The sequence below is a fragment of the Hemiscyllium ocellatum genome, chromosome 11 (assembly GCF_020745735.1).
Source record: "Hemiscyllium ocellatum isolate sHemOce1 chromosome 11, sHemOce1.pat.X.cur, whole genome shotgun sequence".
In the NCBI taxonomy this organism is placed as follows: Eukaryota; Metazoa; Chordata; class Chondrichthyes; order Orectolobiformes; family Hemiscylliidae; genus Hemiscyllium; species Hemiscyllium ocellatum.
The window spans coordinates 11274941-11347029 of record NC_083411.1 but is presented as its reverse complement, the minus strand read 5'-3'; the positions used below and the strand labels follow the sequence as shown (position 1 = coordinate 11347029).

Genomic DNA, 72089 nt, shown 5'->3' with positions numbered 1-72089 from the left:
TAATTTCCAATATGTAAAGAAAGATAACTTATTTTCCGAATGGAAGATTAGATTCCCTACAGTATGGAAACAGGCCATTTGGCCCAACAAGTGCACACCGACCCTCTGAAAACTAACCTACCCAGACCCATTTCTCTCTGACTAATGCACTTAACACTATTGTCAATTTAGCATGGTCAATCCACCCTAATCTGCACATCTTTGGACTTTGGAGGATTTGAGCTATAGGGAGATGCTGAACAGACTGGGCTGCTTTCATTGGAGCGTCGGAGACTGAGGGGTGACCTTACGGAGGTTTACAAAATTATGTGGGGCATGAATAGGGTAAATAGGCAAAGTATTTTCCCTGGGGTCGGGTAGTGCAGAACTAGAGGGCATGGATTTAGGGTGTGAGGGGAAAGATATAAAAGAGACCTAAGGGGCAACTTTTTCATGCGGAGGGTGCTACGTGAATAGAATGAGCTGCCAGAGGAAGTGGTGGAGGCTGGTACAATTGCAACATTTAAGAGGCATCTGGATGGGTATATGAATAGGAAGCGTTTGGAGGGATATGGGCTGTGTGCTGGCAGGTGGGACTAGATTGGGTTGGGATATCTGGTCGGCATGGACAGGATGGACTGAAGGGTCTGTTTCCGTGCTGTACATCTCTTTGACTCTATGACTCTATGAAGGAAACTGGACTACCCAGAGGAATCCCATGCAGACACACAGAAAATGTGTGAACTCCACACAGACAGAGTGGAATTGAACATTGCTCTCTGGCTCTGTGAGGTTGCAGTGCTAACCACTGAACCACCTTGCAGTTCTGAAATAAACAGCACTATTAAAAACTGAACATTGTTTTGCCTAACTGAACACAACCTATTAACATTCTGTTCCAATAAGACAACTATTAGATGTTACATTAACTTAATTTCATGTCCACAGAGTCTCTGGGTTCTCTGATGTCTTCAGTCTTCCATGTGCTGATCTCCCTAGGTGTTTCACTTTCTGTTTGCTGTGAGTATGAGTTACAAGAAAAGGTTCCTTTTGATATAGTGTGTCTCCTAATTTCTTTGAGAGCATGATTTTAGATGGGCAGTTAGGTCTCCGGCTCTGTAGTAGTTGCTCTGCTGTTCGTGGCAGTTGCTCAATTTTCAAAAGGCCTGTGTTTTTTATACCCCCAACATCATTCCTTCTCATTGATCCAATGTCATTAAAATAATAAATTCAAACTCAATTGAGTTTTAGTATCCTGGGCATAATTTGAAGTCATTGGCTAAATTTGAATCATTGTCAAAACAGTAACCAAAACTCGGGTATCACTTTAACAGCCAATTGTTTCATGAAACTATTTTGGAACAGCCCGTGTCCCAGCCTTTCCATTCGGGCAGCTAAGCCTGCACTTTAAGTTTGCTTCAATATTCAGAAAATACATGCTTTCAACGTGACAATTAAAACTGACCCCACCATCCCAAATAAATGATTGGAAATTGTACTCTTTTTGTCCAGTTCTCTGGCTTCTTATAAATTTGTTCATGGATTTCAGAGAGTCATAGAGATGTACAACATGGAAACAGACACTTTGGTCCAACCCTCCTGGTGCAGTGAGGCAACAGTGCTAACCACTGAGCCACCATGCCACCATGTAAAGGATAGTGCTGTGGGTAAGGGATAAAGGTCAGATTGTGAGCCCAAGCATCATCTCATTAAAACTATGTTCAAAAGAATTCCTGATAGGACCAACATAATTTTCCAATAAAGGTCTCAATTTTGAATGCAAATTGCAGAATGAGTAAAACTTGATAAAACAACTGTGAATGGGAATTCACTTTCAAAGTATCCCTATACATTGCAGATGCATACCAATCATGGAAATGTTAAGTTATGTTGATTCCTCACCTGTTACACTCAGCTTGTCCTGTTTTGCTGTTTTATCAGAAGCACTAGTTGTATCAACCTTTGTGATATCACCATAGATGGAGGTATCTAGCACAATGAAGATAAAATGGCTGAGTTATGGAAAAGTGGCAAACACCAAGCAAATGCAGCAGTAGTGCCCATAATGTATCCTCTGATCCTGAGTGAGGTGAAGGCTAAAGCAGCTTCTGGGGAGTATTTGACCCAGGAGTGCTCCCCACATTGAGGTAACTGACTCTAGTCAAGCAGAAGAAACATCTCCATTCTCAGTGGAGATACAGTCTCACTGAAGTGTTACAGCACAGAAGGAAGTGACTTGGCCCATTGTGCCTGCTCCAGTTCTATTACTTAATGCCAATTTCCTTCCCTTTCACCATATTCCTGCGCAGCTTCACAATCCAAATAATCACCCCTTGAATGCTGCAATTGAACCTGCCTCCACCACACTTCCAGACAGTGCATTTCATACCCTAACTACAAACTATGTGACAAAGATTTTTCTGAAATTGTTTGCGCAGCACTGTAGATCGATGCCGTCTCACTCCTTGTATGCACAGGAACAGCTTCTCTCTATCTTATGTCCTGTCTGCTCTATATGACACTCTGTATATCACCTTTCATTAAAAATTCAAAGATTAACAATTAGTAGAGCTATGAGGGAAGAGCCAGGGAGTGGCATTATTTATTAAATGTTGCCTTTAAAATATAACTTTTAATCAGTACAAGTGAACTCCAGGATGTTTCAAATATTGGATGGAAAATTAAGGTTACCCTGATTGTTGGACAAAGGGGATGCAATTCATGACAAGACCCCTCCAAGTTGTCCCCGTGTGCAGTTGGGGAAGCTTTGGTTACTGACCAGAGGTACAGCAGCCTGTTCCTCTTCAAGGCAATGGGGTTGGGGGTGGTGGGCGATTGTTAGAGGAGATTCCGTGCTGGAGGAAGTTGGGTTGCTAGCTCTGACATCCCTAGTGGTGACTCGCTTTACCTCAAAAATCCTTACTTCCTGTATTATCATTGGGAGGTTACCTCCCTTTGTTGCTGGTGCCTCGATCGTAATGGGGTGGGGTCAATCTATATTGACACATTGTCTGTAATTGGACTTTTAATCATGGAAATTGCCTATCCACCTATGTTCCTGTCCTTTTCCAACTGTGTCATTGTCAAGATGCCCCAATCTGTGTTGTCGTGGGAAGGGACAATGAACCAACATGGCTGCCAGATCCATCTCAGCTCCTGTTGCCTATAAACTTCAGGGCTATGGGATGCACAGACCGTCAGATAAAGCAGACAGATCAACTGCCAACATAATGTCATGTGATCTAAAGAGGCTGGACTGGTGCAATCACTGCTGAAAATGTGTTGCTGGTTAAAGCACAAATTCCTTAGATGCTGCCTAACCTGCTGTGCTTTAACCAGCAACACATTTTCAGCATGTGATCTCCAGCATCTGCAGACCTCATTTTTTACTGGTGCAATCACTGGGCAATCTTGGCACTTACCTGTAGTGGCAAATGTATGGGGGTTAGCGAGGGTGGCATAAACTCAATTAACCAATCCCTCAGCGATGGGATTAGATTTACTGATATGCATGCCATAAATGCAGCCTACAGACTGTAGGCTTTCCCAAAATGTCATATATTCTTTCATCCATTTGTGCAACAGTTTCAGAAACTTGTAGATTTATTCCAAAAACTGTGAATCACTGTATTGTATCAAAGAGCATCATTTAAATCACTGCCATGATTATTGATTGTGTAAATTGTACATAACATCATTGAGCAACTGTTACTGCAACATCCAGTGCTACAAACTTTCAATCTTCCACACTTGCACATGCATTTCTTTTCACACAAATGTTGTGACCAGTGTAGCATAATGAGACTATACAACTAGTTACCCAATGTTCTCCTTTACCATACCAAATAAAGTTGGAATGATAAGTGCAAAAGTATAGGACAGCATGAAACTGGCGAGTGCTTAATACTCTCTGACTGGCTCAGTAAAGAGAACAAAGAAATGAGCTAACATCCTGAGTTCCCTTTGTTTCCTCCTCATCATTTCATGCCTCCCGTCCATATCCCAAATGTTTTTCCTTCTGTATTACAGATTATAGGGGCATTTGAAGTAGCTTTGCTTCTTGCTAACGTTCCCTGCCCCTCTGTATCTGTCAGGGCAGAGGAGGGAACTACAGTGTGACTTTTAGCGTAGAGCAATGCCATGAGGAGTGACACCTTTGGAGGAGAAGGGGACCTTTGGAGGGGAAAGGGACTTTTGACTCTGCTGGGCAATTGACTTCAGCCAGAATTGTTGTTATTGGAGTAAATTCTTTCATCAGTTTCATAGCTATGAGAGTACAGAAACAGTACTTACTCCTTGTAAAACATTATTTCCCGCCATCTTAAAATTACATTTTAATGTTAACTTTCAAATTAATGCATAGAAAATGGCATTAAAAGCAAAAGTACAGGAACAAGGCATTTGATCTGTCTGTTCTATCCTCGCATTTAAGATTCTCAATGCTTGCCTCCTTAAGACGGGTTACATCTGAAACATCGACTTCTCCACCTCCGGCTGCTGGCTTGCTGTGTTCTTGCAGCCCCCTACCTGTCTATCCTACAATTCTTGAACTTACTGATCAGAATATGCTACCCATTGCATATTTTGACTCTTAACATTAATTTGAAAAATGAATGCCTAACGGAATATCAGAAGAAATACTCACCAATTACTGTGCACATTGCTGCTGTCACAGGAAATCAAATGAGCTGGGCTGTGGCTGGAAGTTACACAAATACAAGATGTGTGATCAGAATGGAATGCTCTTGGAAATTATTCAGAATCTTTTCATACTGAAGTTCTCCCCTATTTTTAAAGAAAGATTTACTGTGAAGTGTGAAGAGCAGTAACTTACCAATTCCATCAAATATGATAGTTGTGGCAGGAGGGGTGATGTGTGCTGGGCTGAACACCAATCAATCTAGGATGAACACATTTCTAGTAAATGTTTGCAACTTGAGACCTTTAGATCCGTGTCGAGAAGCTGGATTTTGAGCTTCAGACGTTGCACAACATTAGAGAAGGGGATAGTTAGCTAGACCCTTTGCTTCAGAAAGCCTACACACCTCTGGGTAATTTAAATTCAAATTTGGTCTGTGGTTATGGACCAGTGTGGGGTTAGGGCAGCTGACTGCAAGTGGGGTAGATATGGAATGCAGGGAGTCACATGTGAAGAGTCTTCACCTCACAATTGTCCAGCAGGTACCAGGTTCCTACAAGCTGTATGGATGAGATGGAGATTGCAGGAAGGATGAGCAAACTGACCAGTTCACCATGATGCAGGGTGCCATTCAAAAGTGTAAAGGAATCGGGAATGTAGTAGTGGTAAGGAAAAGTCTAATTGTATAATTTGGCGTCTAAGCCCTTTTGATTAGTGATGAGCATGTGTTCCAAAGGCCTTGTTGCTTGTCAAGTGTCAGGGTTAAGGAAATTTCCTGATGACTGGAGAAGAACTTTGATTGAGGTGGACAAAGGATCCACTGGTTGTTATAGGCATTGATACCAATGACATTGATAAGACTAGAAAGGAGGTTCTGCTGAAAGAATTTCAACACTTAGGAACTAAATTCGAAAGCAGTGCCTCCAAGTTAATAATTTTCAGATTACTGCCTGAGGTTTGGACATCCTGTCATAGGGTAAATAAAGTCAAGGCTTTAAATGTCTGGCTCAAAAGCTTGGCAGGGGTGGAATGGGTTTCAGTTCATGAGGCAATAGCAGTACAGGTGTACAATGGAACTTTTCTGGTTGGATGAGTTTCACTTAAACTGTTTTGGGACTAGTGACCTGTCTGAATTGAATAATTAGAGTATTAGAGAAGGCTTTAAAATAACCAGGTGGAGGATAGGTCTTGGTAGAATATTACAAAGAGAAAGACGTGGCAGAATTCCAAGGCAGCTATTTAGATAATGTTCCCAGAGTGGGATTGCAAGAGACAGAAGATACAAACAAAAGTAACAAATAGGGTCAAAATTAAAAAAAAAAAATAAATGGCAAAAAGACAAACTTAATGACTGTTTTCTCAAATAAATGAATTAATGGCACAAATGAGAGGTTGATTTCTATGATCTTGTAGCTGTTATATAGAAATGGTAACGAGTAAAGCTGAGAATTAAATATTTCGGGGAAGGTGGCATTTGAAAAGGACAAGAGAAAGGAACACGTGTTGGGTGGCTTTGTTAGGACAAGTTGGAATAAGTATGATAACAATAAATTGTCTTTGATTGAAGGTGTAGAATATATATAGGTGGAGGTAAGTACAAACGAGCAGAGGAAGGCACTTGTGGGAGCAACTATTGGCTCCCTAACAGCAGCTATTCTGTAGGACTGAAAATAAATCAGGTGATAATGCAAGACATAATAAAGGGAGTACATTAATCAGAGTGATTTCAATCTTCATATAAATTAGGAAAATCAAATTGGCAGAGGTAACAACGAGGAAAAACTCACAGAGTCTATTCTGAGAACAATAGATTAGATTAGATTCCCTAGAGTGTGGCAACAGGCCTTTCAGCCCAACCAGTCCTCATCGAACCCTCCAAAGAGAAACCCACCCAGACCCATTTTCCCTCTGACTAATGCATCTAACACTATGGGCAATTTAGCATGGCCAATCCACCTGACATGCACACCTTTGGACTGTGGGAGGAAACCAGAACACCAGGAGGAAACCCACGCAGACACGGGGAGAACGTGCAAACTCCACACAGACAGTTGCCCAAGGCAGGAATTGAACCTGGGACGCTGGTCCTGTGAGGCAGCAGTGCTAGCCACAGTGCCACCCATAATATATTGTGGAATAGCTAGCAGTCAACCTATTTGGAATCTCATAATGTGACAAGTTTAATAAATGATCTCAGAGTAAAGAATTCCCTCAGAACCCGTGACTATAAATTGTGTCACATGCTATTTAGTTTGACAGTGAGAAACATTGGTCAGAAACAACTGTGCTAAACTTAAATAAGGGAAATTACAAAAAAATGGGGGCAGAGCTGGCAGAAGCAGACTGAGAAATGACTTTAGAGGAAAAGTAGTTGAGGATCAATGGCAGCCATCTTTTTCCAAAAATGGTAAAAAGGCAAACTAAAGGCTGTTTCCTCAAATGGATATAGTATTCGGAATAAAATGAATTCATGGCACAAATGGCGGTTGATGTGCTCAATGTTAGAAATTTATAACTTGTTAATTTTAATTTAAAATGAGAAAATATTTGTCACTTACTGTAAAATGTAATTTTCTGTTAAAGCCCACTTGTGCAGCTATTGGAATAATCAAATCCTTACAGTGTGGAAACAGGCCATTTGGCCCAACAAGTCCACACCGACTCTTGAAAGAGCATCCAACTCAGACTTAGCCCCATAACCTATCCCTGTGTTCCCCTTGGCTAATTCACCGAGCCTGCACACCATGGACAACTCAGCCTGGCCCATCCACCTCACCAGCACACCCCTGGACTGTGGGAGAAAACCAGAGCACCTGGAAGAAACCCACGCAGACACAGGGAGAATGTGCAAACTCCAAACAGGCTGGAATCGAACCTGGCTCCCTACTGCTGTCAGGCCTTCCAGCCTCTGGCAACTCTCTGTGTGAAGATTGTACATACTCCCCATGTCTGCATGTGTTTTCTCCAGCTGCTCCAGTTACTCCCACAGTCCAAAGATGTGCAGGTCAGGTGGATAGGCCATGCTGAGTTGCCCATGGTGTGCAGGCTCAATGAATTAGCTGTGGGAAATATAGGGATGTGGTGAGGGGCTACGTCTGGGTGGGATTTCAGAGACTCAGTGTCGACCTGTTGGGCCAAATGGCTTGTTTCATACTGGAGGAATTCTCTGACAATATCAAATTAATGCACATTTATTAGAAAAAATGGCATTTTAAAACTTGAAAGTAAAACCAGTAACTATGTGCTAAGTGGATGTGCCAATCTGAGTTCAATATATTCACATTTGTATGTGGGGTTTCTGTTTGCAGTACTTGTGAAGTTCAAGTCTTTTGGATGTTGCTATCTGGATATTGCTTAAGTTTCAAAGATGCAGAGCGGACTGCAGAATATGAATTATGTGTAATGTATGTTTGGAAAGTATATGAGACTGAAAGCTGTTGGTTTGCTCGCTGAACTGGTGGGCTTGTTTTCAGATGTTTCGTCATCATGCTCGGTAATATCATCAGTGAGCCTCCAGTGAAGCATTGGTGTACTGTCCCATTTGCTATATGGGTCTTGGTTTGTTGTGGTGCGTGATATCATTCCCAGTTCTGTTTATGAGAGGTCAGTAAAAGAGGGTCAAATCTATACATTTGTTTTTTTTTATAGATATTTTTATTAGAAATTTAACATTTTAACAAATTTACAAAAATAAACAAAACTCTCAAGTACAAACATTAATATAGAAGTAAATCTTAAATATACAATCATCAAAATTTGACAAAAGAAAAATACTGAAAGAGAAAAAACAAAACTCAATTAACTACTAATCTAACCTACAATTAGCCAGAGTGTATAATTGAGTCACTTACATCTTTCAAATAAGAGAAAATGAGAGAAAACAAATAGAGGTGGGGGTCTAAAAACCCCCCAACGATTAACATAGAAGTTGGATATTAAAATACTTGCTCGGAATGTGTTAACATCATATATAACAAAACCCGTATTCATATGGGATTCCTCTCCCAAGGGGCCCCGAACCAGCCATATCTGTAATCTCAATTAGATAAAAGCCCTTGTTAGGATAGCCAAAATATCTATGTAAAAGGGCTGCCATATTTTATAAAAAAATAATTCGGTCTTTCGGTGCACCATATTTATAAGGAAGTCAAGGGGAGTACATTCCATGATTAATCTATGCCAATTTGAAAATCCAGGGGAACCTTCAACCACCCAGTTTACCAAAATATTTTTCCTTATATGGAAAGAGAGAACAGAAAATAATCTCTTCCTATTTGACATTCCAGGTGTACCACTTTGCCGACTGATCAACCATAGTTATCCAGGTAAATCCGAGACCCCCCGGGACGGGAGACCCTATCTAAAACATCCCGAGCAAAGAGCATATAGAATTTACAAAAATAAAGGTTCTCTAATACACTCATAACAGTATGATAAAAAGGAAACTATTTCTAAATAATAAAAAAAATTATAAAACATATTTGAATAGAGATTATCCCCCTTGTTCCCAGGGGGTATCACTTCTTTTCCAACAGTCCATCATATCCTCCCCCTACCAGTGCCCCACCCTTGACCCAGGCGCTCCTTAATCGGATGAGGAGAATTCAGATATAATACCGAGCTAGAGTTAACAGTGAGCATCCCACCTCCTCCCCCCCTCCCCCCCCCAACCCACACCTAAGTATATTTGGTAGTATCAATACCATGTATAAACATATATAACTATAGAATTACAACTTCAACAAATTATAATTAAATATAATAATATAAAATAGCAAGGGAAAATAACCCCGCTCCTAGAGGCAAAAATAAAATAGAATAAGGTAACCACCTCTCCCCACCAACCTTAACTAAACCCCCCCGTTTATATATATACATATATACACATACATGCATACACATATATATATACATACACACATACATACGTATAATAATAAAATTATAAAAAAACCCTAAGGGGGAGGGAGAAAATCGTTAAATGGAGAGCAAATAAGTAATTCCCTCTTCCCCCCACCCGAGATAATAATAAACAGTAAGATAGGAAAAAGAAAAAAAGTGGGGGGGATATAAATCGGAGTGGGGAAAAGGCAAGCCAACATACATTGTCTCTTACGATTTATTTAAGAGAGTCCAAAAATTCCTTAGCCTTTTCTGGCAATCTAAAATTATACCCGGATCCTTCGTGGTTAAAATATAACGTCGCTGGGTAGCGTAAGGTGTATTGAATATTTGAGTCCCTTAAACACTTCTTCACCTCATCGAACGTCTTCCTCCTTTGGGCCAAAGCCGGGGAGAAGTTCTGAAATAACATGATCTTGGATCCTTTATAGATCATGGCTTTAGGATCTTTTCCAAGATTTCTAGAGGCATCTAGGAGTATCTGCCTCTCCCTATAGCTCTGCAGCCGGAACAGGACCGGGCGTGGGCGCTGGTTCGAGCCAGGCCCGCGTATTGCGACCCGGTAGGCCCATTCTACCCACACCTGGCCCGATCCACCCTCCAGATCCAAAAATTGTGGCAACCACTGCTCCAGGAATGCTGTGAGCTGGCCTTTCTCTTCCCGTTCGGGAAGGCCCAGCAAACGAATATTTTTCGACGACCTCGATTATTGAGGGCGTCGATGTAATTCTCTAAGGTCCGGACTCGTTGTTCGAGAGTCCGGACCTGGTCGGCAGCCGATTGAGCTGCAGTCTCCGAGGTCGCGGCCTTTAACTCCGCCCCTCCGACTCGGCGCTCCAGTTCCTGAATGTCTCGGCCGTGCTTCTGCAGCGCGGCCGAGAGCGATTCCCAGCGATGTCGGGACTCCTCGATGAAGGCATCGATCTTCGCATCCAGCTTGGTAATCATCTCTACAAGGCTTGTTTCCATCGGTAAGTCCCCCGGGGCAGCTGTGGATGCCTCTGCTGCAGCTGGAGAGAGAGAAGGTGGGGGAGGGGTCCCTGCTTTCTGAGAGCTGTGGGCTCTCCTCCCTTTAGTCATTTTTCCTAAGAGATTAGATTATTTAAATTTAATACTAACACTACCAAACAACTAATTATATTAAATAAGAGCTATTTTAGATAATTTGGTGAGTGTGGTGGGGGTGGGAGATCCACTTTGCCCAAGTCTTGGAAGGAGCACTATAGGCTCAGACTTGCTGAGTTGCCGCCATCTTGAATCTCCTATACATTTGTTAATGGACTTCCGGTTTGAATGCCAGGCTTTTTGGAGTTCCCATGCATGTCTCTGTTTGGCCTGTCTTAGGATGGATGTATTGTCCCAGCTGAACTGGTGTCCCTCTTTATCTGTGTGTATGGATAACAATGATAGTTGACCATGTCTTTTGGAGGCTAGTTGGTGTTTGTGTAACCTGGTGGCTGGTTTCTGCCGGTTTGTCAAATGTAATGTTTGGTGCAGTCCTTGCAGGGTATTTTGTATATCACGTTCATTTTGCTGGCTGTGGGTACGGGGTCCTTTAACTTCATGAGGAATTGTCTAAGTATGCTAACTCACAAACCTACTACCACACTGAAACAACTACTGATGAATTTCAAGGACCCCTATACCCACAGCCAGCATAACGAACTCAATAAACAAAATACAATGCAAGGAATGCACCAAACATTACATTGGACAAACCAGCAGGAAACCAGCCACCAGGATACACGAACACCAACTAGCCACGAAATGACATGACCAACTATCACAGGTTTCCATAAACACAGACGAAGAGTTACACCAGTTCGACTGGGACAATACATCCTGGGAAAAGCTAAACAAAGGCAAGGGTAGGAATTCCTAGAGGCCTGACATTCAAACCGGAACTCCATTGACAAACGCATAGATTTGAATCTCTTTAACCAACTTCTCAGAAACAGAACCGGAAATGATATCACCCACCACAACAAACAAGGACCCAAAAGTAGCAAGTGGGACAGAACACCAATGCTTCACTGGAGGCTCACTGATGATATTACCTAGTATGGTAATGAAACATCTGAGAACAAACCCACCAGCTTAGCGAGCAAATTAACAACCTGATCCACCTCCTGAGCTACAAATCTTCTCCCAAATCTCAAACTTTTGAGAGACTTTGTAAGTATAAGCACAGAGTGAAAAACTGAAAAGATTTTGCTGAACTTCTATAGAACAGTTTGATCTTATTCTCACTGGGCTTTCTACTTCAGAGGCTTTAGTGAGGGTTTAGAAGGGTTTCACTGGAATAGCTCCAGGGATGAGGGATTACAAATAAACTGGAGTTGCCTCTGCTTTGAGCCAAGAATCCTGAGGGTTTCTAAAGAAGCTGCAAATGTGTTGCTGGTCAAAGCACAGCAGGTTAGGCAGCATCTCAGGAATAGAGAATTCGACGTTTCGAGCATAAGCCCTTCATCAGGAATAAGAGAGAGAGAGCCAAGCAGGCTGAGATAAAAGGTAGGGAGGAGGGACTAGGGGGAGGGGCGATGGAGGTGGGATAGGTGGAAGGAGGTCAAGGTGAGGGTGATAGGCCGGAGTGGGGTGGGGGCGGAGAGGTCAGGAAGAGGATTGCAGGTTAGGAGGGCGGTGCTGAGTTGAGGGAACCGACTGAGACAAGGTGGGGGGCGGGGAAATGAGGAAGCTGGAGAAATCTGAATTCATACCTTGTGGTTGGAGGGTTCCCAGGCGGAAGATGAGGCGCTCCTCCTCCAGCCGTCGTGTAGTTGTGTTCTGCCGGTGGAGGAGTCCAAGGACCTGCATGTCCTCGGTGGAGTGGGAGGGGGAGTTAAAGTGTTGAGCCACGGGGTGATTGGGTTGGTTGGTTCGGGCGGCCCAGAGGTGTTCTCTGAAGCGTTCCGCAAGTAAGCGGCCTGTCTCACCAATATAGAGGAGGCCACATCGGGTGCAGCGGATGCAATAGATGATGTGTGTGGACCTGTACCTCCACACACATCATCTATTGCATCCGCTGCACCTGATGTGGCCTCCTCTATATTGGTGAGACAGGCCGCTTACTTGCGGAACGCTTCAGAGAACACCTCTGGGCCGCCCGAACCAACCAACCCAATCACCCCGTGGCTCAACACTTTAACTCCCCCTCCCACTCCACCGAGGACATGCAGGTCCTTGGACTCCTCCACCGGCAGAACACAACTACACGACGGCTGGAGGAGGAGCGCCTCATCTTCCGCCTGGGAACCCTCCAACCACAAGGTATGAATTCAGATTTCTCCAGCTTCCTCATTTCCCCTCCCCCCACCTTGTCTCAGTCGGTTCCCTCAACTCAGCACCGCCCTCCTAACCTGCAATCCTCTTCCTGACCTCTCCGCCCCCACCCCACTCCGGCCTATCACCCTCACCTTGACCTCCTTCCACCTATCCCACCTCCATCGCCCCTCCCCCTAGTCCCTCCTCCCTACCTTTTATCTCAGCCTGCTTGGCTCTCTCTCTCTTATTCCTGATGAAGGGCTTATGCTCGAAACGTCGAATTCTCTATTCCTGAGATGCTGCCTAACCTGCTGTGCTTTGACCAGCAACACATTTGCAGCTGTGATCTCCAGCATCTGCAGACCTCATTTTTTACTCGGTTTCTAAAGAAGGCTTACTGGACTCGGTTTTCTCTCCACTGATGCTGCCAGACCTGCTGAGTTTCTCCAGCACTTTCTGTTTGTGTTTGAGAGTAGAATAGATTTCATTGTATATTGAAGCTGAGCCTGCAGTTTAAAAGGATTTTAATTTATGCATTCAAACTGTACAGCGAATTAGGAGTGAATGTTCCTATTTTTGTCAAATGGTGCTTAACTGGCTTTCTATATTAAGTAAATGCCTGTGTATTGACTCAGCTTGGAAACTGCTTAAATTCTTCCCCTTCACAGGACTATCTCCCAGGATTAGCTGCTGTTTTCTGTGAATGTTATGACCAGATAATACAATAGAGTAAGATGTCATCAGCATCAGCAAAATGTGCATTCCAATCATTCCTTTCTTGTTATTGTTGTTAATGTTTCGCATCAGATCTGAGAGATAATGCTATCCAGGATCTGGAACTCTCCTAGTGTCACTTTATTGCTCAACCCACAGCCGAAAAAAAAGTTGGATTATCTCGTCATTTTTACATTCTTGTTTGTTGCATCTATGCTGTCAGCATCACAATAGGAAATATGCTGCAAAATGTATTTCTTTGGTTGTCAAGCACTTTAGGACACGTGGAGGTCAAGAAAGATGCAAAAAAAATGAAATATTTTCTTTCAGATATGTAAGAAAGATTTAGAATAAGAATATAGGAGTAGGAGTAGGCCACTCGGCCCATCGAGCTTCCTCCACCATTCAACATGATCATGGATCATTAACCAAATCAGGACTCTGTTCCTACTTTCTCCCCATATTCTCAGAAATTTGTGGAGGATAGTCTCAGGGAAGGGAATGTCGAATTTCTAAGCCAAAAGTAAGAGGTGGCCTGTGCCTTAAAATGAATTCAGGTAGAGTGCCTGGGTTCTGATGGGATCGATCCCAGAATGTTGAGGGAAGCAAGAGAACTAATTGGTGGAGCATTGAAAGACATCTTTGTATCCTCTTTGGCCACAAGTGAATCCCAGAGGACTGGAGAATAGACCATAGAACATAGGAGCCACAATTAGACCATTCAGTACATCGAGTCTTCTCCACCATTCAATCATGGCTGATAAGTTTCTCAAACCCATTCTCTCACCTTCTCCCCATAACCTTTGATCCCATTGATAATAAAAACCTATCTATCTCTGTTTTAAATATATCAGTGACCTGGCCTCCAGCCTTCTGTGGTAGTGAATTCCACAGATTCACCACCCTCTGGCTGAAGAAGTTTCTCCTCATTTCTGTTCAAAAGCTGTGCCGTTGGGTCCTAGTCTCTCCTACCAATGGAAACATCTTCCCAATGTCCACTCTGTCCAGGCCATTCAGCATTCTGTAAGTTTCAATTAGATCCCTCCTCATCCCACTAAATTTCATCCAATTTTTACCCAGAGTCTTCATCCAGGGACCCGGGTTTGATCCAGTATCGGGTGACAGTGTGTGTGGAGTTTCCACGTTCTTCCTGAGCACGCATTGGTTTCCTCGGGATTTTCTGGTTTTCTCCCTCATTCAAAGGTGTGCAGGTCAGGTGAATTGGCCTTGGTAAATTGCCTGTAGTGTTCAGGGGTGTGTAGGTTAGGTGCATTAAAGAGGGGAAATGTAGAGTAATGGCAGGGAACAGGTCTGGGTGGGTTACACTTTGGAGGGTCGGTATGGACTTGTTGGGCCAAGTGGCCTGTTTCCACACTAGGGATTCTATGATTCAATGATATGTTAAGCCTTTCATCCCTGGGTCATTCTCATGAATCTCCTCTGCACCTGCGTCAGGGCTAGTGCATCCTGTCTGAGAGATGGGATCCTAAATTACTCACAAAACTCTAAATGTGGTCTGACCAGAGCCTTTCAAAGCCTTAGACGTACATCCATGCTTTACATTTTAGTCCTCTTGAAATAAATGCTAACATTGCATTGGCCTTTCTAAACTCAACCTACAAGTTTACCTTAATAGAATCCTGGACCAGGACTCCCAAGTCCCTTTGCACTTCACATTTCTGAATTTTATCCCCATTTAGAAAATAGTCTATGCCCCTATTCTTCCGACCAAACTGCATGACCTCCCACTTTCCCATATTATATTCCATCGTTAATGTTGTTTCATTGTTTAAGAAAGATAGCAGGGATAATCCTGGAAATTACAGGCCTATAAGGCCCATGCTGCTGGTGTGGAAATTATTGGAAAAGATTCTCAGGAACAAGATCTATACACATTTAGAAGCAAGTTGACTTATTGATGATGGACAGCATGGTTTTGTGTGGGGGAGGTCATGCCTCACCAAATTGATTGAGTTTGTTTGAGGAAGTGACAGAGATGATTGATGAGGGAAAAGCAGTTGATGTTGTTCACATGGACTTCACTAAAGCCTTTGACAAGGTTCCTCATGGCAGACTAGGACAGAAGGTGAAGTCAAATGATCTTGGAGTGAGCTGGCAAGATGGCTTCATCACAGGAGACAGAGGGTAGCGGTGGAAAAATGCATTTTGGAATGGAGTGTTGTGACTCCAGGATCAGTGCTGGGATCTCTGCTGTTCATTGTGCACATAAATAATTTGGAGGAAAACATAGCTGGTCGAATTAGGAAGTTGTGGATGATACAAACATTGGTGGAGTTGCTGATAGTGAGCAAGATTGGGCAGAAAAATGGCAGATGGAGTATAATCCAGAGAAATGTGAGGTGATGCATTTTAGAAGGCCAAGTAGAGGTGGAAATTGTATAGTGAATACCAGAACCCTTAGAAGTATTGAAATAAGACATAAGACACAGGAGCAGAAAATAGGCTACCGAGTCTGCTCTACTTTTCAACCATGGCCGTGAAGTTTCTCAACCCCATTTTCCTGCTTTCTCCTGTAACCCTTGATCCTTTTGACAACCAAGAACCTATCTGTTTCTGTTTTAAATGTACTCAATGACCTGGCCTCCACAACTTTCTGTGATAGTGAATTCCTTTGATTCACCACCCTCTGCCTAAGAAAGATTCTCCTCAACTCCATTCTAAAAGGTCTTCACTTTAAGGCTGTGCCCTCTGGTCCTCATCTCTCCTCCCAATTGAAACATCTTTCCAACATCCATTCTGTCCAGGCCATGCAATAGTCTGAAAGTTTCAATTAGATCCCCACCTCATCCTCCTAAACTCCATCATATATCGATGCAGAGTCCTCAAAAGTTCCTCATATGTTAAGCTTTTCATTCCTGGGACCATTCTCACACACCTTCTCTGAACATGGTCCATGGCCAGTACATGCTTCCTGAGATATGGAGCACAAAACTGCACACGATACTCCAATTGTGATCTGACCAGAGCCTTATAGAGCCTCGGAAGCAGATCTCTGCTTTTGTAGTCAGGTCTTCGCAAACTAAATGCCAGCATTGTATTTGCCTTCCTAACTAATGACTCAATCTGCAGGTTTACCTTGAGAGAATCCTGGACTAGAACTGAAAATGTGTTGCTGGAAAAACGCAGCAGGTCAGGCAGCATCCAAGGAGCAGGAGAGTCTACGTTTCGGGCATGAGCCCTTCTTCAGGAATGAGGAAAGTGTGTCCAGCAGGCTAAGATAAAAGGTAGGGAGGAGGGACTTGGGGGAGGGGCGTTGGAAATGCGATAGGTGGAAGGAGGTCAAGGTGAGTCACCTATCGAATTTCCAACGCCCCTCCCCCAAGTCCCTCCTCCCTACCTTTTATCTTAGCCTGCTGGACACACTTTCCTCATTCCTGAAGAAGGGCTCATGACTGAAACATTGACTCTCTTCTCCTTGAATGCTGCCTGACCTGCTGCGCTTTTCCAGCAACACATTTTCAGCTCTGATCTCCAGCATCTGCAGTCCTCACTTTCTCCTGGACTAGAACTCCCAAGTTTCTTTGCACTTCAGATGTCTGAATTTCTTCCCCCATTTGAAAATAGCCCATGCTCCTACTCTTCTTATCAAAGTACACGGCCTCACACTTTCCCGTGTTGTACTCCATCTACCATTTCTTTGCCCACTCTCCTAACCTGTCCAAATCCTTCAGCAGCCTCCCCATCTCCTCAATATTACCTGTCCCTCTACCTATCTTTGTATTGCCTACAAAATTACCTAGAATGCCCTCAGTCATAGAGTCATAGAATCATAGAGATGTCCAGCATGGAAACAGACCCTTCGGTCCAACCCGTCCATGCCGACCAGGTATCCGAACCCAAACTAATCCCACCTGCCAGCATCCAGCCCATATCGCTCCAACCCCTTCCTGTTCATATACTCATCCAGATATTTTTTAAATGTTGCAATTGTACCAGCCTCCACCACATCCTCTGGCAGCTCTTTCCTACATGTACCACCCTCTGTGTGAAAAAGTTGCCCCGTAGGTCTCGTTTATATCTTTCACCTCTCACCCCAAACCTATGCTCTCTAGTTCTGGACTCCCCCAACCCAGGGAAAAGACTTTGTCTGTTTATCCTATCCATGCCCCTCATAATTTTGTAAACCTCTATAAGGTCACCCCTCAGCCTCCGATGCTCCAGGGAAAATAGCCCCAACCTGTTCAGCCTTTCCCTATAGCTCAAATCCTCCAACCCTGGCAACGTCCTTGTCAATCTTTTTTGAATCCTCAAGTTTCACAACATCTTTCCAACAGGAAGGAGACCAGAATTGCATGCAATACTCCAACAGTGGCCAAACCAATGTCCTGTACAGCCACAACATGACCTCCCAACACCTGTACTCAACACTCTGAACAATAAAGGAAAGCATACCAAACGCCTTCTTCACTATCCTATCCACCTGTGACTCCACTTTCAAGGAGCTATGAACCTGCATTCCAAGGTCCCTTTGTTCAGCAACAATCCCTAGGACCTTACCATTAAGTGTATAAGTCCTGCTAAGATTTGCTTTCCCAAAACACAGCACCTTGCATTTATCTGAATTAAACTCTATCTGCTACTTCTCAGCCCATTGGCCCATCTGGTCCAGACCCCTGTAGTAATCTAAGGTAACCCTCTTCGATTTTCACTACACCTCCAATTTTGGTGTCATCTGCAAACTTACTAACTGTACCTCTTATGCTCGCATCCTAATCATTTATGTAAATGACGAAAAATAGAGGGCCCAGCACCGATCCCAGTCCCTTCATCTAGATCATTAGTGGATAGAGTGAAAGATTGTGGTCTCAACACTGATCCTTGCAGAACACCACAGTTTGCCATCCATATGTCAGAGGGATCTCAGTGTGCAGGTCTACAGATCACTGAAGTCAGCAGTGCAGATAGATAAGATAGTAAACAAGGCCTATGGCATGTTTCCCTTCATTGGGAGTATAAGGATAGGCAAGTTATTCTGCGGTTTTATAGAACTTTAGTTAAGCCACACTTGGAATATTGCATACAGTTCTGGTTACAACAGTACCAGAAGAACATGGACGCTTTGGTATGGGGATTTTAGCTATGAGGAAAGATTGGATAGACTGGGTTTGTTTTCACTGGAATGCAGCAAGTTGAGGGGTGAGCTGATAGAAGTTTGTAAGATTGTAAATGGCATGGATAGAATGGAAAGAATGAGGCATTTTCCCAGGGTGGAGGTGTCAATTACTAGGGGAAATAGGTTCAAGGTATGGGAGAAAGGAGCTTCAAAGAGATGTGCAAGGCACATTTTTCACACACAGAGTGGTGAGTGCCTAGAATGCACTGTCAGAGGAGGTGGTGGAAGCAGACACAACAGCAGCATTCCAGAAGCACCTGGATGAATACATGAATAGGAAGGGAATAGAGGGAAATGGGATCCTGTAAATGAAAACAGTTATAGTATGAAAGGACAAAATGTGTCAGCACAGGCTTGGAGGGCTGAAGGGCCTGTTCCTGTGTCGTATTGCTCTTAGTTCTTTGACCTGTACGATTGAGTTATCCATAAACTCGATGCATAATGGAGCATCTCTCGATTTTCTGTCTCACCAATTGGCTTGGCCCAGATTGACATGAAGTCTAGATGTATCTGGGCAAATTCAACCTTGAGCTAACTTAACAAATAGTAGAAAGTGCGAATCTAAGTGGTTTTGACATAATCTCTTGCTTTTAAATAATCCCTACTCCTTTCAGCCCAATTTGCATGGACATCACTAATGAAAATTACAAGTGTACTTTTTATGTTTGATGTCTATATTTATTACCAATGCATTTGAGGTGATTACATCTCTTTGAGATCCAAGTTTAATTGACTTTACTTAATAATATTGTATGAGGATAAAAAGTATTCTGATGTTTTATAGACTGCAATGTTCAGGGAATTATTGCCAGAGATAGACCAGTATCAATGGAAAGAAAAGTGTTGATGAATTAATATCCATTACTCTTCAGCCATTGGGCTCTTGCAGTCACATCATTAGCATAATCATCTCCAGGGGTACCAATATCCATTCTTTCATAAGAGTGAACATTTCTTGTCCCAGCATTGTATGCTGAAATCCCACCTGTAATATAGGGACAAGAAAATGCATTTACTGCAATAACAACATGCATTCAATAGCATCATAGTGAAATGTCTTGTAGTGCTTTGTGGAAGATATTATGAAGCAAAATTAAACTCGCCAGGGTTGGAAGGTTTGATTGATAGGGAGAGGCTGTATAGGCTGGGGCTATTTTCTCTGGAGGGTCAGAGGCTGAGGGTTGACCTTATAGAAGTTTATAAAATCATGAGGGACACAGATAGAGTAAATAGTCAAGGTCTTTTTAAGAGGGTGGGGAGTCCAACAATAGAGGGCATTGGTAAAAATAAGAGGGGAAAGATTTAAAAGGGACCTCAGGGAAAAATAAATTTCACACACAAGGTGATACCATGTATGGAATGAACTGCTGCAGGAAGTGGTGCAGGCTGGTACAATTACAGCACTTGAAGGCATCTGGATGGGTATATGAATAGGAAGGGTTTGGAGAGATATGGGCCAAAAACTGCAAAATGGGATTAAATTAATGTAGGACATCCAGTTGGCATAGATGAGCTGGACTGAAGAGTCTGTACCTCTCGATGACTGTTTATATATATATATATAGAGGAAAGATACTACAATTATCATGGTCAATTTAAATCTGCATCTTGTCTAGATAAATCAGATGAATAAGGGTAACACTGAAGCAAGTTTGTTGAGATCAAGGATCATTTCTTAAACCAATACATTGCACAACTGCTGTATGACTGTATGACTCTATTTTAGATCTAATAATGTTTAATGAGGTAGCTTTAATTAAAGGTTAAGAATAATCTAAAGAATAGCAAACAGTACAAGGCAAAACTACAAATTCACCTTGAAGGTGAGCAACTTAGGTCTCAATACAGTGTTCTCAATTTAAATAAACACAATCAAAAAGTTATGAAGAAAGAGTTATCTAAAGTGGGTTGCTAAATAAGAGGGAAATCAATGGATGAGCAATGGCAGATATTTAAACAGTTATTTCATTATGCTGAACAAAAATTTATCCTGGTCAAAAAGAAGGACTTAATGAGAAGGAAGAACTACTCGTGATTAACAAAGCCAGTCCAGGAGAGCAGCCAATCAAAGACATGCAACATGGCAACGAATTGCGGTAGGCTGAAGGATTGGGCTTCTTCTTTGAGAAAACAGCGGTAGATGACTGAAAAGCAGGGGAGAATTCATTACGAAGGTAAACTGTTAATAAAATAACAGCAAGTAGTAAGAGCTTCTCCAGGTATATACAAAGAAAGAGATTAGCTAAAGTAAGTGTGGGATTTGCAAGATGCAATTTGGGGTTAATAACAGGGAAATGGAAAGTAATTAAGACCAAGATTTCAGATTGGTTTTCCCAATAGCAGATATTACAAATATCCCAAAGTAACACACAAGCAAAACGCCAATATTACAAAAGGTTTTATAACAGTCTTTATCATGTAAGAAGAAGTATTTGATGAATTAATGGTACTAAAGGTGGACAAGTCACGAAGACTTGAAGCCCGCTTCTAAGAGTTTCAAAGGAAGTGCCGGTAGAGATAGTGGAAGGAAGATTTCAGAACTCACTGGTTTTTGGGAGGACTTTAGCAGACTGACAAACTGTTAATGTAACACCTCTGTTCAAGAAGGGAGGGAAATAGAAAGCAGGAAACAATAGGCTACCCAAACAATATCTGTCATTGGGACAATGTTACAATCCATTATTAAGGAAGAAATAGTATGGCATTGAGAAAAGCATAATGCAACCAGAGTCACCATAGTTCTGTTAAAAGAAAATCATATTTGACAACTATCTTTGGGCTCTTTGAGGAGTTGATCAAGGTGAATCGCTCAATGTGATGCATTTGGATTTCCAGAAGGCATTTTTGAAGATGTCACATAAAAGTTTATTGCAAAGGTAGAAGCTCACAAAATTGGGGTAATGGATTAAGCATTGGGTAACACGAAGGAAAAAAGAGAGTTGAGATTAATGGGTCTTTTTCAGGTTGGAAAGATGTAACACTTGGAGTGTCACGAGGATCAGTCCTTAGGCCTCAATTATTTACTGTCTGTATGCTAATGTGGAAGAGGACACAGACTGTCATAAATCCATGTTGACTGATAATACAAGGAGGGCATGATGAAAATGTGAGTTGTCTGCAAGGAGATTTGAATGGGTTGAGTGAATGTCTATAAAGATGGTATTGAATGTGGGGAGGTGTGAGGTCATGCACTGTGAAGGAAGAATAACAAAGCACAGTATCACTAAAGAAAGTTCAGCTCAGAGGGATCTGATTTTCCCTGTGCATGAAATACAAATAGTTGCGTGCAGATTCAACAAGTAGTTAAGAAGGCAAATGGAATTTTGACCTTTGTTTCTTGGTGGTTGGAGTTTAATGGTAAGTTTTACTACAACAATACAGGCTCTTTGTTCTGGCCACACCTGTACTACTGTGTTCAGTTTTGGTCACCCGTTTTTACGCAAAGGAGATAATGCAACAGCGCCTCAATTAGTTGATTCTTGGTATGAATAATTGATATTGCAAGAACAGCCAAGCAGATGAGGCCTCTGTTCATTGGTATTTAGAAGAATAACGAGTAATTTTATAGACAGATTTCAAATTCGGAGGGGCCCTGATAGGCTGGATGTCATGAAGATGTTTCTGCTAGTTAGTGAATCACAAACTAGGTGACATAGTTACAGAACAGCAGAACACGCATTAAAACTGAGAAGCGAAGGAATTCCTTTCCGCCAGAGAGTGTGAATGTCTGAAATTCTCTACCCCAGGGGTATGTTAAAGCTAGACTATTGAAAATATAGGAGGGAGTTGATACATAACAGCATTTGAGACATAAGGCAGATCAAAATGGTGGGGCAGACTTGGGGAGATGAATGGCTTACTTATGACCTTAAGCAGTACATACATCTTTAATGTTGGAATGAATTCTTATTGATAAATTCCTTGCTATCGGACTATATGTAAACGAAAAGTCTCAAACCTTTGAGCTGCTGTTCTTTGGTCCAAGTTGGGAACTTTGCTGCTATTGATTTAATCATGTCTATCAGTATCTCAGTAGCCTGTTGTAGGTGCTCCACGCTGTCCCACTCTCCAACTATTCTGTGCCACCTTTTGTCAACCTGAAATAAACATTACATTTCTTTTCCATGCACAGAGATCTTAGAGCAATGAGAATATATTCAAACATAAATATCAGGATGATTTCAATGTTGTATTCTGGATTTCATTGTATTCTTGCATGAGATGTGGATGTCACTGACATGGTCAATATTTGTTGATTTTAAACAGAGTCTGCACCAGGCCATTTCCAAGGGCAATTGAGAGTCATTGCTCAGATCTGGAGTTTCTTGTAAGTTCGACATACATTTTCCTACCCGAAAGGACACTCGTGAATCAGATGGGTTTTTTTTATTGACATTCAACAACATCAGGAGGTGATGGCCTAATGATATTATCACTGGATTACTCATCCAGAGACTCAATGCTCTAGGGACCAGGATTTAAATCCTACCATAGCAGATGGTGGAATTTGAATTCACTTTATAAAAAAAAATCTGGAATTAAAAGTCTAATGATAACTGTGAATTGGTTGTTGGAAAACCTCATCTGGTTCACTAGTTTCCTTTAAGGAAGGAAACTATCATCCTTACCTGGGAGTTGCTGAGAGATAAATGATAGGCGTGTGGGTGTGGGGAGAAAGTAGCATAGAGTACAATAGTGAGTGGGGGAGGGGATGAAGGTGATAGGTCGAGGTGTGGGGGGGAAGGGGGAGTGAATAGGTGGAAAGGAAGATAGGCAGGTAGAACAAGTCATGGGGACAGTGCTGAGCTGGAAGTTTGGAATGGCCTACATGTGACTACAGACCCACAGCAAGGTGGTTAGTTCTCAACTGTCCTCTGGGCAATAAGTAGCTGTCAATGCCCTCATCCTGTGAATGATTGAAGAGAAAAAAAACAACAGTTTCATGTCCATCATTAACACCTTAATTCCAGATTTGTTATTGAATTGAGATTCCACCATGTGTCATGACAAGGCCCCAGAAAATTATTTGTTTCTGCCTCAGAAGTGCAGTAACAATGCTGAAGGGCAAGGCCTTCCCTAAATGTTGCAGGACAATTGGAACTTTCAAGACTGGATTGATGGAATTCTGTTATGTAAGTGATACAGAGATAATGCTGAGATATAGATCTGTCACAATCTCATTGAATGTGGAAAACTGACTAGATTGAATGGCTTACTCATGTCGTTGATATTTCTGTCATGCAGGCTGTCACTGAAGGACTGACCTTTGCCTGATGGTTTATGATTTTGCTGTGTGTTGATCAGTTTTTTAAACTGGTGTCACTACCTCCCTGGCTCCAAAACAGAGGCGAAGTGGTTACATCTCAGGATCTGAGATGGAATTAAATTAAATTCTAAAATTCTAACTGAAGAATCCACAACATTTGAAAGAGTACTTCGATTGATTAAAAAAATCAATTTATTGCAATAATCTTTAAATCCTTGTAAGAAAATGCATCTGTACTCATAGTCCCACTTTGGAGAATTAACAATCCCTTGGAGCTGTCAATCAAACTCTGAACTGACAAAGATCCCACTGAGATAATGATAGGTTACAAAATGCAGCTTTAATCCTGCAATGATAATCCCCAGGCTTATGTCAACAGGCAGAATGAAATGGCAAGCATTGTTCTTTTTAATGCTATGGAGTTGCCTTTTTCAAAAATTTAAATAGCAAAGATTTAAATGTCCTGACACATTGACAACATTTTTTCAGATCCTCTGTTCCAAATTCTCAGACTTGCGTTGCCACCTACTCTCCCTGCAATCAGCCCTACCCCAGCTCAGGGTCATACTGTCCCAAACCTGCAAAAGACCTCTGCTGTTCTTTATCCCGAGAAGGTTCCACACACTCAACAACGCTTCTTCTCTAGCTCGCCTCCTGACTTCCTTTAACAGCTCCACTCTACTTGACAAATTCAATGCGTTTATTTCCCTTTTATTCCTATCAATGTTACCTTCAACTCTCCCAAAAGAGCAATTTCTCTCTCTCAAGAGTTACATGATGTTTCCCAAAAGAGACATGGGACCATTTCTAAAGGGGTGCTTGGTCTAGTTTGTCTGCAAAAATGAATCCATTAATATTTATCTCTAACATCAACTTAAAATATACTTCCTTCACTATTCGTGTGCCATTGATGACACATATCAATAACTCAATAAGTCTTCTTCAACAATATATCTTTACCATCTAGAAAGACAAGGACAGATACAAGTGATACAAGCACCAGCATGTTCCCCTTCAAAGTCACAGATCTTTCTGACTTAGAATTATATTACCATTCCTTAACAGTTGCAGTGTGAAAATCTTGGCTCTCCCTTGCTAATAGTATTGTGGGTGCAACCACAGTCCGAGGAATGCACCTTTTCATCATTCCTTCTTCAGTGCTGACACCAGGAATGAATGACTAGAAATAAAATGCCATTGAAAACAGTAACTCTAAACCTACTCGCCTGCTGGTAACAATGCAAGAAGGATCTTTTTCAGCATTTTACCAATATGCCTCTGCTCACCTCTCAGGGTGAAACTAAAATGAGCCATGACCTATGAAGTGAATTAAGAGATAATGAGAAAATCAAGAAGGAATCCTGCTTAGTTTTTCTGATATCTTGCAACTTAAAAGCCCTTTTGCACGTTGTATATTTAAATGCATCTGCGTTTCCAATATGAGGGTACAGCTAGCTGGATTGTAATATGCAAGAATCAATATATGAATCTATGCTTATATTTTCAAATGACTTCAACCCAAGAATGATCCTGATCTGTGGGCTGATGCCTTGTATAATTGTAATTAGGGCATGGTATTTAATGATCTACTCATTCCTCTAGAATATCCACTTTGAAAAGAAATAAACTATTTCTTACTCTTTTCACATCAATGAAACACTTTCCTCTGTGTAACTCCATACCTTAGCCTCATGAATGCCCCAGAATCAAGGAACAACTTGCATGTTTTGTCTTTGGTGTGTGGAAGGGCACTGCATGATTGTCATACCCAATCACTGCTTTCACACCAATTTTTCCCCCTCCATGGTTGAGCAGAAACAGAAAATCTACCATCGAACCTAGCTCGCAGCTGGGTTTGAGGAGGAAACAGTAAAGACTGCAGATGCTGGAAGCCAGCTGAAGGATTCCTGATGAAGTATTGACATTCCTGCTCCTCAGATGCTGTCTGACCTGCTGGGTGCACTCATAGCTGGGTTTGTAATGATCAGGGAGTCACTGGTTATTGAAGGAGGAATATGGAGTTGGAGGTCACAATCCGATCAACCATGGTACAGAAAGGCTGAATAGCCTAACTCTGTTCCTAATATCTGTGTATTTATGTAGATCTGCTTGCAGGGTTTCGTAAAGTGACTTGCTGCCTACCTGCATGAGACCAAAACCATTTTCGTTGTCTCCCCATCCATTTACTAAGGCATTGCCACCACGGGATTCCCGGGAGATGATAGCACCAATTATGGCTGGATCGATCTGCTTGGCACAGGCAACTTTATCGATCAAAGTCTTGTACTTGTTCACTCTGTTCAAATCCATGCTCATCATCTTATGAGAGGCAGCAACACCTGAAAAAGAAATTCAAATAAAAATCTAATGCACTGCACTTGGCATTAACATGTGTGTTGTGTGCTGTAACCACCAGACAGAGAAATAGAACCTCTCTGTTAATTAAAACTAAACGTCCAGAAAAATTTGCCTCACCTCGTAATCCGTTAACAGTGTGAAGGAGTGAAAGATACCTCCTAATTTCCAATATGTAAAGAAAGATAACTTATTTTCCGAATGGAAGATTAGATTCCCTACAGTATGGAAACAGGCCATTTGGCCCAACAAGTGCACACCGACCCTCTGAAAACTAACCTACCCAGACCCATTTCTCTCTGACTAATGCACTTAACACTATTGTCAATTTAGCATGGTCAATCCACCCTAATCTGCACATCTTTGGACTTTGGAGGATTTGAGCTATAGGGAGATGCTGAACAGACTGGGCTGCTTTCATTGGAGCGTCGGAGACTGAGGGGTGACCTTACGGAGGTTTACAAAATTATGTGGGGCATGAATAGGGTAAATAGGCAAAGTATTTTCCCTGGGGTCGGGTAGTGCAGAACTAGAGGGCATGGATTTAGGGTGTGAGGGGAAAGATATAAAAGAGACCTAAGGGGCAACTTTTTCATGCGGAGGGTGCTACGTGAATAGAATGAGCTGCCAGAGGAAGTGGTGGAGGCTGGTACAATTGCAACATTTAAGAGGCATCTGGATGGGTATATGAATAGGAAGCGTTTGGAGGGATATGGGCTGTGTGCTGGCAGGTGGGACTAGATTGGGTTGGGATATCTGGTCGGCATGGACAGGATGGACTGAAGGGTCTGTTTCCGTGCTGTACATCTCTTTGACTCTATGACTCTATGAAGGAAACTGGACTACCCAGAGGAATCCCATGCAGACACACAGAAAATGTGTGAACTCCACACAGACAGAGTGGAATTGAACATTGCTCTCTGGCTCTGTGAGGTTGCAGTGCTAACCACTGAACCACCTTGCAGTTCTGAAATAAACAGCACTATTAAAAACTGAACATTGTTTTGCCTAACTGAACACAACCTATTAACATTCTGTTCCAATAAGACAACTATTAGATGTTACATTAACTTAATTTCATGTCCACAGAGTCTCTGGGTTCTCTGATGTCTTCAGTCTTCCATGTGCTGATCTCCCTAGGTGTTTCACTTTCTGTTTGCTGTGAGTATGAGTTACAAGAAAAGGTTCCTTTTGATATAGTGTGTCTCCTAATTTCTTTGAGAGCATGATTTTAGATGGGCAGTTAGGTCTCCGGCTCTGTAGTAGTTGCTCTGCTGTTCGTGGCAGTTGCTCAATTTTCAAAAGGCCTGTGTTTTTTATACAGGTAAGCTGCAAATGTGTTGCTGGTCAAAGCACAGCAGGTTAGGCAGCATCTCAGGAATAGAGAATTCGACGTTTCGAGCATAAGCCCTTCATCAGGAATAAGAGAGAGAGAGCCAAGCCGGCTGAGATAAAAGGTAGGGAGGAGGGACTAGGGGGAGGGGCGATGGAGGTGGGATAGGTGGAAGGAGGTCAAGGTGAGGGTGATAGGCCGGAGTGGAGTGGGGGCGGAGAGGTCAGGAAGAGGATTGCAGGTTAGGAGGGCGGTGCTGAGTTGAGGGAACCGACTGAGACAAGGTGGGGGGAGGGGAAATGAGGAAGCTGGAGAAATCTGAATTCATACCTTGTGGTTGGAGGGTTCCCAGGCGGAAGATGAGGCGCTCCTCCTCCAGCCGTCGTGTAGTTGTGTTCTGCCGGTGGAGGAGTCCAAGGACCTGCATGTCCTCGGTGGAGTGGGAGGGGGAGTTAAAGTGTTGAGCCACGGGGTGATTGGGTTGGTTGGTTCGGGCGGCCCAGAGGTGTTCTCTGAAGCGTTCCGCAAGTAAGCGGCCTGTCTCACCAATATAGAGGAGGCCACATCGGGTGCAGCGGATGCAATAGATGATGTGTGTGGAGGTACAGGTGAACTTGTGGCGGATATGGAAGGATCCCTTGGGGCCTTGGAGGGAAGTGAGTGTGGAGGTGTGGGCGCAAGTTTTACATTTCCTGCGGTTGCAGGGGAAGGTGCCGGGGGTGGAGGTTGGGTTGGTGGGGGGTGTGGATCTGACAAGGGAGTCACGAAGGGAGTGGTCCTTGCGGAACGCTGATAGGGGAGGGGAGGGAAATATATCCTTGGTGGTGGGGCGCTGATAGGGGAGGGGAGGGAAATATATCCTTGGTGGTGGGGCGCTGATAGGGGAGGGGAGGGAAATATATCCTTGGTGGTGGGGTCGCTGATAGGGGAGGGGAGGGAAATATATCCTTGGTTCGCTGATAGGGGAGGGGAGGGAAATATATCCTTGGTTCGCTGATAGGGGAGGGGAGGGAAATATATCCTTGGTTCGCTGATAGGGGAGGGGAGGGAAATATATCCTTGGTTCGCTGATAGGGGAGGGGAGGGAAATATATCCTTGGTCGCTGATAGGGGAGGGGAGGGAAATATATCCTTGGTCGCTGATAGGGGAGGGGAGGGAAATATATCCTTGGTCGCTGATAGGAGAGGAGGGAAATATATCCTTGGTGGTGGGGTCGCTGATAGGGGAGGGGAGGGAAATATATCCTTGGTTCGCTGATAGGGGAGGGGAGGGAAATATATCCTTGGTTCGCTGATAGGGGAGGGGAGGGAAATATATCCTTGGTTCGCTGATAGGGGAGGGGAGGGAAATATATCCTTGGTTCGCTGATAGGGGAGGGGAGGGAAATATATCCTTGGTCGCTGATAGGGGAGGGGAGGGAAATATATCCTTGGTCGCTGATAGGGGAGGGGAGGGAAATATATCCTTGGTCGCTGATAGGATACCCCCAACATCATTCCTTCTCATTGATCCAATGTCATTAAAATAATAAATTCAAACTCAATTGAGTTTTAGTATCCTGGGCATAATTTGAAGTCATTGGCTAAATTTGAATCATTGTCAAAACAGTAACCAAAACTCGGGTATCACTTTAACAGCCAATTGTTTCATGAAACTATTTTGGAACAGCCCGTGTCCCAGCCTTTCCATTCGGGCAGCTAAGCCTGCACTTTAAGTTTGCTTCAATATTCAGAAAATACATGCTTTCAACGTGACAATTAAAACTGACCCCACCATCCCAAATAAATGATTGGAAATTGTACTCTTTTTGTCCAGTTCTCTGGCTTCTTATAAATTTGTTCATGGATTTCAGAGAGTCATAGAGATGTACAACATGGAAACAGACACTTTGGTCCAACCCTCCTGATGCAGTGAGGCAACAGTGCTAACCACTGAGCCACCATGCCACCATGTAAAGGATAGTGCTGTGGGTAAGGGATAAAGGTCAGATTGTGAGCCCAAGCATCATCTCATTAAAACTATGTTCAAAAGAATTCCTGATAGGACCAACATAATTTTCCAATAAAGGTCTCAATTTTGAATGCAAATTGCAGAATGAGTAAAACTTGATAAAACAACTGTGAATGGGAATTCACTTTCAAAGTATCCCTATACATTGCAGATGCATACCAATCATGGAAATGTTAAGTTATGTTGATTCCTCACCTGTTACACTCAGCTTGTCCTGTTTTGCTGTTTTATCAGAAGCACCAGTTGTATCAACCTTTGTGATATCACCATAGATGGAGGTATCTAGCACAATGAAGATAAAATGGCTGAGTTATGGAAAAGTGGCAAACACCAAGCAAATGCAGCAGTAGTGCCCATAATGTATCCTCTGATCCTGAGTGAGGTGAAGGCTAAAGCAGCTTCTGGGGAGTATTTGACCCAGGAGTGCTCCCCACATTGAGGTAACTGACTCTAGTCAAGCAGAAGAAACATCTCCATTCTCAGTGGAGATACAGTCTCACTGAAGTGTTACAGCACAGAAGGAAGTGACTTGGCCCATTGTGCCTGCTCCAGTTCTATTACTTAATGCCAATTTCCTTCCCTTTCACCATATTCCTGCGCAGCTTTACTATCCAAATAATCACCCCTTGAATGCTGCAATTGAACCTGCCTCCACCACACTTCCAGACAGTGCATTTCATACCCTAACTACAAACTATGTGACAAAGATTTTTCTGAAATTGTTTGCGCAGCACTGTAGATCGATGCCGTCTCACTCCTTGTATGCACAGGAACAGCTTCTCTCTATCTTATGTCCTGTCTGCTCTATATGACATTCTGTATATCACCTTTCATTAAAAATTCAAAGATTAACAATTAGTAGAGCTATGAGGGAAGAGCCAGGGAGTGGCATTATTTATTAAATGTTGCTTTTAAAATATAAGTTTTAATCAGTACAAGTGAACTCTAGAATGTTTCAAATATTGGATGGAAAATTAAGGTTACCCTGATTTTTGGACAAAGGGGTTGCAATTCATGACAAGACCCCTCCAAGTTGTCCCCGTGTGCAGTTGGGGAAGCTTTGGTTACTGACCAGAGGTACAGCAGCCTGTTCCTCTTCAAGGCAATGGGGTTGGGGGTGGTGGGCGATTGTTAGAGGGGATTCTGCGCTGGAGGAAGTTGGGTTGCTAGCTCTGACATCCCTAGTGGTGACTCACTTTACCTCAAAAATCCTTAATCCCTGGATTATCACTGGGAGGTTACCTCCCTTTATTCCTGGTGCCTCGATCATAAAGGAGAAATGGGGTGGGGTCAACCTATATTGACACATCGTCTGTAATTGGATTTTTAATCATGGAAATTACCTATCCACCTATGTTCCTGTCCTTTTCCAACTGTGTCATTGTTAAGATGCCCCAATCTGTGTTGTCGTGGGAAGGGACAATGAACCAACATGGCTGCCAGATCCATCTCAGCTCCTGTTGCCTATAAACATCAGGGCTATGGGATGCACAGACCGTCAGATAAAGCAGACAGATCAACTGCCAATATAATGTCTTGTGATCTAAAGAGGCTGCACTGCCATGATTATTGATTGTGTAAATTGGACATAACATCATTGAGCAACTGTTACTGCAACATCCAGTGCTACAAACTTTCAATCTTCCACACTTGTTTGCATTTCTTTTCACACAAATGTTGTGACCAGTGTAGCATAATGAGACTATACAACTAGTTACGCAATATTCTCCTTTACCATACCAAATAAAGTTGGAATGATAAGTGCAAAAGTATAGGACAGCATGAAACTGGCGAGTGCTTAATACTCTCTGACTGGCTCAGTAAAGAGAACAAAGAAATGAGCTAACATCCTGAGTTCCCTTTGTTTCCTCCTCATCATTTCATGCCTCCTGTCCATATCCCAAAGTTTTTCCTTCTGTATTACCGATTATAGGGGCATTTGAAGTAGCTTTGCTTCTGGCTAACGTTCCCTGCCCCTCTGTATCTGTCGGGGCAGAGGAGGGAACTACAGTGTGACTGTTAGCGTAGAGCAATGCCATGAGGAGTGACACCTTTGGAGGAGAAGGGGACCTTTGGAGGGGAAAGGGACTTTTGACTCTGCTGGGCAATTGATTTCAGCCAGAATTGTTGTTATTGGAGTAAATTCTTTCATCAGTTTCATAGCTATGAGAGTACAGAAACAGTACTTACTCCTTGTAAAACATTATTTCCCGCCATCTTAAAATTACATTTTAATGTTAACTTTCAAATTAATGCATAGAAAATGGCATTAAAAGCAAAAGTACAGGAACAAGGCATTTGATCTGTCTGTTCTATCCCCGCATTTAAGATTCTCAATGCTTGCCTCCTTAAGACGGGTTACATCTGAAACATCGACTTCTCCACCTCCGGCTGCTGGCTTGCTGTGTTCTTGCAGCCCCCTACCTGTCTATCCTACAATTCTTGAACTTACTGATCAGAATATGCTACCCATTGCATATTTTGACTCTTAACATTAATTTGAAATATGAATGCCTAACGGAATATCAGAAGAAATACTCACCAATTACTGTGCACATTGCTGCTGTCACATAGGAAATCAAATGAACTGGGCTGTGGCTGGAAGTTACACAAATACCGGATATGTCATCAGAATAGAATGCTCTTGGTAATTATTCAGAATCTTTTCACACTGAAGTTCCCCCCTATTTTTAAAGAAAGATTTACAGTAAAGTGTGAAGAGCAGTAACTTACCAATTCCATCAAATATGATAGTTGTGGCAGGAGGGGTGATGTGTGCTGGGCTGAACACCAATCAATCTAGGATGAACACATTTCTAGTAAATGTTTGCAACTTGAGACCTTTAGATCCGTGTCGAGAAGCTGGATTTTGAGCTTCAGACGTTGCACAACATTAGAGAAGGGGATAGTTAGCTAGACCCTTTACTTCAGAAAGCCTACACACCTCTGGGTAATTTAAATTCAAATTTGGTCTGTGGTTATGGACCAGTGTGGGGTTAGGGCAGCTGACTGCAAGTGGGGTAGATATGGAATGCAGGGAGTCACATGTGAAGAGTCTTCACCTCACAATTGTCCAGCAGGTACCAGGTTCCTACAAGCTGTATGGATGAGATGGAGATTGCAGGAAGGATGAGCAAACTGACCAGTTCACCATGATGCAGGGTGCCATTCAAAAGGCTAAAGGAATCGGGAATGTAGTAGTGGTAAGGAAAAGTCTAATTGTATAATTTGGCGTCTAAGCCCTTTTGATGTAGTGATGAGCATGTGTTCCAAAGGCCTTGTTGCTTGTCAAGTGTCAGGGTTAAGGAAATTTCCTGATGACTGGAGAAGAACTTTGATTGAGGTGGACAAAGGATCCACTGGTTGTTATAGACATTGATACCAATGACATTGATAAGACTAGAAAGGAGGTTCTGCTGAAAGAATTTCAACACTTAGGAACTAAATTCGAAAGCAGTGCCTCCAAGTTAATAATTTTCAGATTACTGCCTGAGGTTTGGACATCCTGTCATAGGGTAAATAAAGTCAAGGCTTTAAATGTCTGGCTCAAAAGCTTGGCAGGGGTGGAATGGGTTTCAGTTCATGAGGCAATAGCAGTACAGATGTAGAATGGAACTTTTCTGGTTGGATGAGTTTCACTTAAACTGTTTTGGGACTAGTGACCTGTCTGAATTGAATAATTAGAGTATTAGAGAAGGCTTTAAAATAACCAGGTGGAGGATAGGTGTTGGTAGAATATTACAAAGAGAAAGACGTGGCAGAATTCCAAGGCAGCTATTTAGATAATGTTCCCAGAGTGGGATTGCAAGAGACAGAAGATACAAACAAAAGTAACAAATAGGGTCAAAATTAAAAAAATAAATAAATGGCAAAAAGACAAACTTAATGACTGTTTTCTCAAATAAATGAATTAATGGCACAAATGAGAGGTTGATTTCTATGATCTTGTAGCTGTTATATAGAAATGGTAACGAGTAGCTCAAAGCTGAGAATTAAATATTTCGGGGAAGGTGGCATTTGAAAAGGACAAGAGAAAGGAACACGTGTTGGGTGGCTTTGTTAGGACAAGTTGGAATAAGTATGATAACAATAAATTGTCTTTGATTGAAGATGTAGAATATATATAGGTGGAGGTAAGTACAAACGAGCAGAGGAAGGCACTTGTGGGAGCAACTATCGACTCCCTAACAGCAGCTATTCTGTAGGACTGAAAATAAATCAGGTGATAATGCAAGACATAATAAAGGGAGTACATTAATCAGAGTGATTTCAATCTTCATATAAATTAGGAAAATCAAATTGGCAGAGGTAACAACGAGGAAAAACTCACAGAGTCTATTCTGAGAACAATAGATTAGATTAGATTCCCTAGAGTGTGGCAACAGGCCTTTCAGCCCAACCAGTCCTCATCGACCCTCCAAAGAGAAACCCACCCAGACCCATTTTCCCTCTGACTAATGCATCTAACACTATGGGCAATTTAGCATGGCCAATCCACCTGACCTGCACACCTTTGGACTGTGGGAGGAAACCAGAACACCAGGAGGAAACCCACGCAGACACGGGGAGAACGTGCAAACTCCACACAGACAGTTGCCCAAGGCAGGAATTGAACCTGGGACGCTGGTCCTGTGAGGCAGCAGTGCTAGCCACAGTGCCACCCATAATATATTGTGGAATAGCTAGCAGTCAACCTAGTTGGAATCTCATAATGTGACAAGTTTAATAAATGATCTCAGAGTAAAGAATTCCCTCAGAACCCGTGACTATAAATTGTGTCACATGCTATTTAGTTTGACAGTGAGAAACATTGGTCAGAAACAACTGTTCTAAACTTAAATAAGGGAAATTACAAAAAAATGGGGGCAGAGCTGGCAGAAGCAGACTGAGAAATGTCTTTAGAGGAAAAGTAGTTGAGGATCAATGGCCGCAATCTTTTTCCAAAACTGGTAAAAAGGCAAACCTAAAGGCTGTTTCCTCAAAGGGATATAGTATTTGGAATAAAATGAATTCATGGCACAAATGGCGGTTGATGTGCTCAATGTTAGAAATTTATAACTTGTTAATTTTAATTTAAAATGAGAAAATATTTGTCACTTACTGTAAAATGTAATTTTCTGTTAAAGCCCACTTGTGCAGCTATTGGAATAATCAAATCCTTACAGCGTGGAAACAGGCCATTTGGCCCAACAAGTCCACACCGACTCTTGAAAGAGCATCCAACCCAGACTTAGCCCCATAACCTATCCCTGTGTTTCCCATGGCTAATTCACTGAGCCTGCACACCATGGACAACTCAGCCTGGCCCATCCACCTCACCTGCACATCCCTGGACTGTGGGAGAAAACCAGAGCACCTGGAAGAAACCCATGCAGACACAGGGAGAATGTGCAAACTCCAAACAGGCTGGAATCGAACCTGGCTCCCTACTGCTGTCAGGCCTTCCAGCCTCTGGCAACTCTCTGTGTGAAGTTTGTACATACTCCCCATGTCTGCATGGGTTTTCTCCAGCTGCTCCAGTTTACTCCCACAGTCCAAAGATGTGCAGGTCAGGTGGATAGGCCATGCTGAGTTGCCCATGGTGTGCAGGCTCAATGAATTAGCTGTGGGAAATACAGGGATGTGGTGAGGGGCTAAGTCTGGGTGGGATTTCAGAGACTCAGTGTTGACCTGTTGGGCCAAATGGCCTGTTTTCATACTGGAGGGATTCTCTGACAATTGTAAATTAATGCACATTTATTAGAAAAAAATGACATTTTAGAACTTGAAAGTGAAACCAGTAACTATGTGCTAAGTGGATGTGTCAATCTGAGTTCAATATATTCACATTTGTATGTGGGGTTTCTGTTTGCAGTACTTGTGAAGTTCAAGTCTTTTGGATGTTGCTATCTGGATATTGCTTAAGTTTCAAAGATGCAGAGCGGACTGCAGAATATGAATTATGTGTAATGTATGTTTCAAAAGTGTATGATACTGAAAGCTACACTTTTGGTTTGCTCGCTGAGCTGGTGGGTTTTTTTTCACATGTTTCGTCATCATGCTAGGTAACATCATCAGTGAGCCTCCAGTGAAGCATTGGTGTATTGTCCCACTTGCTATTTATGGGTCTTGGTTTGTTGTGGTGCGTGATATCATTCCCAGTTCTGTTTCTGAGAGGTCAGTAAAAGAGGGTCAAATCTATACATTTGTTAATGGACTTCTGGTTTGAATGCCAGGCTTTTTGGAGTTCCCATGCATGTCTCTGTTTGGCCTGTCCTAGGATGGATGTATTGTCCCAGCTGAATTTGTGTCCCTCTTCATCTGTGTGTGTGAATAACAGTGATAGTTGACCATGTCTTTTGGAGGCTAGTTGGTGTTTGTGTATCCTGGTGGCTAGTTTCTGATGGTTTGTTAAATGTAATGTTTGGTGCAGTCCTTGCAGGGTATTTTGTATCTCATGTTCATTTTGCTGGCTGTGGGTACGGGGTCCTTTAACTTCATGAGGAATTGTCTTAGTATGCTAACTCACAAACCTACTACCACACTGAAACAACTACTGATGAATTTCAAGGACCCCTATGCCCACAGCCAGCATAACGAACTCAATAAACAAAATACCCTGCAAGGAATGCACCAAACATTACATTGGACAAACCAGCAGGAAACCAGCCACCAGGATACATGAACACCAACTAGCCACGAAATGACATGACCAACTATCACTGGTTTCCATACACACAGACGAAGAGTTACACCAGTTCGACTGGGACAATACATCCTGGGAAAAGCTAAACAAAGGCAAGGGCAGGAATTCCTAGAGGCCTGACATTCAAACCGGAACTCCATTGACAAACGCATAGATTTGAATCTCTTTTATCAACTTCTCAGAAACAGAACCGGAAATGATATCACCCACCACAACAAACAAGGACCCATAAGTAGCAAGTGGGACAGAACACCAATGCTTCACTGGAGGCTCACTGATGATGTTGCCTAGTATGGTAATGAAACATCTGAGAACAAACCCACCAGCTCAGTGAGCAAACTTACAACCTGATCCACAACCTGAGCTACTAATCTCCAAAATCTCAAACCTTTGAGAGATTTTATAAGTATAAGCACAGAGTGAAACACTGAAAAGATTTTGCTGAACTTCTATAGAACAGTTTGATCTTATTCTCACTGGGCTTTCTACTTCAGAGGCTTTAGTGAGGGTTTAGAAGGGTTTCACTGGAATAGCTCCAGGGATGAGGGATTACAAATAAACTGGAGTTGCCTCTGCTTTGAGCCAAGAATCCTGAGGGTTTCTAAAGAAGGCTGACTGGACTCTGTTTTCTCTCCACAGATGCTTCCAGACCTGCTGAGTTTCTCCAGCACTTTCTGTTTGTGTTTGAGAGTAGAATAGATTTCATTGTATTTTGAAGTTGAGCCTGAGTTTAAAAATATTTTAATTTATGCATTCAGACTGTATAGCGAATTAGGAGTGAATGTTCCTATTTTTGTCAAATGGTGATTAACTGGCTTTCTATATTAAGTAAATGCCTGTGCATAGGGAACTGCTTAAATTCTTCCCCTTCACAGGACTATCTCCCAGGATTAGCTGCTGTTTTCTGTGAATGTTATGACCAGATAATACAATAGAGTAAGATGTCATCAGCATCAGCAAAATGTGCATTCCAATCATTCCTTTCTTGTTATTGTTGTTAATGTTTCGCATCAGATCTGAGAGATAATGCTGTCCAGGATCTGGAACTCTCCTAGTGTCACTTTATTGCTCAACCCACAGTCGAAAAAAAAGTCGGATTATCTCGTCATTTTTACATTTTTGTTTGTTGCATCTATGCTGTCAGCATCACAATAGGAAATATGCTGCAAAATGTATTTCTTTGGTTGTCAAGCACTTTAGGACATGTGGAGGTCAAGAAAGATGCATAAAAATGAAATATTTTCTTTCAGGTATGTAAGAAAGATTTAGAATAAGAATATAGGAGTAGGAGTAGGCCACTCGGCCCATTGAGCTTCCACCACCATTCAACATGATCAAGGATCATTAACCGAATCAGGACTCTGTTCCTACTTTCTCCCCACATCCTCAGATTCCTTTAATCTGAAAAACTATATCTACATTCTTCCTGAAAGCCTTCAATGTCATGGCCCCAACAGTTTCCTGTGGCAGAGAATTCCATAGGGTCACCACTCACTGGGTGAAGAAATTTCTGCTGACCTCAGTCCTAAAAGTGTGACCTCCTGCTCCTGGAATCCAGAGTCATTGGGAACATCCTTCCTGCATATACCTTGTCTAGCCCTGTTAGAATTCTACAGTATTCTATGAGATTGCCTCCAGCTGTGAAGGATCACTCCCTTGCTATTTTTGATTTGGAGGTGCCGACGTTGGACTGGGGTGTACAAAGTTAAAAATCACACAACACCAGGTTATAGTCCAACAGGTTTATTTGGAAACACTAGCTTTCAGAGCACTGCTCCTTCATCAGGTAGTTGTGCAACCACCTGATGAAGGAGTGAGGCTTCGAAAGCTAGTGCTTCCAAATAAACCTGTTGGACTATAACCTGGTGTTGTGTGACTTTTCACTTTGCTTATTTTGGGAAGAATGACAAGGGTGTTTTATCTGAAAAGGTTTAATGTCTCATGTGAGAGATGACAGCTAAAGTTTTTTCCACACTGGAAGTCTCAACACATGTGATGCAGCCTTAGTCTCAGGATGGACTTTTAAAGAATATATTTACTTGCGAGATGTGAGTATTGCTGGAAAAGTCAATATTTATTGCATGCTCCTAATTGCCCTTAAGAAAGTGGTAGTGAGTTGTCTTTTTGAACTGCTACAGTCTTTGGGGTATAGGAGAATGCATAGTACTGTTAGGAAGGGATCTTGACCAAGTGACTCTGAAGGAATGGTGATATATTTCCAACTCAGGATAATGAGTGACTTGGAAGAGAATTTTAAGATGATGTTCTCATTTATCTGCTGCTCTTGTCTTTTAGGATAGAGGTTGCTGTTTGAAACAACTGAATGTTGCTGGTGGGGGGAGTGAACCTTTAAGATGGCTGATCAAGCGGGCTGCTTTGTCCTTGAAGGTGATGAACTTCCTGAGTGTTGTTGAGTGCACTCATCCAGGCAAGTGGGAAGTAGACCATCACACCCCTGAGCTGTGCCTGTTGATAATGGATAGGCTTTTGGGAGTCAAGAGGTGAGGTTACTGCAACTTTCTGACTCAGTGGTAGTAGTCACGCTACAGAATGAACCATGGTTGACCCTCCTGGATAAGCATCTTCATTGTCTGAAAAGAATCCCAAGCCTTAACCAGTAGTTTCCTTCTGAAAGAGAAACAGAAATTGCTGGAAAAGCTCAGCAGATCTTGCAGCATTTGTGGAGAGGAATCAGAGTTAATGTTTTGGGTCCAGTGACCCTTCCTCAGAACCTCAGATTTTGGGAGCAAAATGAGCTCATTCGAAAATGTCTGAAAATTTCTACAGGTGCTGGAAACAAATTTAGAGCAACGGAAATTTCAACCCAACAAATTATTATTAATCTGATTGATATATTCCCTGAATGAACTGATGGGCACTGCAAACAAAGTAGCATTCAAAACACATTCAAAACCTACTTTCAGTTCTGAGTGGAATGTTGCAAGATTTCTGTTACATGCCAACTTTCTTTCCATTCCAACACCATCTGGAATCTAATGGAAGTTATTAACTGAAGAATAGCATGCAGCTATTATTGCTATGGAAGTCAAGCTGTTTAACAGTAACATGCAAGGTTGTGCACCCTGAAGGTTATACATCTCCCTAAGGCTCTTTATGTAACAAGGAATAGCTTAACTGGAGTAGAATTAAGAGAATTAACCGTAAAGCTGCTTGAACAATATTGGTTTTGAGCAGGCTTTAATGATACAGATGGAAGTAGCAAGGCAAGGACAGTTAACACACAATATAATCTCAGTATTAGCCTATAAAATAAATAAAATTATAGACAGTCCCTAAATTCTGATTGGGTTCCTTTCTGGAGACTGTTTGCAAGTTGGTTTGTTGGAGCACAATTCAGAATATTGGAAAACAGCTGCTTGTCGGCCCAGAAAATGTATGTGGGACTTTAAATTTTAAAATCATGTCTGGGATTGCAATAGCATGTATGGGTACAGGATTCCCATTTCCTGGCTTGTCTTATTCAGCACAAGGGTATACAGGAAAGCCACGCACACAGACCAAGTCCTGAACTATGAAAGCAACCACCCTAACACACACAAACGAAGTTGCATCAGGACACTATTCAAAAGGGCCACAACACACTGCAGCACACCAGAACTGCAAAAAGAGGAAGAAGAACACCTATACAAGGTATTCACCAAAAACGGATACCCGCGCAATTTCATCAACAGATGCCTAAGGGAAAGACAACGGAATGAGGACATGCCACAACCCAAAGGACTAGCCACACTACCATACATCAGGAGCATTTCCAAACTGACAGCCAGACTGCTGCGACCACTAGGACTCATAACAGCACACAAACCAACAGCCACTCTCTGACAACAACTCACCAGAACGAAGGACCCGATACCCAGCATGAGCAAAACCAATGTAGTGTACAAAATCCCATGCAAGGACTGCACGAAACACTGCATTGGACAAACAGGAAGACAGCTAACGACCCGCAGCTAAGACAAGCATGTATGGGTATTCATAATGTTATAGACTAGACCAAGCCCCCTCAAAACGTATTGAGAAGATAGCTAACTCCCAACTTCCTCTTGTTTCTGCAGGCAAGAGTGAGGCATTGTGTTCTAGGATGCAATTCGATTGGTCAAACTACCGGGCTTGAAGCAAAACATGCTTTATTCATACCTGATAGTTAAAATACAAATAAAAGAATGAAGAATTGGAATAACCTAACTCTACTGGATAACGTAACAGAAAATATATTATTGGTTTATTGATTGATTTATTGTCACATATAAAGAGGTGAAGTGAAAAGCTTTGTTTCTGAGCAGTACAGAATCCAAGAGTGTAGTGCTGGAAAAACACAGCCAGACAGGCAGCAATCCAAGAGTAGAAGCTACCTGACCTGCTGTGCTTTTTCAGCACCACACTCTCAACTCTGATCGCCAGCATCTGCAATCCTCACTTTCTCTTTACGAGCAGTACAGGCAGATCATAGTAAGCAAGGATGGACAGATCAAAAAGACTTAAGCATATGTCAGGTATAGACAGGAAAGATCGAGTGAATCCTTAGAAGAGTATAAAGGAAGTAGGAGTATACTTAAGAGGGATATCAGGAGAGCAAAAAGACGACATGAGATAGCGTTGGCAAACAGAATTAAGGAGAATCCAAAGGGTTTTTACAAATACATTAAGGACAAAAGGGTAACTAGGGAGAGAATAGAGCCCCTCAAAGATCAGAAACGTCGAATTTCCTGTTCCTTGGATGCTGCCTGACCTGCTGCGCTTTTCCAGGAACACATTTTCAGCTCTGATCTTTAGCATCTGCAGACCTCACTTTCTCCCCTCAAAGATCAGCAAGACGGCCTTTGTGTGGAGCCACAGAAAATGGGGGAGATACTAAATGAATATTTTGCATCAGTATTTACTGTGGAAAAGGATATGGAAGATATAGACTGTAGGGAAATAATTGGTGGCATCTTGCAAAATGTCCAGATTACAGAGGAGGAAGTGCTGGCTGTCTTGAAACAGTTAAAGGTGGATAAATCCCCAGGACCTGATCAGGTGTACCCGAGAACACTGTGGGAAGCTAGAGAAGTGATTGCTGGGCCTCTTGCTGAGATAATTGTATCATTAATAGTCACAGGGTGAGGGGCCGGAAAACTGGAGGTTGGCAAACGTGGTGCCACTGTTTATGAAGGGCGGTAAAGACAAGCCAGGGAACTATTGTCCGGTGAGCCTGACCTCAGTGGTGGGCAAGTTGTTGGAGGGAATCCTGAGGGACAGGATGTACATGTGTTTGGAAAGGCAAGGACTGATTCGGGACAGTAACCATAGCTTTGTGTATGGGAAATCATGTCTCACAAATTTGTTTGAGTTTTTTTTGAAGAAGTAACAAAGAGGATTGATGTGGGCAGAGTCTATATGGACTTCAGTCAGGCATTCGACAAGGTTCCCATGGAAGACTCATTAGCAAGGTTAGATCTTATGGAATAAAGGGAGAACTAGCCATTTGGATACAGAACTGGCTCAAAGGTAGAAGACAGAGGGAGGTGGTGGAGGGATGTTTTCCAGACTGGAGGCCTGTGACCAGTGGATTGTCACAAGGATTGGTGCTGGGTCCTCTACTTTTTGTTATTTACATAAATGATTTGGATGCGAGCATAAGAGGTACAGTTAGTAAGTTTGTAGATGACACCATAATAGGAGGTGTAGTGGACAGCGAAGAGGGTTACCTCAGATTACAACAGGATCTGGACCAGATGGGTCAATAGGCTGAGAAGTGGCAGATGGAGTTTAATTCAGAGAAATGCGAGGTGCTGCATTTTGGGAAAGCAAATCTTAGCGGGACTTATACACTTAATGGTAAGGTCCCAGGGACTTAAAAGTGGAATCGCAGGTAGATAGGATAGTGAAGAAGGTGTTTGGTATGCATTCCTTCATTAGTTAGAGTATTGAGTACAGGAGTTGGGAGGTCATGTTGCGGCTGTAAAGGACATTGGTTAGGCCACTGTTGGAATATTGCGTGCAATTCTGGTCTCCTTCCTATCAGAAAGATGTTGTGAAACTTGAAAGGGTTCAGAAAAGATTTACAAAGATGTTGCCAGGGTTGGAGGATTTGAGCTATAGGGAGAGGCTGAACAGGCTTGGGCTGTTTTCCCTGGAGTGTCGGAGGCTGAGAGGTGACCTTATAGAGGTTTACAAAATTATGAGGGGCATGGATAGGATAAATAGAAAAAGTCTTATCCCTGGGGTCAGGGAGTCCAGGACTAGAAGGCATAGGTTTAAGGTGAGAGGTGAAAGAGACCTAAGGGGAAGCTTTTTCAAGCAGAGGGTGGTACGTGTATGGAATGAGCTGCCAGAGGATGTGGTGGAGGCTGGTACAATTGCAACATTTAAGAGGCATTTAGATGGGTATATGAATAGGAAGGGCATGGAAGGATATGGGCCGGGTGCTGGCAGGTAGGGCTAGATTGGGTTGGGATATCTGGTCGGCATGGACAGGTTGGACCGAAGGATCTGTTTCCATTCTGTACATCTCTATGACTCTAGTGTACAGGTTATATTACACAGGGTGTAGTGCTAGGCAAAGCAGCAACTGTTGCAATATAGTAACATCCCAAAAACACACCCTTGGCAAAGGCAAATTCAGTAAAATGGATTGTCTCACGTGCAATTCTAGCAGCAGGAAGAGAACCCCAGCTTTTTACTTTGGCAGAGAGAAAAATAAGAACTTCCACATTCAGCTACAAGACCCCAGCTAAGACTAAAATCGTGATTCTGCAGCAGCTTGACCTCATTTCTTCATTCTGCTTCTATTATTCCAACTTAAAAAGGAACAAAGCTGTTGTGGTTCTGTTCGCTGAGCTGGGAATTTGTGTTGCAGATGTTTCGTCCCCTGTCTAGGTGACATCCTCAGTGCTATGGAGCCTCCTGTGAAGCGCTTCTGTGATGTTTCCTCCGGCATTTATAGTGATTTGTATCTGCAGCTTCCGGTTGTCAGTTCCAGCTGTCCGCTGCAGTGGCCAGTATGTTGGGTCCAGGTTGAAGGGCTTATTGATTGAATCTGTGGATGAGTGCCATGCTTCTAGGAATTCCCTGGCTTTACTCTGCCTGGCTTTACTCTGCTTAGCTTGTCCTATAATATAGTGTTGTCCCAGTCGAACTCATGCTGCTTGTCATCTGCGTGTGTGGCTACTAAGGATAGCTGGTCATGTCGTTTCGTGACTAGTTGGTGTTCATGGATGCAGATCGTTAGCTGTCTTCCTATTTGTCCTATGTAGCATTTTGTGCAGTCCTTGCATGGAATTTTGTACACTACATTGGTACAAAAAAAATTCCCATACAAGGACTGCACAAAACACTACATAGGGCAAACAGGAAGACAGCTAACGACCCGCATCCATGAACACCAACTAGTCACGAAACGACATGACCAGCTATCCTTAGTAGCCACACGCGCAGATGACAAGCAACATGAATTCGACTGGGACAACACTACTATTATAGGACAATCCAAACAGAGAACGGCCAGGGAATTCCTCGAGGCATGGCACTCCTCCACAGATTCAATCAATAAGCACATCGACCTGGACCCAATATACCGGCCACTGCAACAGACAGCTGGAACTGACAACTGGAAGCGGCAGATTCAAACCACTATAAATGCCGGAGGAAACATCACAGAAGTGCTTCACAGGAGGCTCCCAAGCACTGAGGATGTCACCTAGACAGGCACGAAACACAAATTCCCAGCTCGGCGAACAGAACCACAACAACGAGCACCCGAGTTACAAATCTTCTCAAAAACCTAGAAACAAAGTTAGCTGGGCTCAGAACCGCCAGCTCAGCATCAGCTTTACAAAACTTGCTTTTGAATGAAGCATGACAGAACAAATCTTTCTTAAAGGCACATCTTGTAACATAAAGTACAAGTACACACCATTTCTATCCAATGCGGTCTTAAATACTTGAATTGAACCTTCTTCCATTATATTTCCAGTCTGTGTATTCCATACCATAACTACTGACTGTGTGAGAATGTTTATTTCACAGCACCTTTGCTTCATTTGCATTTCACTTTAAACCTATGGCATCTCATTCTTATTCCTTTTAGGTGCAGAACACCTTCTCCCTATTGACTCTATCCATCCTGCTCAAGGTTTTGAAAAGTTATATCAGATATCCCTTTCTTCTCTCCAAGGAGAATACTCCCAATTCCTTCAATCTGTCCTCATGACTGAGATTTGTCATTCCTGGGACCATTCTTGGAACCAATGCCCGGTGCATTCACATCCTTCCTATAATGTGACGTCCACAACTGTACACAATTCTCCAACAGAGGTCTAATAAGTAGGAGAAAGTGAGGACTGCAGATGCTGGAGATCAGAGTCAAAAATTGTGGTGCTGGAAAAGGACAGACGGTCAGGCAGCATCCAAGGAGCAGGAGAGTCAATGTTTCGAGCATGAATTCTTTTCCAGTACCATATTTTTTGACTGAGATCTAATAACTGTCTTGCACAAGTTCAACATCATCTTTTGTATTCCATGCCCCTCTGAATAAAGGTGAGAGTACTATGCCTTGTTAACTGCTCTCTACACACGTCCTGCCACCTTAAAGAGTACTAAACTGGGTCAAGGCCAACTATATCAAAATTAGGCCGGAGCTTGGAAACGTGGATTGGACACAGCTATTTGAAGGTAAGTCCACATTTGAGATGTGGAAGGCTTTCAAAGATAGGTTAAAGATAGTGCAGGATAGGCATGTCCCATTGAAGGCAAAGGATAGGAAGGGCAAGATTCGTGAACCGTGGATGACAGGAGAAATTGTACGACCAAAGAGGAAAAGGGAAGCATACATCGGGTCTAGGCAGCTAAGAACAGAATGGGCCCTGGAAGAATATCGGAAGAGTAGGACAAGTCTGAAACAAGGAATCAAGCAAGCTAAAAAGGGTCATGAAATAGCTTTAGGAGAATCTCAAAGCCTTTTATTCTTATATAAGAAGCAAGAGGGTAACTAGAGAAAGGATTGGTCCACGAAAAGATAACAAAAGAAGGCTATGCCGAACCCGAGAGAATGGGTGAGATTCTGAATGATTACTTTGCATCAGTGTTCACTGAGGAGAGGAACATGATGAATGTTGAGATTAGAGATTGAAGTTTGATTAGTCTGGATAAAGTTGACATAAGTAGTGAAGATGTGTTGGGTAGGCAAGAGGTTATTAAGGTGGACAAATCACCAGGACTGGATGGAATCTATCCCGGGTTGCTGAGGCCCTGACAGATACTATTGTAGCATCTTTAAACATAGGTGAGGTGCCGGAGGACTGGAGGGTTGCTAATGTTGTCCCCCTGTATAAGAAGTGTTGTAAGTATATTCCAGGTAACTATAGACCAGTGAGCCTGATGTCTGTGGTGGGAAAATTGCTAGAGAAGGTACTGAGGGATAGGATCTACTTATATTTAGAAAAGACTGGGCTTGTCAGTGATAGGCAACATGGTTTTGTGCAGGGGAGGTAGTGCCTTACCAACTTAATAGAATTCTTCGAGGAAGTGATGAAGTTGATGTCATATACATGGACCTTAATAAAGCATTTGATAAGGCTCCCCATGGTAAACTAATAGAAAAAGTGAAGTCACATGGTGTGCAAGGTGGCCAAAGAACTGGTTGAGCATCAGGAGACAGAGAGTAGTAGTTGAAGGGAGTTTCTCGAAATGGAGAAAGGTGACCAGTGGTGTTCCACAGGGGTCAGTGTTGGGGCCACTGTTGTTTGTGATATACACAAATGATCTGGAAGAGGACATGGTTGGTATCATCAGCAAGTTTGCAGATGACACTAAGATTGGCGGAGTAGCAGAAAGCATAAGGGACTGTCAGAGAATACAGGAGGATATAGATAGACTGGTGAGTTGGGCGGAAAAGTGGCAGATGGTTTTCAATCCAGACAAATGTGAGGTGATACATTTAGGCAAGACTAATTCTAGAGCGAATACAATGAATGGAAGAACCTTGGGAAAAGTTGATGGGCAGAGAAATCTGAGAGTGCAGGTCCATTGTGCCCTGAAGGTTGCTGCATAGGTGGATGGAGTGGTCAAGAAGGCATATAGTATGCTTGCCTTCATTGGACAGGGTATTAAGTATAAGAGCTGGCAAGTCATGTTAAAATAGTACAAGACATTGGTTCAGCCACATTTAGCGTACTGTGTACAGTTCTGGTGGCCACATTACCAAAAGGATGTGGATGCTTTGGAGAGGGTGCAGAGAAGGTTTACAAGAATGTTGCCTGGTATGGAAGGTGCTAGCTATGAAGAGAGGTTGAGTAGGTTAGGTTTATTTTCACTAGAAAAAAAGGAGATTGAGGGGGGAATCTGATTGAGGTTTACAAAATCATGAAGGGTATAGACAGGGTGGATAGGGACAAGCTTTTTCCCAGCATGAAGGATTCAATAATGAGACGTCACACTTTCAAGGTGAGAGGGGGAACGTTTAAGGAGGATACACATGGCAAATACTTCACACAGAAGGTTGTGGGCGTCTGGAACGCATTGCCAGCAGAGGTGGTAGAGAGTGGTAGAGACACGGTAGATTCATTTAAGATGTGTCTGGACAAATGCATGAGTAGGTGGGGAGCAGAGGGATACAGATGCTTAGGAATTGACCGACAGGTTTAGACAGTACATTTGGATCGGCTCAGGCTTGGAGGGCCGAAGGGCCTGTTCATGGGCTGTAATCTTTCTTTGTTCTTTAAATGAGCTGTGCACATACCCACCCGCATCCCTCTGCTTCTACATGCTCTTTAGAACTGTAACTGTTTTTTAATATATACAAATAGGCCGTTCAGGCCATCAGGCTAGGTTAGAGACAAAACAAACTGCACCAACTCTGTGTTGGGTCTTTTGAAGAGCAATGTTATTAGTAGCGCTCCCCATTAATTTTCCAAACATGCAATTATTTCTCTCTGTGGTATTTATCTAATTTTCCATTTGAGGTCAAGTAGTGATCTTTTCCCCCCACTTTCTAATTAAGTAGCATATTCCAGATTACAACAACTCACTGTGAAAAAAAAGAGTTTCCTCATGTCACTTCTGGTTCCTTGGCCTAACATCTTAAATTGGATTAGATTAGATTTTATTGTCACTTTTCAAGATTTCAAGAGTAGGCAGCCCATTCTGAAATTGAGAGGAGAGAGACTTTAAAAGACATGAGGGGCAAATCTTTAACAGAGGGTGGGTCATTTGTGGACAAAAAAATCCTGAGAAAGTAGTGGATGTGGGTACAATTACAGTGATTAAAAGGTATTTGGAGAAGTTCATAAATAAGAAAGGTTTGGAGGGATGTGGGCCAGGAGCAGGCAGGTGGGACTAGTTTAGTTTGGGATTATGGTCAGCATCGACTGATTAGACCGAAGGGTCTTTTTTCATGCTGTATGACTCTATAGGAGAAAATGAGGACTGCAGATGCTGGATATCAGAGCTGAAAATGTGTTGCTGGAAAAGCGCAGCAGGTCAGGCAGCATCCAAGGAGCAGAAGAATCGATGTTTCGGGCATGAGCCCATCTTCAGGAATCTATAACTCTATAATGATTCTATAATCAGGAATACAGTGAAAAGCGCAAACAGTCACCACTCCACAGCCAAATTAGAATACTAAGTAAAAAGCAGAAATTAAACAAAAGTGAACAAAATGTCCAGTTTGATCCAGCACCTTGACTGCTCAACCATGACACCCTGACTCCCCCTCCTGCATCTGAGTCCCGGTTATCAACCTTTCTGCTGTTGGAAGCTGTTCATTTTGATTTGCTCCATCAAAGCACAGAATGATTTTGAATGACTAAATCAATTTCCTCTTAGCCTTTTCTGGTCAAAGTAAACCAACCCACCTTATCCAGATAAATATAATCCTTTATTCCTGGATCATTCTCATTAAATCTTTTCTGTATTGTTATGAAGTTGAAGTGCGTACTGTACCTTTAAGAGAGAGTGAATGCTGTTCTGCATTGACATGTGTGGGATATGAATAGGTAACAGTCTCAGAGTGTACTGGAAAATTGAAAATATGCAACATTTGGCTGTGAAATGGATAGTTGAGTTGGTTGCTGTTCTGACAACAATTCAAATTTAACCAATTATGCCCCAGGATACTAAAACTCAATCGAGTTTGAATTTATTGTTTTGCCAACATCAAACCAATGAGACGATCTGATATTGGGGACATAAAAAAAGGCAGGCATTTTAAAAATCAGAGCAACCGTTATTGAGAATGAGAGAACAAGATTCTGAGATCTGAGACATTGAAACAGTCTCAATCAAATGTACGTTGTCATGTGAATCAACTTCACAGGAAAAGAAAGACAACCCAGGGTGATCTTCAGCTGGAAGAAGACAGACACTGAAGATGGCAGTTGCTGTGTGGTTTTGAAATTAAGTTGATGTTATTGATTGTTGTTGATTTTATTGGAACAGTATATTGTTGAAGAATTGGAGACAGGTAATTAGCAGTTAAGAGAAAGGGGGGCTTAGAGTTGTGAATAGTTGTTGTTGAATGCTCACTTTCAGAGTTAAAAAATACATTGATATTATTTTCTTTAAATAGTAGAATTTGAGAGTTCTCTATCACTCATGTTTTAACAGGTGAGAAGGCGAGGTGAGCTTTCTGGGTCTTTGTTTTAAATAACAGAAGAGTTTACCACTGTGTTCTAAAACTATGCTTTTCAAAACATTTAACATTTCTTGAACCTTCTTCAGTGTTGCTGGAACTGCACTCACCTGGGCAAGAGAGGAGCACTCACACTCCAATTCTTGCATCTTACTCATCTCCAATTTTTTTCACTTCACCTTAGATAGCTTAGGCTGCAGCACCCTCGATGCTATATTCCGAAATTCTCTCCTTGAACACCTCCCTTTTACCACCTCTCATTTTAAGGCACTCTGTAAAACCTAACATCTGACTCAATGTCTGACCCCCGCACCAATAACATCCTCTTTGATTCAATGTTAATTGTCTCTTTGTCTCACTGGATGGACCTTGCCATCTTTCACTGCATTAAGCACACTACCTAAATTCAAGATGTCGTTGTTGACATGCTCTGTCAGAATGAGAAGAATTTTGCTTTCAAGTCAAGTTGATAAAGCCCCTTCACTGGCTTCCTTTTTCAGGATGTAGAGGTGCCTTTGTTGGACTGGGATGGACAAGGTCAGATGTCACCTGATGAAGGACCAGTGCTCGGAAAGCTTGTGATTTCCAATAAACCTGTTGGACTATAACTTGGTGTCATGTGACCTCTGACTTTTTTTTAGGGACAGACCAATTTTTGCAGTGATTCATAAACAGACTGGCATTGCCTTCAGGCAAAGAGAATTGAAATCTCCTTATCTCTGAGGTTCTGGTGCGAGGAATGGAGTTGTGTGCATCCATCCATTAAACACTGATCTTGGGGTACTGCCAAAAATGGCAGTGCTTGGGAACATATCTGTAAGTCAGGTAATATATCATTGGTTGATTGCTATCAAATTTGCCAATACATATTTAACTTCAAAGACGATAATTTGGCCTGAACTTTTACTTATGACTCAAGAGTGCAGAATTGAGAAAATAACCAGCTCCACACTGGGAGAGAGTGCTCCAAGTAGGCCAGACTTTTGTTAGGGGGTCAATAATGTATTAACTAGCCTCCAGAAAGAGACAAACACACAGAGGCTGTGAGGTGTGGAGGTTGGCTGTTGAAGAAGCCCACCTCGGTGATCTGGGACTTTCCTGCAGATGTTAAAGAAAAAGTCTCTCTTGTTCCCTGTCAAACCCCACCACCTCAAATACACTCTTCCATGAGTGCTATCACTCATCCCATATGGCCTCCCAGACCTTCCTTGCCAATCTATGCCAATCCCTTGCCCCCAAGAGCCTTTATGGCTCCCATGCCAAGTGCCATCTTTTGCCAACCCAAGCCTCCCACCCACCCCTACCTTGTGCTTACATTCTCCCTAACAACCCACTCAGTATCCACCATAGACAAACCTTAGCACCTATATAGTGAGATGAAATAAAATAAAGTTCCAAGTGAATGTTGATGAATTCACCATTTAACTAACACACTGCTATCGGTAAAACCCTATTTACAACATTTAAATTCATTTAAATATCACAAATATAAAGAAACACTTGTATTCCTAGTTCTACATCAAAACTGTAAGCACTTGGAGTTAACAATTAAACTCACAACTGAGAGGCACACCACTGTGAAAATGATAGGTTGTGAAATGAATATTGCAGCACAACTCTTTTAATAAGACCTGTTAGGTTTTAAACAACAGATGGTGTGAATTAACAAGCACGGGTTTTTTTTTAAATTGAAGACAATTTTTTTCCAAGTTTCTAGGTCAGGAGACTGAAATGCCTTGACAAATTGATCGTTCCAATAAGCTTCACAGTCCCAATGAGTTTATCCACATTTTGCACATGTGATGTCCACTTTTATCCATCTGAAAGAGCATTTTATCTCTCTAAAAAAGACACATGACCACTCCCAAAGATATTTCCCTGTACCTCTCCAATACATTACGTCTCCACATGTTTCAGCATACATAGCTGCCTCAATGAGTCACAAATATTCAAACATCTGGTTAGCACTGCTGCCTCACAGCGCCAGAGACCCGGGTTCAATTCCCGCCTTAGGCGACTGACTGTGTGGAGTTTGCACGTTCTCCCCGTGTCTGCGTGGGTTTCCTCCGGGTGCTCCGGTTTCCTCCCACAGTCCAAAGATGTGTAGGTTAGGTGAATTGGCCTTGCTAAATTGCCCGTAGTGTTAGGTAAGGGGTAAATGTAGGGGTATGGGTGGGTTGCGCTTCGGCGGGTCGGTGTGGACTTGTTGGGCCAAAGGGCCTATTTCCACACTGTAAGTAATCTAAACATAACCCAGAGAGAGATTTCAGAAGAAAGTCAGAGGAATTCTTCACTGAAGCTTGCAATGCCCCTGGACTCTCACATCGTCTAACTAATATAGCTAAAACAAACTAGAAAAAAAATCTAAATTGGGAGAATTGGCCACTCCCCTTGCATTGTTTAACTAGACTCTTCAGTGCCTCTGCCTTTACTGACTCTATTTAAAAAAACCAAAGATAAAATAACCTTCTAAAAGTGACAGCATCGTCACAAATATATGCAGCTTACAGTATACTCAGATATTCCATACTGTGAGCCCAACTGGCAGTCCTAAATATGTTGTCAGCCTAGTTCCTGGCGTGAACGTAGAACATTACAGCGCAGTGCAGGCCCTTCAGCCCTCAATGTTACACCGACCTGTGGAACCAAGCTGAAGCCCATCTAACCTACACTATTCCATTATCATCCATATTTTTATCCAATGACCATTTAAATACCCTTAAAGTTGGTGAATCCACCACTGTTGCAGGCAGGGCATTCCATGCCCTTACTCCTCTCTGAGTAAAGAACCTACCTCAGACCTCTGTCCTATATCTATCACCCCTCAATTTAAAGCTATGTCCTCTCATGCTAGCCATCACCATCCGAGGAAAAATGCTCTCATTGTCTACCCTATCTAATCCTCTGATCAGGTTTATCCAATAAATGTTGTTCCATTGCAGATTCATATCTAAAATTAGGTATGGATTTTGTAAGCATGGGCTGGTTGGGTATGGCCAGAATACTGCTAATTGAAAACAGCCAAAGGACCTGCTGTTTGAATCAGTACCTGTTTTTGACACCACTTCATCATTTAAATTGTGTACACTTGTGTGATAGGCTGAATGTCCATTTTGCTTTGTTGCACTATACCATGACGATCCAGATCCAGCACCATTGTGTGATTCAGTATTCCTTGGACCTATGAACTCAGCACCTCATGCAGTTGTGTTCAGATGCAGTGTTTGCCCGAATAGGTAGTGTTGCAATGGAATTCCCACTCTGCCCTGTGCTTGCGGTTATCTTTGTTGGCTTCCATGAGAAGCATGTCTTTGATGGAATTGCAGCTAACATCTTACCTCCTCCCTCCTTACAGCTAAACAACATGAGTATATTAACCTATAAATCCTTCCCAACACACACCAATGATAGCGTTTTAAGAGTGGGAGAGATTCCTAGCCATACATGTGACAGAGAAAGACTGTACACTCTACAATCATTTTCTATAGTTCCAGTTTACAACAGGAACATAAAAGTGTAGATTGTCACAGTTACTTAGACTGCCTGAATGAAGTGTGGCACAACATCATCCTCATACTAGTCTAGGATTGTAGCTCAGTGGTTAACACTACAACCTCACAGGCCCAGGGATCTAGGTTCAATCCCAGCCTTGGGTGACTGTCTGTGTGGAGTTACACATTTCCCCATGCCTGTTTGAGTTTCCTCCCACAGTCCAAAGATGTGCAGGTTAGGTGAATTGGCCATGTTAAATTGCCCATAGCATTAGGTGTATTAGTCAGAGGGAAATGAGTCTCAGTGGGTTAATTTTCAGTGTTGGTGTGGACTTGATGGGCCAAAGGGCTTGTTTCCACACAGTAGATAATCTAATCCACAGGCTTTTTACAGAGAATCAAAGTCCAATGTGTTAAAATTATACAAATACATCTTCAACTTTAAAAGTACTTGTTCAGTGTGGCAGTCCAAGCTATGGTTTAAAAGAATATAAAGTGAAAACATAGCTTAACACAATAAAGAGTGATTTACAAGCCAATGGTTTGTTTGCAATCTGGGATAACGAGCCCTGAGCAAATAAGAAACCCATTTACTGTTTACTAGATTACATTAAGGATCTTTACTGAGCACCCAATCACTTCACAAGACAATTAAGATCATTAACATCAAGACACTTCCATAACAGATGAAGTTACCTGACAGCTTTATTCAGTGATGCTCATTAAATGAGCAGTGACAGCTTTTTATTGAAGTTTTTACATCATGCACAACAGCTCTGTGCTAGTTTGAAAAAAGGACTGAATAATTTCCTTTTTCTAATGCTATCTTAGCACTGCCATCTTATACACCTATGTTTCAATACTTGTGTAATTTCAGACAATGGAAACCATGTATATGTATCAACCACATCTACACAATGTTAAATTATCCAAATCACAAAATTAAGCAAACTCTATATTCTTATTCTCTCTCTCTCTCTAATCCTCTTATATCCTCCAATGTATTGGCACTCTGCCTTCGTAAACACTTGCAATTTGACTGGCTCTAAGACTGGCAGCCCTGACATCAACTGCCTGAGCACTAAGCTTTGGAACCTCCCCACCCCCCCCCCATCCCATAAACCTGTCCACCTCTGTCTTCCTTTAAGGTGCTTCCTAAAACTTGCCTTCAGCCAAGATTCTGAACTTCTTCTTTAATATCTCCTTATGTGGTTTGGTGCCAAACTTTCATTGATATTGTTCAATTAAGCACTAGTGCTATATCAATAATTTCCCGTTGATGTTGTACTTAGTCATATGGATGCCATTTTATCTTTCAAACTTTTCTTGTGTTTCACAGATTTGAATGAACGGGAAGCCAAATGCACATTCCCAAGTCATAACTCATAACAGGAGTTAACACGGCACAAATTGATACTCACCTTAAACAATCAGATCAAGCTGAAGTAGCAGCCACAATCTAACAATAGAAATATATTGATCAGATGATTCATGCCCACAGAGAGCAGATGTCAACTTGAAGTGACTTCTGAAAGCCAGCACTTTTTCACCTGCATATGTAACAATGAACAATGGGCACTGTGGGAGATTTGTCCAGGCCCCATGGAAATGGATTTGGTGATGGGGGAAATAGAGCAGAGATAGCTCTGGGCAGCGCTTCCCAATGTGGGCCACGATGATGCTGGGCTGAAGGCAAGCAGCCAATTAATGCCATCAAGGGAAAGGATGACTTCTAGTGACATTGCACAGAGCACTGAATGTTACTGAAGGCTGACTGTGCATGGCGTACACTGCATCAGGCAATGTTTAACAGTGGTCTACTTGTAACATTCACCAGAAGCTATGTGTGTTACAGTGTCGTAATAGGAAGTGGCAGTGTAGGGGTTGGCTGGTGTCCTTTCGAAGGGGTTTTGACATTCACCTGGAGGCCCCCCACAGTTCTGGGCCTTGTTGTGTCTAGAAGGTGGAGGAAGCCTCCATTTTGAAGTGCCCTCTGGCTCTCCCTCTTCACCAGCAGCATCACACCTGCTCTGAACAAGCTCCTGGTGGAATGTGTAATCCCGGCCTCCTAATAAAGGTGCTCTGGTCGCCATGTTGAAGCCAGCCTACATATGCTACCAATGGAGAATCCCATGGTTACCGGAAAATTCTGCTGTGTGAGAACACCATCCACACATGAACTTCAAGTTCAAGAAGGTCTATCGGCATCTTCTCAAGGTCAACCAGATGTGGGCAATATATACTGATCCTGCTCGTGACACCTACATCTCAGAAACGTATTCAGTGATGAATAAATTATGAGGGTGGTTAGTGGAACGTCCTCTGTTCAATTTTTGCGATGTGACCAGAAACATGTTCTTTATAATCCTTGCTTGACATTGCAATAAATAACTCGCAAGTGAAATCTCTTCTCTATGTTACAGTACAGTGTACAAGTATGAAACTATTCCTAGTTATTCTGTTTAAAAAAGAAACTGGCTCTGTTATATCCTCCAGTCACACTGTGTTCTCTAATGGTTTTGGATGGCCCAGGGAGTGAATAAAACCCTGAACGTAATTAGGAGAGGTGATTGTGTAAGAGTTTCATCAATTATACAATCTGAAACAATCACCTTTGATTCAAAATTTTTCTAACCGTGGGAGAATCAAAACCAGATGTCACAATTATAAGATACTGTCTAATAAATTCAAAGAGGGATTTAAGAGGAATTTTTTTTGTACTGTTGAGCAAAACACATTTTGTCAAAGCTTTTTGTTTTGCACTCATTGGAATGTTTGCAGGAACATCAATGTAAAAGAGAATGGCATTCTTATACTGTTCAGAGAAATGAGTGAGAGACCAAGATAACATAGAGGACACATGCCACAAAAGATAAGGGTAATGGAAAATTAACAAAATTAACATTTACTCTGAAATCCATTTACTCTGAAATCTGAAAGACAATGTTTTACTAAAATTAAAACTTTCTGACACTTTGCAACTTTGCCGAAGTCTGCAGTCGAGGGACAGCTTGTCTCTGTGGAACTTTGTAAACATTGTCAACAAGAGAAAAATATGTCCATAACAAGAGAATGAAAAGAATAACAGCTCAAATCTTCACAGCCTTTGTCCTTGATAGTGTGACAAGAAATGGTATAAGAATTATGGGCGGCACGGTGGCACAGTGGTTAGCACTGCTGCCTCACAGCGCCTGAGACCCGGGTTCAATTCCCGCCTCAGGCGACTGTGTGGAGTTTGCACGTTCTCCCCATGTCTGCGTGGTTTTCCTCCGGGTGCTCCGGTTTCCTCCCACAGTCCAAAAATGTGTGAGTCAGGTGAATTGGCCATGCTAAATTGCCCGTAGTGTTAGGTAAGGAATAAATGTAGGGGTATGGGTGGGTTGCACTTCGGTGGGTCGGTGTGGACTTGTTGGGCCGAAGGGCCTGTTTCCACACTGTAGGTTTAATCTAATGAGTTTCTGAATTATGCTCAGGGCCCTTGCACAAGACATTTTTGTTCAGGAGGGTTTCCTTACTCAGTATGTAGACAGACCGATGAGGGGAGGTGCAGTGCTTTAACCAGCAACACATTTTCAACTGTGATCTCCAGCATCTGCAGACCTCACTTTTTACTCGATGAAGGGAGAGGCCGTTTTGGATTTGGTGCTCGGTAACACGCCAGGACAGGTGTCAGATCTCACAGTGGGAGGACACTTTGGTGACAGTGATCACAACTGCCTCACATTTAGCATAGCTGACGAGAATAAAAGGAGCAGTTACCGAGGGAAGATATTTAATTGGGAAGTACAGACTGGGAGCAATTGTTCCACAGAAAGGGCACAGCAGACATGTGCAGACTATTTAAGGAGCAGTTGTTGCGAGTGATGCACAAATTTGTTCCTCTGAGACAGACAAGTAGGGGTAAGATTAAGGAACCTTGGATGATAAGAACAGAGGAGCTTCTTGTCAAAAAGAAGAAGGCATCTTAACTAAAGTGGAGGAAGCCAAGATCTAGCACAGCTTTAGAGGATTACAGGCTTGCGAGAAAGGAGCTCAGAAATGGACTGAGGAGAACCAGGAGGGGGCATGAAAAAGGCTTGGCAAGAAGGTTTAGGGAGAACCCAAAGGCATTTTACTCATATGTGAGGAATAAGAGAATGATCAGGGAGAAGGTAGGGCCAATCAGGGATAGCGGAGGGAACTTGTGTGTGGAGTCTGAGCAGATGGGGAAACTCTAAATGAGTTTTTTGCTTCAGTTTTCACTCAGTAAAGGGAACTTGTTGTGAATGAAAACTTTGAGGAGCTGGGATACAGTCTTGACCAGATCAAGATTGATGAAGTTGATGTGCTGGAAATTTTGGAAAACATTAAGATAAGTCCCCAGGGCCAGACCAGATTTATCCAAGGCTGCTCCAGGAAACGAGAAAGTAAGCCGCTGGCAAGGATATTTGCCTCCTCACACTCCATGGGAGTCATACTGGAGGGTTGGAAGGAGGTGAATGTTGTTCCACTTGAATATTGTTCAAGAAGGGGAGTAGGGAAATCCCTGGCAATTACAGACCAGTCAGTCTTACCTCTGTGGTCAACAAAGTTTTGGACTTATAACTATTTGGCAAAGCATAGTGTGATTAAAGGCAGTCAGCACGGCTTTGTGAGGGGCAGGTCATACCCCACAAATCTTATTGAGTTCTTTGAGGGCATGTCAAGACAGATCGAGGAAGGTTGAGCAGTGGATGTGGTGTATATGGACTTCAGCAAGGCATTTGATAAGGTTCCCCATGGTAGGATCATTCATAAAGTCAGAAAGTATAGGATACAGGGAGATTTGGCTATCTGGATTCAGAATTGGCTGGCTGACAGAAGGCAGAGAGTGGTTGTAGATGCAAAGTATTCTGCCTGGAGGTCAATGTTAAGTGGTGTCCCGCAGGGCTCTGTTCTTGGGCCTCTGCTCTTTGTAGTTTTTATATAAATGACTTGGATGAGGAGGTTGAGGGGTGGATAAGTAAATTTGCAGATGACACAAAGGTTGGAGGTGTCGTCGACAGTATAGAGGGCTACTGCAGGCTGCAGCACGACATAGACAGGATGCAGAGCTGGGCTGAGAAATGGCAAATGGAGTTCAACCTGGATAAATGCGAAGTGATGCATTTTGGAAGGTCAAACTCAAATGCTGAATATAGGATTAAAGACAGGATTCTTGGCAGTGTGGAAGAACAGAGGGATCTTGGTGTGCAAGTACATAGATCTTTCAAAGTTGCCACCCAAGTGGATAGGGTTGTTAAGAAAGCATATGGTGTTTTGGTTTTCATTAACAGGGGGATCGAGTTTAAGAGCCGGGAGGTTTTGCTACAGCTCTACAAGTCTCTGGTGAGACCACACTTGGAATATTGTGTCCAGTTCTGGTTGCCCTAGTATAGGCAAGATGGGCTTTGGAGAGGGTGCAAAGAAAGTTTACCAGGATGCTGCCTGGACTGGAGGGCTTGCCTTATAAAGAAAGGTTGAATAAGCTCGGACTTTTCTCTCTGGAGAGAAGGAGGAAGAGAGGAGACCTGCTCGAGGTATGCAAGATAATGAGTGGAATAGATAGAGTCAAAGTTTCCCCAGGGCAGGATTGACTGGTAGGAGGCGTCATAGTTTGAAGATATGAGGAGGAAGGTATAATGGAGACATCAGAGGTAGGTTCTTTACGCAGAGAGTTGTGAATGCATGGAATGTGTTGCCAGCTGCTGTGGTGGAAGCAGAGTCATTGGGGACATTTAAGCGACTGCTGGACATGCACATGGATAGCAGTGAGTTGAGGGGTGTGTAGTTTAAGTTATTATATTTTACATTAGGATTAAACCTGGGCACAACATCGTGGGCCAAAGGGCCTGTTCGGTGCTATACTTTCCTATGTTCTATGATGCCAGGGAGTCTTCAGTGCACTGTGTACTTTTCTATCTGATAAGGGCTCGTTGATGTCCCTTAGCATGATGGGAATGAAAAAGTGACTTTGAGCTAAGGTGATGGGGAGTGGAGAGGGTACTTGCCCTGCATTCATTGTTTCAGAAAGGTTCAATTAAGTGATTAATGTAGATTAAACTACAAGCCCCTACATGTAAAGTGAATGAACAATTGTATGAAAAATGATATAATTCCTATAATATAGAAAGAGGCCATTCAGCCCATCGAGCTTGCACCAGCACTTTAAAGAGCATCCTACCCAGATCCAACCTGCCATCTTATTCCATCCCTGTAACCCCAGATATACCATGGCTAATCCTCCCAGCCTGCACACAATGAGCAATTTAACTTAGCCAACCCTCCTAACCTACAAATCTTTGTGACTCTGGGAGGAAACCTGAGGACCTGATGGAAACCCACACAGATATAGGGAGAATTCTGCAAACTCCATGTAAACAGGCATCCAAGGCTGGAATTGACCCCAAGCCCCTGGTGCTGTAAGACAGCAGTGCTAACCACTGAGCCACCATGCTAGCCTAAAGGGAGTGCCATACATTGGCTGGGAAGGGGTCGCACTCATCGTGTGACAATCTTCATTAGCCAACCAACATCTTCAGATGGAAGATGGGCTAGGGAAGATGGAACAAGTCCAAGGCAAGAGTTCCTTCACATTTCAGTTAGAAAGCCATCACAATTACCTGCGGTTAACACTCTCTGTGCCAGTCATCTGTTTGTCATCTGGTACAGTGGGTTGTATACCTTTCCTCTCTAATTTGCTGATATATTCGATATAAACTGGTGCTTCTAGTGAACTACTCAAAATTAATTCAAATTTACTTCTTCCTATCTTCAGTATTTGTGGCTCCCAAAACCAAGATCTTACAGAGTAATAACAAGCACAGAGAATAATGGAGAAACTCAACAGGTCTGGCATGGTCTGTAAAGAGGGAAACAGAGCTAATATTTGGAGTCCAGTATGACTTCAGAGAAGAGGAACATTAATTCTGTTTCTCTCTTTTGATTTTACCTCACAGGTGGCTATCAGGAGTGGAATCCATACTCGTCAAGGCAAATTACCCTACATTTAGGAAGCAGTAGACTCCAAGCAGAATTAAAAGAGCATGGAATAATTCTTAAATAAAACCAAAGTTACAATGACATTGATGCTTTGGATTCTGGATTGTGACAGAGATAGCAACATCAGGAGCAGGAAAGTTTCAGTAGATTGCAGAAGTTGCAGGGAGATTACAAGTGTGTTCTTGATAGGTTTTCTAAAGATGTTTAGAAAAGGAATATTGAGTCATAGGAAGTCTGTGATAAACACGGAGAATACTAGAGAATCTCAGCCAGAATGGTAGCATGTGTAAAGTGAAATAAAGTTATTTCAAGAGTTGGTCACAATCGGGATAAGAACGATTTTCAGAAGCCTAGGGTAAATGGGCGTCACAGTGGTGCAAGTGGTTAGCGCTACTGTCTCACAGTGCCAGAGACCTGGGTTCAATTCCCGCCTCAGGCAACAGACTGTGTGGAGTTTGCACATTCTCCCTGTGTCTGCATGGGTTTGCTCCGGTTCCCTCCCACAGTCCAAAGATGTGCAGGCTAGGTGAATTGGCCATGCTAAATTGCCCGTAGTGTTAGGTGCAGGGGTAAACATAGGGGAATTGGTTCTGGATGGGTGTGCTTTGGTGGGTTGGTGTGGACTTGTTGGGCTGAAGGGCCTGTTTCCACACTATAAGTAATGTAATGTAATCTAAAAAAATTGGCCACGGGAGCACATCTGAGTGTTGTACAGCCAAATGAAAAATACAAGAAGTTAATTCATAGAATCCCTGCAGTGTTGAAGCCGGGCATTCAGTCCATTGAATTCATGCTGACTCTCTGAAGAATGTCACAATCCATTTCCATAACAACATGTTTCCCAATCCTGCACATTTTTGCATAGTGTGAGGAAACCTGAGCAAACACAGGGAGACTGTCAGTGTGGAGTTTGCACAAGGCACCAAACCCAGATTCCCTGAGGTTGTGGGGTAACAGTGCTAACCACTGAGCCACCATAGGAACTGAGTGGGTAAGGCAGAAAAGCCACAACAGACAGCATCACACAAAGGAAAAACTGTATGAGACCAAGCACTGAAACAATATCCAGACTCAAACTAAATGAGGAGCTCAAAGATGCAAGGGAGCCTTTGAAGGAGTTAATTCAGCAATAAAGTGTTGCCTCCTGATGAAGGGGTGGCACGGTGGCACAGTGGTTAGCACTGCTGCCTCACAGCACTAGGGTCCCAGGTTCCATTCTAGCCCTGGGTGACTGTCTGTGTGGAGTTTGCACATTCTCTCCGTGTGTGGGGGGGTTTCCTCTGGGTGCTCTGATTTCCTCCCACAGTCCAAAGATGTGCAAGTCAGATGAATTGGCCATGGTAAATTACACTGAGATGCTTTAGTCAGAGGGGAAATGGTTCTGGGTGGGTTACTCTTTGGAGGGTCGGTGTGGAGACTGGTTGGGCCGAAGGACCTGTTCCCACACTGTAAGGAATCTAGTTTAAAAAAAAGTTGACGAAGCAATAACAGAAATTGGTGGAGAAACTCAGCAGGTCTGGCAGCATCTGTGATGAGAGTCCCTCAATCCTTCTGTGGAACATAAATGTGTTTGAAAAGGGAAAAGATTAGAAAGATTTGAATCCTTTTCTACCATCATTTCAACATATAATTGTATTTTTTGTCTTTTTCGGAAGTTGATATCTCTCCCTAATTTGGAGAAACAGAAATTAACCTTTTCTGCTCACTGTATTTTATTCAAGTCATCACACAATTGCTACATGTATATTTTGGACATTATTAAACTTTGACTTTCTACTGTTTTCTGAAATCAACACATCAGACAAAATTAGACCAATCTAGGGACACTGTAAAATAAATAAGAACATAAGAACTAAGAACAGGAGTAGGCCATTCAGTCCCTCAAGCCTGCCCCGTCATTTAATATGATCATGGCTGATCTCAGCTTGAAAATGTGTTGCTGGAAAAGCGCAGCAGGTCAGGCAGCATCCAAGGAGCAGGAGAATCGACGTTTCAGCATGCCCGAAACGTCGATTCTCTTGCTCCTTGGATGCTGCCTGACCTGCTGCGCTTTTCCAGCAACACATTTTCATCTGATCTCCAGCATCTGCAGTCCTCACTTTCTCCTAGTTGATCTCAGCTTGGCCTCAACTCCACTCTCCCCCACACACAGAGAGAATGTGCAAACTCCACACAGACAGTCACCCAGGGCTAGAATGGAACCTGGGACCCTAGTGCTGTGAGGCAGCAGTGCTAATCACTGAGCCCGCTTGCCGTAACCCTTCCACCCATTTCTAATTAAAAATCTGTCTCTCTCCCCTTTGCATTTACTCAATGGCCCAGTCCTCTAGACTAGTGAAATCCATAGATTTTCCACAAATAAAATCACAAAGACAACTTGTAGATTTAAATTAAAATATAAATTTTAATACACCCCAGCTCCCGTGAGGCCACTCGCTGCAGAAAGCCTTAAACATGCCAAAAGTTTTGAGTTTTCAAAATGACAGATATGATTGGATTTATTCACACTTTGGGCTTCTAAGTCGAGTCACAATGGTTTTTATTTTAAATGAAACAGGTATGCAGGGCCACATGAATAACATCAGATACAGCGACAAGGAACCAAGAGTCTTACAAACTCAAAAGGATACCACATTTGGATGAAATGCTTCAGTTTTCAAACATTTGTCTTCAACTCTTTGGAGGGTCGGTGTGGACTGGTTGGGCCGAAGGACCTGTTTCCACACTGTAGGGAATCTAATCAAAAAAAAAGTTGAGGAAGCAAAAGCAGAAATGGGTGGAGAAACTCAGCAGGTCTGGCAGCATCTGTGATGAGATGTAATTTGATGCTATTTTCTTCTCAGACAAAAGCTTTGAGAACAGGAAGTTACCACAAAACTTGGTCTTGTCTTACTAACTTGACTGAATTTTTCATTGAAGTGATCGATGAGGTAGAGCTGTGGATATTATTCACGTGGGCTTTACTGAGATTTTTGATAAGGTTCCCCATGGTAGGCTCATCCAAAAAAATACAGATGCATGGGAATCCACTTTGACTTGGCCACATGGATTCAGAATCGGCTTGCCCATTGAAGCCAGAGAGTAGGGGTGGTAGGATGTTTTTCAGGCTGGAAGTCCGAAACTAGTGGTATTCCACAGGGATCGGGATTGGCACCTTTGCTGTTTGTGATATATGTAAATGACTTAGATGAAAATGTAGATGGGTCGGTTAGTCAGTTTGCAGATGGTACAAAGATCGGTGAAGTTATGGTCAGTGTAGAAATTTGTCAAAAGATACAGTAGGATACAGATCAGTTGCAGGTAGGGGTGGAGAAATGTCAGATTGAGTTCAAGTGTGAGGTGCTGTGATTTGAGAGATCAAATGTTAAGGAAAAGTATACAGTTAATAGCAGGTCTCTGAACGGCTTTGATTTACAGAGGGAACTCGGGATTCAAGTTAGAAGCTTCACGAAAGTGGCCACACAAGTAGATAGGGTGGTGAAGAAGGTGTATGGCATGTTTGCCTTTATTGGTTGGGGATTTGAGTACTAGAGTCAGGCCGTCATTTTGCAGCTTTATGGCTTTGCTCAGCCCACGCTTAGAATATTGCATTCAGTTCTGGTCACCACCTTACAGGAATGAGGTGGAGGCTATGGAGAGGGTGCAGAAGAGGTTGACTAGGATACTGCCTGGATTAGAGGGTATGCCCTATAAAGAGAGGCTAGAAAAACTCAGGTAGTTTTCTCTGAAGTGCTGGAGGCTGAGGGGAGATTTGATAGAAGTCTTTAAAATTATGAGATGCACAGATAGGGTTGACAGTCAGAATCTTTTTCTCAGACTTGAAGTGTCTAAAACAAGGGGGCATGCATTTAAGATGAAATGGGAAAAGTGCAAAGATGAATCTGAAATGCCCTGCCCGGGGTGGTGGTAGTGACAGATATTATAGGGGCATTTAAGAGACTTTTAGATAAGCGCATGAATATGCAAGGAATGGAGGGATATGGACCAAGGGCAGGTAGACGGGATTGATGTTTGGCACAATATCGTGGGCCGAAGGGCCCATTCCTGTCTTGTACAGTTCAATGTTCTATGTTCTGTGTTAACTGAATGCAAACACTTCTGTTTCTCACGTAAACTAAACTTTTAAAACTATCAAGCCTGAAGCATGATTATTTCTGGAGTTGGAAATAACAAAATACATTGACATGAGTTGCAATTTCAAGCACTCAAATGAAACTTACCTGAAATTTAAAGAGATAAACATGTTAACTTTCCAAAGAAAGTGAATGGAATAAAACAGTCGATGAGGGAGCTGTGCACCAAAGCAAAAGGTTTACTTTGGGAAAACATAAACTAAACATGAACAAAATCAAACAACACTGGTATTAGAAATGCCAAAAATAAGGTACAATCTAATGGGTTACTTTTGAGAAAATAAAATGTTTTAAAGAAACAACAAACAAGCAGTCTAATTAACAAAACAATGTATATTTAGGTAATGTTCCAGATATAAATAGCTGCTTCCTGCTAAGCTTAATGAATAACCTATGAATTGCTTACAGACTATTGATTATCTTATTTATCTGTGGCTCTGAAATGTAAGGTCTTTCAAGCTGTTACCAGACTGAGAGCTGGTAACATAGCATGGATGCCAATCAGAGGAAGCTCTCCACTAATGATGTAAGTCATGGGGGAGGGTGAGAGAGTTTCTTCCACTTACTTCAATAGAGGCTTTGGAGAGACCTGAGCATTGATCTGGAACACCCAGAATGTTTTTCGCTGGTCAACTTTGTAGCTGTGTCTTATTGATGCAGAATACCCAGAATCAGGCTGTCTTCAATCATCCATCTCATGCAGTTTTATCATGTGGGGAGAACAGTGAGGAAGATGGCGTTGAATATCATTATTTTACTTTGAGCCAATTTGAAGTGGTGTTAATATTTCATGTCTTACTTTAGCATTATGCGTGTACACTGAATTTGGATAGAAGGTAACCTGAACAAATTATTTTCTATTTTGGGCAAGGCAACTAATGCAAAAAATTGCATACTAGAATTTTATTATTAAACAGGAGTCTGAAGTTTTATTGGTAAGACATTTTATCAATCATTTTGATTTGCCTTAAAGACGAATCACTCTACCCAACATCATGCAAAAATAAAGTACAAAGAGTGCGTCATTCATTCTATCAAGAATGTGCCAGTTCTTTATGCTACTCAATTATTGCCAAGTCCTCACACTGATTTCTGTAAATCATTTCCTTTCAGAAATGCGGCTGCATTGAAATTTGGGATGTTGCTATTCAATTAGTTTGTATCGCAACTTTTGGGTCATTTATTCCAGATGACTGGCTCAAAGCAAAATGTTTCCCCAGGCTGAATCTTGCGTACTTTTCTGACTAAATTGTGTGGCATTTTTCAGATGGTTTTCTGTTGTGAGGCTTAATGAAGTTTCTCTCCATATTTATCAAAATATCCTGATTAACTACCTGTCCTATCCCTCTGATGTCTCTCATATTGGATTCCAGCCCAAATTATTCACGCTGTGAGTAAAAGAACTTATCACTCAGCAGATATCTGCTGAATGATCAGCATAACTTGTTCCATCTTTAAAAGACTATTGTGCACCCAGATAACTGTTGGTAACCCAGCATTGCCCTTCAGCAGCAGTGTGATGGCACTGCAGCCACACTGTCCATGGCACAAATCTCTCATAACCCCATTCTTTCACCACCAAACCAACACTTTACCCATCCATAACTACCTCCCCTCTGAACACCCCACCTACTCTCTCCTCAATGCCCAATGTGGATCTGCGTCTTGTCATTGTCCATTAGGGGGACACCACATATAGGCAAGCAGCTGGGCAATGAGCCTTTATTGACAAAAATGAAAAGTAAATGCCAACAAAACCAAAAGATTTTGAAGCTCTCCCCAACAATACAAAGCAGATTTCTGCATCATGAGTGACGAATATTTTACAGTCCACTCTGGCCTGCAGTGCTCAGCTCTCATTGACTGGGACCAGGTGTCAATCCGGTTCTCTTTAGCTCAGCACCCGACACATCTGAACTCTGTCATAGACAATATCAGTTTCTTCCTCCCCATTATCATTAGACCCCCTTCTTTGGAAGACTACTCCCATTCCCTCCTCAACATCCAACACATTGCCTCATTGCATGCTCCAATTGTGCAGAACACAGTATACCTCTATCTGGATAATATTGCATATTCATTCAATACATTTTAAAATTTTGGATCATTCCTCATTCGATGAAATTATGTCCAGTATCCCTAAGTCCAGTTGAAAACAACAGTGGTCTTTTATTATTACCATTGGGGAGCACCACTAGAAATTTCAATCGCATGTGTAAAATAAGTTTATCTCACCACATTCCTCTTTGGGTCTCTTAGCCAATTTCATTTCCATGTTACCACTTTTCCTTTAATGCTACGAACTTTAGTTTTGCTAACAGGTAAACTATATGGGGTTTTCAAAGTCCATATACCTAGCATATGCACTTTTCATGACTTCAACCTGTCAGTCTCATGGGGAGAAGGGTGATTGTTACCAGATGATTATGGGTGGATGTTTCCAAATACCCAAGTTGGAAAAAGAGTGTATCAGACCTTTTGAGAACACCTCACTTGGATGACACCTTCAGCATCATAATACATGCAAAGTATCTTCACAGGGATGCAGTCAGAAAATATATTAATGCTGAGTCAAAGAAGTCACAGGTATGTTTGGTGGAAAAAGGTCAGTTTCGAGGGACACTTTGATGGAGGAGAGAGAGAGAGAAATGGAGAGATGAAGAATCTCTCAGGAGTGAGTTGTCAATTCTAGGGCTGAGAGAGCTGGAGGCAAGGCACCATTCTTGGAGCAAGGGACATGGGGGATGTCCAAGATTCCAGAGCTGGAAGGATGCATCCTTCTGATCTAAACACAGGTCAAATCAGACATGAAGTTGAAACTTATTGTCTCGAACTCAATCAGGACTGAAATCATTGAGTCCCAATAGTGTGGAAGCAGGCTATTAGGCCCATCGAGTCCACACTGACCCTCCAAATAATATTGCATCCAAACCACCCTCTAGTCCAATAACCTTGCATTCCCTATGGCTAACAAATCTAGGCTGGACAATATGTTCAATTTTCAATGGCCATTCCGCCTGACCAGCACATCTTCAGACTGGGAGGAAACTGGAGCACCTGGAGGAAATCCACGCAGACATGGGGAGAATGTGCAATCTCCACACAGACAGTTGCCTGAAGCTGGAATTGAACCTGGGTCTCTGGTGCAGTGAGGCAGCTGTGCTAACCACTGAGCCACCATGCCAACCACTGAGCCACCGTGCCATCCTAATACAAGGAACTGCCGCAATTAATGGAATAAATTCAAACTGGGCTAATTAACTAATTGAGCTGAAAAATGTGTTGCTCGAAAAGCGCAGCAGGTCAGGCAGCATCAAAGGAGCAGGAGAATTGACGTTCCAGGCATAAGCCCTTCTTCAGGTTTCCTGAAGAAGGGCTTATGCCCGAAACATCAATTCTCCTGCTCCTTTGATGCTGCCTGACCTGCTGTGCTTTTCTAGCAACACATTTTTCAGCTCTGATCTCCAGCATCTGCAGTCCTCACTTTCTCCTAATTAACTAATTGGTCAGAGTAATTCTGAATTTCATTTCTCTGTTGATTGAGGGGGGAGGGAATATCGGAGTAAAGTTAAAGTTAACATTGGTTAAAATTACTAGAATCACTTATCTGCTCCCGAAACACAAGGAGGACATGTAAATTGAGTACATGTCAATCACATCCAATATGACAAAGGCCAAGAGTAATTTATTTTTCACTGAGGCAAACAGTGTATCGTATCTACAGCTTTAACTTCTGTTACATTATCAACTGTTAATTAAACACTTAACAAAATTCTCCAGGGATGTTCTGAAGTAAATATGTTTTGGAGATTAAATCCAATGCAAGGCAAGAAAGAAGCCACAGGGGTGGTACACAGAAGAATCTACGAAGGAAAGACATTTAAGATTCACAGGACTAGAATGGGCGACTGGACCAGATCAAAGTGATTGACATTGAAAATGATCAGTGAAGTCAAGAAACTGGAAAAAGAAATAATTGATTTCACTCTATCTGGAGTGTTGCACCTTCTAATGCCTCACCTCATTAATTCCAACTAAAAATCCCCAGATATCAGGAGATGTTAATTGCCTTGAACTGCTGTTTATTTTCCGAGACATCAGCCTACCTGACCATTCCACAAACAGATGAAGTGGAAAGCATGTATTGAAATAATCAGCCAGTGCTGTTTTGCAACCCAATTATATTGCTGGCAGTATGTTAAAAAAAAAATTGACAAATATTTTGCTGGTCAGACAGCATCCACTGAGAGGGCAAATGGTGGAGTAAATATGTTTTGGAGATTAAATCCAATGTATGCCAAGAAAGAAGTCAAAGGGGTGGCAGATAGGAGAATCAAGATAGAAAATGTCAGCACATGACTCTCAATGGGACATAGAATCAGGTCAAGTAATTGGCAATGATCATTGAAATCAAAAACTGGATAATGTTGAAAATGTGTTGCTGGAAAAGCGCAGCAGGTCAGGCAGCATCCAAAGAGCAGGAGAATCGACGTTTCGGGCATGAGCCCTTCTTCAGGAATGGGTGGAAGGAGGTCAAGGTGAGGATGATAGGCCGGTGGGGCGGAGAGGTCAGGAAGAAGATTGCAGGTTAGGAAGGCAGTGCTGAGTTCAAGGGATTTGACTGAGACAAGGTGGGGGGAGGGGAAATGAGGAAACTGGAGAAATCTGAGTTCATCCCTTGTGGTTGGAGGGTTCCTAGGCGGAAGATGAGGCGCTCTTCCTCCAGCCGTCATGTTGCTATGGTCTGGCGATGGAGGAGTCCAAGGACCTGCATGTGGGAGGGGGAGTTAAAGTGTTGAGCCACGGGGTGGGTTGGGTTGGTTGGTCTGGGTGTCCCAGAGGTATTCTCTGAAACGTTCTGCAAGTAGGCGGCCTGTCTCCCCAATTTGGAGGAGGTCACATCGGGTGCATCGGATACAATAGATGATGTGCGTGGAGGTGCAGGTGAATTTGTGGCGGATATGGAAGGATCCCTTGGGGCCTTGGAGGGAAGTAAGGGAAGAGGTGTGGGCTCAGGTTTTACATTTCTTACAGTTGCAGGGGAAGGTGCCGGGAGTGGAGGTTAGGTTGGTGGGGGGTGTGGACCTGACAAGGGAGTCACAGAGGGAATGGTCTTTTTGGAATGCTGATAGGGGAGGGGAGGGAAATATATCTCTGGTGGTGGGGTCCATTTGGAGATGGCAGAAATGACGACGGATGATACGATGTATATGGAAGTCGGTGGGGTGGTAGGTGAGGACCAGTGGGGTTCTGTCCTGGTGACGATGGAGGAACGGGGCTCAAGGGCGGAGGAGCGGGAAGTGGAGGAGATGCGGTGGAGGGCATCATCGATCATGTCTGGGGGGAAATTGTGGTCTTTGAAGAAGGAGACCATCTGGGTTGTAAGGTATTGGAACTGGTCCTCTTGGGAGCAGATGCAGCGGAGATTAAGGAATTGGGAGTATGGGATGGCGTTTTTACAGGGGACAGGGTGGGAGAAGGTGTAGTCGAGGTAGCTGTGGGAGTCGGTCGGTTTATAGTAAATGTCCGTGTTGATTCGGTAACCTGAAGAAGGGCTCATGCCCGAAAGCATTCCTGAAGAAGGGCTCATGCCTGAAACGTTGATTTTCCTGTTCTTTGGATGCTGCCTGACCTGCTGCGCTTTTCCAGCAACACATTTTCAGCTCTGAGCTCCAGCACCTGCAGTCCTCACTTTCTCCGAAAGAAGTTGTTGATCAAAGTTTGGGAGAAAATTTGTAGCTCGGGTGCTCGTTGTTGTGGTTCTGTTCGCCGAGCTGGGAATTTGTGTTGCAGACGTTTCGTCCCCTGTCTAGGTGACATCCTCAGTGTTTGGGAGCCTCCTGTGAAGTGCTTCTGTGATGTTTCTCCTGGCATTTATAGTGATTGTAGTATATATTGTCACTATAAATGCCAGAGGAAACATCACAGAAGCACTTCACAGGAGGCTCCCAAGCACTGAGGATGTCACCTAGACAGGGGACGAAAAGTCTGCAACACAAATTCCCAACTTGGCGAACAGAACCACAACAAAAGTTGTTGATCTCATTCTATCAGGAATGTTGCACCTTCTAATGTCTCCCCTTATTAATTTCAACTGAAAAGGAAAGAGGTGGTGGCGGGAGAAGAGAATGGTGACTGGCCAGATGTAGGAGAAAGTGAGGACTGCAGATGTTGGAGATCAGAGCCGAAAATGTGTTGCTGGAAAAGCGCAGCAGGCCAGGCAGCATCCAAGGAGCAGGAGAGTCGACGTTTCGGGCATGAGCCCCTTCTTCAGGAATCAGATGTAGGAGCCATCTTGCTGCGGTGTCATGTTTGAAATGGGGAAATGGATCAGATCTGAGCTCTATGTGGGAGCTACACCCAGAAGGGAAGAGAGGAGAACTGTCGAGCAATTAGATAAAAGCTTTGGAGATCATGTCGATACTTTAGTTCGACCACATTTGGAATAAAGTGCACAATTCAGGTCACCACACTACCAGAAGGATGTAAGTGCTTTGGAGAGGGTATTGAATAGGTTTACCAGGATGCTGCCTGGTTTGGAGGCTATTAGCTTTGAGGAGAGCTTGGATAAACTTGGCTTGTTTTCACATGAATTTCTGAGGCTGAGGGGTGACCTAATAGACTTTACAAAATGGTGAGAGGTATGGATAGAAAGGGTAGTCCTTTCCCCAGAAGGAAAACATCAATTACCAGGGGAAATAAGTTTAAGGTAAAAGGGGGTAGTTCAATGGAGCTGTGAGAGGGCAGGTTTTTTAGACGGAGGTTGGCAATGGAATACACTGTCAGAGAGGTAGCAGAAGCAGATGCAATAGCAACATTTAAGAGAGATCCTGTTAGATACTTGAATAGACAGGGAATAGAGGGACTTGGACTGCATGGAGGGAAAAGGTTTGAGTTTAGAAAAGAGTCATGTGTAGGCATAATTTTGATGGGCTGAAGGGCCTGTTCCTGTGCTGAGATGTTCTTTGTTCTACAGCTGAATGCTGCGCAAAGGGAAGACTGAACGTCGAACGTAGAACAGTTCAGTACAGGTCCTTCGGTACTTGATGTTGTGCTGACCTTTTATCCTACTCCCGGATCGAACGACGACTGGGGTGGTTGTTTTGTGCGAGGACCCTCCTGCAATTATTTGACAGTGTACTTCCATCTCATATCTTAAATAACCCTTTTCACAATCTCAGCAAGATATTGTGTGTGAGCGCAGTAAAGTTGTGATGGCAAGAGAAATAATGAGACTAATAATGACACAGTCATTCATCTGTATCAGTGAGGGTTCCGTTCCTGAGAAGCTTGGTGAATAATGAAATTTGCAAATGGGGAGCCCACTTAAAAATAAGTTCAAAATTGAAGATAGGCGAGTTTTGCTCAGGGTTGTTGAATTTTGTCATTAATTACCTTTTGGCGGGGATAGGCAAATTCGCAGTTCTTAATTAAATGGATACAGAGGATTTAGTGTTTATTATTTAAGAAATACATTTGCAGCAAGTTGTGACATGACTTATGACAACAAAACATCATTTTTAGATTAAGTAGTTGCATTTACAAAATGGAAAAACGTGACAATCATGAAGCAATGAAAACTGATCAGCAGGTAACGGGGAAGTGGCAGGCTGGATTGAAAGTAATTTTGCATTAAAATTTCATTGAAATTGAAATTACAAGTCAGTTCATCCTTCCTATATTAGAAGCACTGAAGTCTGTTCTAATTTTGCTATTGAAAAATTTATTTGAAGACTTGAAGCATGCAAGAAGCAGGACGACATCAACGCGTTTCCATTCTGCTCGAGGAATGAATTTAATCAACTGCTTATTTATGGGATATAATGGTAAGGTCAATGTTTGTAATCCATCCTTAATTTCCCTTGAACTTAGAATCTTGCTAGAGCCTTTTCAGAGGGCAGTTAAGAGTTAACCACATTACTGAGGATCTGGAATTACATGGGGGGCCAGACTGAGTAATGACAACATGCTTCCTTCCCAAAAAGACAAGTGTGAAACAAACGGGTGTTTCATCCAGCAATGTGTAAAATTACCCAGGTCATTCCTGCAGACAAAAAGCAGGACAAATCCAACCTGGCCAATTACTGTCTCATCTATCTACTCTCAATCATCAATAAAGTGATGGAAGGTGTCATTAACAGTGCTATCAAGCAGCACCTGCTCTGCAGTAATCTGCTCAGTGATGCCCAGTTTGGGTTCCACCTAGGGCCACCTGTTCTCATTACAGCTTTGATTTGAACATTGAAACAAGAGTTGAACTGCAGAGATGAGGCGAGAGTGACTGCCCTTGACATCAAAGTCTCCATTTGACTAAGTGTGACATTATGAAGTTCAAACTAAACAAGGGTCAATGGGAATGAGGAAAAAATCTCATAACCTGGCACATAGGAAGATGGTTGTGGTTGCTGCAGGTCAGTCAACTCAGCTCCAGAACATCTCTGCAGGAGTTCCTTAGGGTAGTGTCCTTGGTTGAACCATCTTCGGCTGCTTCCGTTCATTACAAAGTCAGAAGTAGGGATGTTTGCCAATGATTACATGATTTTCATCTCCACTTGCAAT

General features: G+C 42.6%; 2 protein-coding genes across 2 annotated transcripts in view; both read right to left on the bottom strand.

Annotated features, from left to right (window-relative positions):
- LOC132820087 (lysozyme g-like) overlaps positions 1 to 4648 on the bottom strand; it is a 15385-nt gene extending 10737 nt beyond the window's left edge. Inside the window, exons 1-2 of the mRNA XM_060832007.1 lie at positions 4625 to 4648; positions 1882 to 1968 (exon numbers count right to left, since the gene is read on the bottom strand). Coding sequence (XP_060687990.1) covers positions 1882 to 1968; positions 4625 to 4640 — 103 coding nt within the window. The 5' untranslated portion in view covers positions 4641 to 4648. The remainder of the gene's footprint in view (positions 1 to 1881; positions 1969 to 4624) is intronic.
- A 14668-nt stretch (positions 4649 to 19316) lies between these two features.
- On the bottom strand, positions 19317 to 32193 carry LOC132820086 (lysozyme g-like). Its single transcript, XM_060832006.1, has 5 exons — positions 32137 to 32193; positions 29790 to 29876; positions 26038 to 26234; positions 22588 to 22726; positions 19317 to 19614 (listed from the first exon to the last, which is right to left on the bottom strand). The coding sequence occupies exons 1-5, from the start codon at positions 32150 to 32152 to the stop codon at positions 19481 to 19483; spliced, it is 573 nt and encodes a 190-aa protein (XP_060687989.1). The 5' UTR covers positions 32153 to 32193; the 3' UTR covers positions 19317 to 19480.
- Between the last annotated feature and the right edge of the window lie 39896 nt (positions 32194 to 72089).

What these genes read in the sequence shown, in the direction of transcription:
- LOC132820086 (XM_060832006.1), bottom strand. An exon ending in ATGGTTTTGGTCTCATGCAG is followed by an intron (nt 22,727 to 26,037) that starts GTAGGCAGCAAG and finishes TGTTTATTTCAG; the next exon opens with GTTGACAAAAGGTGGCACAG. An exon ending in CAAAGAACAGCAGCTCAAAG is followed by an intron (nt 19,615 to 22,587) that starts GTTTGAGACTTT and finishes CCTATATTACAG; the next exon opens with GTGGGATTTCAGCATACAAT.